At 43.6% G+C, this 71,448-nt stretch overlaps 3 protein-coding genes across 3 annotated transcripts; 2 read left to right on the forward strand and 1 right to left on the reverse strand.

The window, feature by feature from the left end:
• Nucleotides 1-13,475: 13,475 nt before the first annotated feature.
• On the reverse strand, nt 13,476-17,413 carry LOC141959577 (uncharacterized). Its single transcript, XM_074903746.1, has 5 exons — nt 17,162-17,413; nt 16,901-17,074; nt 16,674-16,776; nt 15,055-15,172; nt 13,476-14,423 (listed from the first exon to the last, which is right to left on the reverse strand). Exons 1-5 carry the CDS (start codon nt 17,406-17,408, stop codon nt 14,304-14,306), a joined length of 762 nt encoding a protein of 253 aa, XP_074759847.1. The 5' UTR covers nt 17,409-17,413; the 3' UTR covers nt 13,476-14,303.
• Nucleotides 17,414-17,756: 343 nt separating this feature from the next.
• On the forward strand, nt 17,757-20,925 carry LOC141959975 (homeobox protein HMX1-like). The gene is made up of 2 exons (XM_074904442.1): nt 17,757-18,526; nt 20,223-20,925. The coding sequence occupies exons 1-2, from the start codon at nt 18,265-18,267 to the stop codon at nt 20,807-20,809; spliced, it is 849 nt and encodes a 282-aa protein (XP_074760543.1). The 5' UTR covers nt 17,757-18,264; the 3' UTR covers nt 20,810-20,925.
• Nucleotides 20,926-28,613: 7,688 nt separating this feature from the next.
• LOC141959578 (homeobox protein HMX2-like) lies at nt 28,614-31,957 on the forward strand. Its single transcript, XM_074903747.1, has 2 exons — nt 28,614-29,662; nt 30,221-31,957. Exons 1-2 carry the CDS (start codon nt 29,470-29,472, stop codon nt 30,805-30,807), a joined length of 780 nt encoding a protein of 259 aa, XP_074759848.1. The 5' UTR covers nt 28,614-29,469; the 3' UTR covers nt 30,808-31,957.
• Nucleotides 31,958-71,448: the final 39,491 nt, after the last annotated feature.

Genomic DNA, 71,448 nt, shown 5'->3' on the forward strand with positions numbered 1-71,448 from the left:
GACCGACACGGGTGGAATTCTCCTTCCCCAGAGGTGGCCGGGGAGGATTTGGGGCTGGGCTGAGCATCAGCCTGCAGTCGTGGGGTCGTGGGGGGCTCTGCGCTGCCCCTCTCTCCCCGGCCGACCCCTCCAGCGTTTCCCGGTGCTTTCCCACCTTCCCCCCCCCCCCCCCCCCCCCCCCCTCCTCACGGCCGGTACCGCAGCCTCTTCCATTCCTTAAATTAACCCACAAAGGCGATCTCTCGCCCAGAAGTAGGGTACAGGAAAGTTTGAGGCGGGGGAGTCGGAAGGTTTTTGTCCTTGGCTGCAAGACGTCGAAAAGCCCCAGTTCCTCCCCAGGGCGGGGGACAGTCTTGCCCCCCCGCTTGGCCGCCAGGCTTCGTCCCTGTGCGCCCCCTCCGCCCCGGCCTCGCCCCCCGCGGCCAAAAGGACGGCGAGACACGGCGGCACCGGCCGGCCCGGCCCCGCACCGCCTGCTCGGGGGCGGCTCGGCCCAACTCAGCCCTCCCCACGGCCCGGGGCTCCCCGGAGCCGAGACACTTCCCCATGTGAACCTTTGCGCCCCCCCCCCCCCCCCCGCCGAGGAAAAGCAGCGTCCTCGCCCGGGCCCCGTGCGCCCCTTCCCGGCTCGCGTCCCCCGGGAAGGGGCTCTGCGGGCAGGAGCGGGCAAAGCAGGGGCGAGGAACAATCCTTTTTCCTCCAGAGAAATGCGATGTCTGAAGAGCTACATGTCTAGATTCCTTTTGCTCCCCGCCCCCCGCTAACACGACCCGGGGGGGGGGGGGGGTCCAAGGACTCCCGCCCCCCGCAGACGGCGGGACCCCAGGACAGGCTGCCCCGACAGCGGTTGCTGTTTTGCATTTGGTGACGGTTTCGCTCTGTGGCGGTGTCCAACAAGCGCAGGAGTCCGAAGGCAACGCCGAAACGGGCTGCCAGCTGCGGCATTTCCCACAGACACCGTGCAGAGGTTAACCGTAATTTTGTTGGGAACTCTTAGATGAAATTACTTTCTTGCTGTAAAACTGGATGTATTGAAAATTGGTCAATCCGGCAGTTTTAGTGCTGAAGAATTTTTCTTTCTCAAATAAAGACTAACGAAAACCTCAAATGTCACCACGTTGGTGGTCTACCTAACGATGCAAAAGCGGGGAGAACGTGTGCTTTCCCACCAGTGCGGCAAGACGCAGTCCCCACAGCTGAAGGGATCCCATGGATTCGGGGAAAACTTGCCGGAGGAGGCAAGGCTGGATGTGGAGACCCTCCCTAAAGTTAAACATCTTCCTTCTCTTTACAACGAGAGGGCAGGAAAGAGCAATTACATCTTTTCTCCATTTATTACCTGGCAAACAAAGGACAGGAAGAGTTATTTGGGTTTTTTTAAAGGCTAAACATCCCCGTAAAGAACTTAAAGTCGCTTTACAACCCGCCTTGCACAAAGACCATGTGTCGGCGAAAATAATGGACAGGGCTCTGCCTGTCTCCACCTCCCAATAGCTCCAGAAAACTGCATAGAAACTGGACACAGATCTGCTGTGCAGGTCTTTGCTCTTGATCTATGGACTATAGAAAAAAAATAATTGAGGCATAAACAAACAATGCAAATGACATTTCGTTAGGGGATATAGCAGTAGGAGGTTATGATTACATTATAAAGTGTATTGAGTATTTCTCGTATCATTTTCTTGTGATATTAACTCTCACCAAGCCCAGATATGTTTGGTTTACATAACAAACAAAACCAACTGCTAGAGCCTAATAATACATGTATTTCTTTTGACTTAACTAGATTTTGCTAATATACATTCAAGTCAAGTAAATAATGAAATACAACTGATCTAGAAATATCTTTGTCTCTTTCAAGGTTAAAAAACAGGAACTTGAAATATGCTGTTTGAATCTACTAATGAAAATAAAGTATGTCTTTCTATCGAGGAGACTGAAAATAATCCCCAAACACACACAAAAAAACAAACCAACAAAAAACCCCACAAAAAACAAAACCCCAAAACCCACAAGAAATAATTGAAATAAACAGCATGCGAGGAGTATTATGGTGAAACTGTTTAAAGAAAATATAAGAGTCCATCTCAGGAATGTTTCGATCCTACAGACATAAAGGGTGCAGCTGGGAGGAGGTTAATTGTCGCATTTTGAGTCGGTAGGCTAATTTTGACACGTGTCAAGACACTTTAAAGACTTGAAAGTGCCCAGGGAAAAAACAGGAGGAGAAGAACTGCAATTTCAGCACAAGAAAAAGAGCATTCCTAATGGGAGGAACTGCTCGGGCGTCGCTAGGTAGTTGATGGGTTTTAAAATTTGCCTGAAGATGGTGCTGTTTAGATGGCAGAAGCAAGGTCTCGAGCAGCTGCAGTAAAGTGGTATAGTACCAAAAAAATCTGCTCACCCAAAGTTGTGTAACAGCAGATTGCTCTAACAGTGATTCAAAAATCTTAGCAGTGGAGATGCACTGAGAAAACGCTTAACAACTTAATTTTGGAATAATTTCGCTGTGACAAACCAATTTTTGGTAAGGTGAAATTTCAGTCCCCCAATGTCTATCAGCAGATCTCACTCCCCCACTTCAGCCTGGCTGCAGTCTTTCTGCTCACCCTCCTGACGCCCCACCCTGGGTACAGCCTTTTTCAACTCACATCTGTGCACCGAGCGCCCTAAGGAAAAGAGAAGTCAAAGGGAAATACGGCTGATTTTTATTCAACAGATGGTGAAGGAATTTAAAGTGGAATTTCCCACTATGTACAAGCTTTAATGTTATTAAGCTTGATTTTAATGTGAATGCAAAGTGATCTGCTATAGTTTATGACAGTGAATTCTTCTCTCTCGGACAGACTGGGAACCAGATTTTCTTCTGATGGTTTTAATAAGGTATTTTTAAAAAGGGCATCAGGAACTGGACTAGTAGATTAAAAAAGAAATGCACTGGCATGTGTAAAACACTTCCCTGCAATTCACAGTAAATAATCTGAGGACAAAGCTAGCTTTCTGGCAAAATACAGTTTTTGCAGAATTTATGTTTTCCCCTAAATTGCACAGTGCTTTTTAACACCATATGCCAATCTGGGAATCTCAAGCGTAGTAATTAGCTCTGAGTTTTTGGAACATTTCATAAAGCCTGGATTAATCCCAACTGTATTATCTGGTGTCAGTTACCGTAAATTGGAGGCGCAGCATACCGAGTTACCAGCCAGTGAATTGTGCAATAATGACCATATGCCGTATGTTATTTTGCATCTTTCCTGTATATATATTCTACCTATAACTTGTGCTAGATCAGGTTAAGGGGAAAGCCATATTTGCTCCTGACACAAACTAAAGCATGCTGCATGTTGCAAAAAGTGGATGTCTCCCAAACCGCAGGTTTTAAGTCAACCCCCTGCTGAGCCATTGTACTGAAATACATGTTGCTTTTTAGAACTTTAAATTTACTTCCTCCCAAGAAAAATATTATCCCAGCACTATTTAATAACCATCCATCGGACCATAACAGCTTGTAGGGTCACAGTCTTGAATTGATGTGCAACCTTGACATGGATTAAAGCATAGGAAACACTTCCTACAGCCTGTTGCCATCTCCTGCTCTCCCTCACTGTCACCAGCTTTGGCTTTGCCTCTCCCCTCAAAGTCCCTGGTCTGTGCTGCCTGGTCTGAAGCAGTTCTCAGAGCTGGGCCAGCAGTATATATTAGTCCTGCAGTGAAGTCTCCACCTCAGAGGAGTCAGGAGCACCTGAGATGTTTGCATAGAAGCATGCCTGTGCTACTCATTTTCTTCTGGTAATTTCATTATTTTTCTTACTTTTGCCCAGAAACAAGTTCAAAGTGGCCTTCTAAGTGTTCACTAGGACTGTAAATAGACAGCTAATGCAAATGAATTGCTCTGTGAGGGTTGTTGCTTTCTTGATTCATAGCAGGAGTATGAGCTCTCCTCACCCAAGGAGCTTCTGGCCACAGGGCTTACATCCAGCGGGCAGAATCGAATCCAGAGTCAATCGTTGCCTATGATTTGATGAATCGCTGCTTTTCAGTGTGTCCTCTGAACAAAATATAGACATTAATGATGGCATTTTTCTCATTGTTTTTGCAAGTGGGAATCAGTTGCCAAAGAGATGTGTCTGTTGTTGTCTGACCCATAGAGCATTCAGAGGTCCTGCTCTGGCACCATGGGAGACTCCCAGAGGTCCCATGTCATGCTTGAAGTCCTATGCAAATATATTGGTTGTCTTTGAGAATATCAAAGGGCACTAAGTAGTCACATTTAAGCAACCTCACTATGTTCTGGACATATGTACCTCAGCTAGTCACCGTGGGCTTTTCTCACTGTTGGTGGAGGGTAGTAGGCACCTTTAGGGCACAGTGCATCTGATAAATGTGTCCTGTGGGAGAGACAGACTGTGTGCTAGATTAAGATGGTTTTGTGCAGTTTAGGGTGTCTAGGCTAGCTGTAAATAGCTAAATTACAGATTATTTCCTCTCCAAATAAGCCAGGTTCTGTTCTTCTGCTTTGTGTAGCAATAAAAATGGAAGAGATGCCAGCGGACCCAAAACATCTGTGATTCTGATTCTCCAAAGGCCTCGCAGATTCTGGTTGGGAGAGAGAAAAATAGCTTTTCCAAAGAAGTCACGAGAATGCTTCCCAAGAATGTGATGATGTTTCCAAGACATTAAAAGGGGAAAAAAATAAGAACCTAAAGAGGAACACAAACTCATTCTTTCAGCAGAAACTTATTGGTTGTCCATAGGCAACAGTTTGTTTTGTGTTGTGGTGGGGTTTCTATTTCAGACCCAAGGTTAAGCACCCAGTAAAGCCAAGTCCCATATCAGAAAGACGGTGACCTAAATTAAGACAACAGTAAAAGAAAGAAACATAGGAGGCTCAGGTTTTAGGAAGTGGTGGAACAAGGCAGGCTAAATATTTATTAGTTCAAGGTCAGAAGTCATCTCAGGTAGGGTCAGAACTTGAACACAGGATTCCTCTGACTTCCCCAGTCAAATGACTTGTCTTCATCTTTGTACAGACATGTGGTTTTGGCAAGGTACTGTGTAGGATTTTTTCAACTAGATGTGAAATTTGAGGCAGTCTTTTTTACAAAATTCTGTAGGGATTTTTTTACTTTTTGTCTTTTTTGTCTTTTTTTTTTTTCTTTTTTCAATAGGCAGAAAGACTGTGTGGCTTGTGAAAAAATCAACACTTCGAAAAACTGTTCTCTGAGTTCAGTTATTAACTGCTAAATCATTTTTAAACCAGGTCTGCTTCCTATTTTTTCCATTTCCAAATATAAAATATGTCACTGTTTTGCCTTGTGTGTTAAGATGTTAGATCAATATCTGAATAATTAAATGCAGCAGGACAATGTACAGTTTAATTAGGCTTGAGGTTTTCAGAGTATTAACTATTAAAACTAAATAGGAAAATTGGCTTGCTCTGAATCCTTTTATTTATAAATTACAACTTGGCAAAAGTACAGATCTAAGTTTATTATGCATTTGGATTATGCAGTACAGAACTGCTAGGAAAAATCTTAATCCATTTAGACCACAGCAATCATTTTTGTTTGAGATCGGTTACGCTCACTGTGCTCTCGCAACATCTGTGACCATCCCGATGGGCTCTGAAGTACCAGGACCGTTTCGAAGCTGTTTAACACCACGGACCTCACCTCTGACTACTTTTAGCAAGGAAAATGAGAAAAAGGCAACCCTCGGTCCGGATTGAAAGCACTTTGCAGAAGTCTGTGCTTGATCAGGGGACGGATTTGTCCTCGAGGTGGCACTGTGATAAGGCCCATTTGATCTTCAGTTACACTGGCAGCGAGGTAGCTTCCTGCCCTGGTATTTAAGCGATTAAACACATCTACACATCGTCAAGGTTGTTCTTATGTGTCACACTTTTGCACTTATGTTTCGTTTACGTTAATATTTGCATTCTCTTCCATGCAAGTAAATTTAAAAAGTAAATACAGGCACACATTTTGAAAGCAGATAAACACTCTGATAGCGCAATCCAGTATAAGAAGAGAAAACTAAAGGGGGGGGGGGGGGGGGGGGGCGAGAAAAAGAACTATTTTAATCTCTTTCAAAATAAGTGCAGAGCCATCAGACACTTTTTTTGTTGACTTTATTTACACAAGGAAAAGATGCAAAATGCTGATTCCTGATAGCAAAAATATTTTCTCATTTATTGTTTCACAAGTGTACTGTTTCATACCAAGGAAGTCTGGCTAAATGTGAACCTGGGAGAAACATCAGATAAGATTGCAGAATGGAAATAAGTCAAGCCCAGAACAAAGACCATGTAGGCTATGGTCAAAGACCACTGTCTTGTAATAGGTCAGATCCAGACACTTAGAAAATTCCTAACTCAGGGAACACACAGATTTTTGATTACTTTCCTCAGATCTCATCCAGATCCAAACTACTCTTGCTGAATAAAAGCCATATAAACTCACATACCAACTAATAATTTCCCCAGATTCAGCCTGTGTGAAAGACAACTTTAGGATTTTTATACTTCTTTTCTTAAACGTGCTTGTTATGGTAGAATTCTAAATAGTCTGTGCCCACATATCCTGCTTAATTTCTGGTTATGTACAGATAATACCTTTAGGATTTATTAGTGCTTGCAAAATTGGGAGTAGTAATCTAATCTGGAATATTAATCTGAATTTAAATTGGATCTAAAGAATCTATAGGTCTTCATTAGGTGTCAACAAAGCTCCCAAAGCTCTGTAAACAACTCTGAGGGTTACTTAGGATCAACAAGATGCAAGTGTTGATTAAATCCCAATTAATCCTTTCCATGTCTCACGCAAACTGTAGATTTGGTCCTTATGGAAAGAAGTTCAGATTCCACAGACTCAGGTTTCTGAAAGATAATCCACACTTAAATTTGTACCTCATAAGGCTAAGGGTTTGTTTGGGTTTTTTTGTTTTTTTGAGACAAATCTCAGTGGATTTCAGATTTTTTTAAACTGACCTTAGTAGATATATCAAAAAGGGAAAACCCCTATGTAGGAACACTGGGAATATCAGCACAGGACAGAAAGCAAGAACCAAACATCAGACAAAAAGATGCTTGTTGTTTCTGACTCAGAATAAAAGTCTCTTTTTAATCCACTGTTTATCCCAGAGGTGCCCACAAGACTTCACTGACCATCACAAAGTCCAAGGAAATACTTCATTGTCACTTTTTTTTTTTTTCTGAATGGAACGCAAGGTTAAGATACACATAACCAAACATAGTTAAGTCAGAATAATAACATTGTTGTGCTTAATAAAACAATTAAAATTATGCTGGAAATGAAGAGCTCCAGATGAATCAATTGTTTTTTATCCCTGTGGACTGAAATAACAAGAAGTCTAAGCAAACACTGTGTTTTTTATCCTCAGCTGAACTTGACTTTGACTTCACTGTACCATGTAATAATCTGGCTACAATCCCACAAAAATTGCCATTTTATGTAAGGGAATGGCTGTCATGCACCTTTGTATGGCATAATTTTGAGGCTATATGCATATATTTTTAAGGATAAGCAAAAAGGTGGAGTGATGAGTCAGGTCATTAGTCTGCTTCTGTTGTTCTTCACACTAAAAGGCAGAAATGGAGGAAGGGGAAAGGATTATTCCAGCTAGACAAGCTAGAAGCAGCCAGAAAATGAAGAAACAAAGGTAGGCTTTGTTTCAACCAGCGTTAACCAGCTAAAAGTTAGGTGTTTGGTTTAATGTCATTGTCCTCTACAGTGACCTTTGGCAGCATTTGCAGTAGTGTTCATCCCTGCCAGGTAGGGGTGCACTGGGAGGGGAGATGGGTCACCTTCTGCAGGTCCCCGTCTTGCCCCTCCACACAGAAGAAGTCAAGATAAATCTATCAGACTGAACACCTGACTTCTGGCTGGCTCCTGTCCCAAGTGGGGATCATGATGCGGTAGAAACAGATGATTGCTGCTGTGGACAGCCACCTTGTTTAACGCACACGTCCTCCATCCCAGCTGAACCCTCTGGAGACCTGGCAGTGTTCAGGCCTTTGGTCTGACAACCAAAAAGTACAGATAAGGTCTCACTCGCTCTGAATGTCCTAACTGTCAAATGTCCAGGAGACACGCAAAAGCGAAGACTATGCTCGGCATCTTAGAGAGCAGTTGCAAGCAGATGGTGGACATGTTTCTGTCTTGCTAAATGTAAGAGGACAGCTTTTTAGGCCTGACCAAACCTGGACGACCCATCAGGGCTGCTGAGGGGATTGAAACCGCTTCACCCTAAGCAAGGACCAAGGCAGGGTCAGGCGAGCTCTGCAAAAGGTGGAGACAGAGCACATAATGTTTCAGCAGTTCTGAGATATACGACAGAGCATGTTACCTGCTGACAGCTCCAGAGCAGAGGGATGCAAAAAGACCCTGAGCTCCCGCTGCAGAGGGGTGCCAAAAGCTGAGAGTGTTGGCATCATTCCAGCTACTTCCCCTCTGTTTTTTTCCCTGCTGACCTGTACAGGCAGTGAGACAGTAGATGTGAATGAGGGAATGTCTTCTTAGCTCATCTGGTTTACTTATTAGACAAGGTAGACATATTCTCTCCATTTTCTGCATGGGGAGTCAGCTCTGTGAGGAAGCACCATTTCAGATCACCTGAAATAAGCTTACAAAATGTTCCTCTTGTGGACCTCAACAAAACTGTTGGTGTGAAGAAGAAAAGTAGACATTTGTAAAAAAGTGACTCTGGGATACAAGGGATGTGTCAACCCCCCCAACCCCATCTCTCTAAATGTTCTCCTTTACTGCATGGAAACGCTATTCAAGCACAAGCCTTGTTTGCTTATTTATTAAGTACATATGTTTTATGGAGTCTGTGATCTGCAGAAAACATTCCAGAATTCGGACCCAAGGGCAAAATCCTTTTTTTCCAATCTATACTGCCGATCTTTATGCTGATGTTTTGCTCTTCCTAAGGGTTTTCCGTGCAGTGAGGAAAAGAGAAATATCAGAGCTCAAATCCATCAGGTGTATCTGAAAGGAATAACTTGCTTTGCTGTCCTCCTTGTTGCCTCCCTCAGCAAAAAGAGAAACGCAAAAATGAAAATGCAAGAGAAAAGATGATGGCCAATACCACTAATACTTAATAAACTGACTGTTTTGAACAAAACCTGATGGCTTTTTACAATAAGATGTCAGTTCCATCAGCATTAGCAGTACATCATAGCTCAACAGAAGAATGGAGATACTTCTCTCACACTCAACTTAGGCATTTTCTGTGAGAAAGAGTAACATTTTGGAAAAGGCTTCCTTTCCACCTTTCCACTCTTTAGATGTGTGTGATCTTGGATCACCCCTCCAGTTTCTCTTCCTTTTTTTTTTCACCAAGTGTAGTCATTTCCAATAAGGTTCGTGAAGGGTTTCTGCTTTTGAAGGTCCCAAATGGCTTAAATCACTCCTAGCACAAATGCACTCTCTATTGTGGAAACTGAAACCTGCCACACCATAAGGTGATCTGTATATTAGAACCAGATATCCCTTCACATCTGCATTTCCAAGCAGCTATGTGGTATGTTTTGAGTTAGCCTACTTTTAGAGTGGCTCATCAGATAGAGATATAGCTATAAATACTGCTAAAGGGCTGGTGTTTGCCAGGCTTTTGCAAGGATGCTGGCTTGGGAGAGGAGGACGTGTAGGCAAGAGGTACTTCCCTTTGCAAAACAAATGTCATCCACGCAAACTACCATAACTGCACACCATGGTGACAGGTCACCTTTTCTTCCTGCTATCTGAGGAAACTACTGTCCCTTGCCAGATGAATGACAGGGTTTTGGGTGCTTCAGGTTGGATGCATGCTGGCCCCATCCTCTAGTCCCATATGCTTGGTTCTGCAGACTACGTGATGTTGCACTCCAAAACAGGGTGGTCTGATACCTACCAGGAGCAATCCATGGACTTTATTATCCTATAAACGCCCTGACATGGTCTGGAAGGAGACTGATAAGCCAAAATCTGCCAGGGAGTAAGTTTACAGTGAAGACTATGAACAGGCATTTGCCTAAGCCTGTGCCATGATCCTTTTGACTTGCCTGTACACACCCAAACAAGAAGGCCAAGTGATATGAAGCGTTTGAGCAGGATTAAGACTAAGTCAGCCATGACTTGAAGCGGAGACACCACACCATTATAGTGTGCTCATTAAACAGAGCAGTCCCACCTCCAACCGAGTGCCTTCCCCTTATAAAATTCAGTTAATTGCATATTCTCTGCAGAGGTGCCCTTCATCCGTCTGCACCATGGTGTGTATTGTCATGAAGTGGCAAGAAAGCCTCCCCAAGACCAGACAGTTGGAAGGAGATATGCAAAGTGATTCGTCTGACTTTTTTTATATGACAGTTACCCACTCAATATGTGGACAATATTAGCTAGATATGCTTTGTCTTTAAGAGGAACACAGGATGAAGATGTCAGACTTAGAAATCTCCACTTAGTTTGATTAATTCTCCCCAGTGGATGTGGGAGGAGAACTTTGCCTTAGAGAATGAGATAAAAGGGGCATTGGCACCTCTTCCTACTTACTTGGTAGGACATAGCCCTGTGAGGCACAACAAAGGTGCACTTTCATCTCTCCTTGCCCATCTCCCCAGTACTGTCTCCATTGAAATCAAGACTTTAGCTTCCTCTGGTAAGACGTGGATTTACAAAGTGTGATATGAAAATTTTCCTGCAGCAAGTCCACTTATCACTCTAACTTCAGACTAACTGCAGTATAGATTTTATTATTCATAGCCAGAGGCCTGTGTAAATTTCTGGGTTGACTTCTCGTGTCTTCACAAGGGCAGAATGTGGGCTGCGGTGTTCAGGTTTCATAAGGAATTACTGTGGGAACTGGCTCGCGCCATCCTAACACAACTCAAGGAGTTTGTGAAGTCAAAGGGGAATCTTATGAGAAGGAGCTGATATGGTTGGGTTTCCTGCCGAGCCCCACTGAGATGCTGGAGAAGATAGCACATCTCAGTGCCGCTTGCCGAGAGAAAGCAAACAGAGCTTTACCACTGAGTTCACTCAGTGTTTGACCCAGCCTTCCTACTGCTTCAGGCTTTTCTAGGACTAATCAGACTTGATAACAAAATAATTCAGAACAAGAAAGTGAATGCATTTGGGGTTTCCATGGATTTACATTAGGATCTGAGTTCATTACAATATTAATTTTGACTAGGTCCAGTCCTTTCTAAAGGCATTTCAACACTACTTTCATGCTATGTGAAAACGTAATTTTTGTATACCATAATAAACATATTCATATGTATGTAACTGTATATATCTCCAGATATGTATCTCCACATACGCTGGAACATTGCAAAACTATTTCTAATACATTACAGAACCATTTGAAAGTTGCATTCATCCCCAGATTTTAATGACTCACATAAACTCTAACTATACATTGATTTCTATAAAGATTATTTCTGAACTCACTCAAAAATTCATGGTTTTAAATTTGTATATATATCATTGGTGGTAGAGGGGATTTTTGGGGGGAAATCTGTACACCTCATTCAAATATGATTTGAAAAAGTATCGTTTTTACATGACAGTGAAAAATACTTTCCTTGATCTAATGGCATCTTTAAAGCTTGATATGTTGTCCTCTTTTAGGATAAAGGAATTACAAGTCAGTAGAAAGGTGATGTTTTCTGTCTTCTATCTACACAGAGCTCACTTGCTTCTTATTAATGTAACTCACAAATATAGGTGATTTTTTAAAATAATAAAGCTCCATGTAATTTTCGCAAGTTTTCCTGACAGTTTGAGTCATTTTACTATCAAAGTGAAAAAGCTAGTATATTTTTTACCCCAATGTTAATGTTATTCGAGGGTAGCTTTGATCCATGCATCAATTTTCCTTTTACACCACTGTAAAAATACAAAGGATGTTTTGTACTGTAAGTTCTTAATACTTTCTTTGATTGAATTTGGCTCTGTCCTGGAATTAATCTAAAACTCCTGAGTCGATCAGATTTAAGAAGGTATGAGTTTTTACTACATTTACTAAGTTCCAACTGGTTTTGAAGATTGATCTAAGAATCCAATATAACAACACATGGAGAAGTTCATTACAGCCCTTGACAATGGTTTAATGCGCCACTGAAATCATTCAAGATTGCATGAGGGAAGGAGAACACCACTGCAATGAAATTTTATTTCAGAATCCTCAACTTCAAGTTCTGACAGAAAATCTTGAGATTCACACTGTAAGTACATAAAAACTAGAGATAGTCTAGCTTGTTAATTAAAAATAGTTTGATTTTCTTATCTTCTATAACACAAAAATAAAATGTTAAATGCTATTTCAAAATTTAAATAGTTATATTCTATTGTGACAGTGCATTTTTTTCCCTAGCTCTTTTGTTTTAGGCAAAATAAAGAGTTGTGTGCAATGTTTAATTTCAGGAGACCTTCATTTTCTGAGGGAAAATTATTCTAAAAGTCTTATGGATAATAGGTTAATGTTCAATAGATTTGAAAAGTCACTCTTTTTTTACTGTGTCTCTGTATTTTCCAACTTGATTGTTAACAGAACAAAATATCCATGGTTAGGTCTGGTAAGGATCTCTTTCCATAATGCTCTTTTGTCTGTATAACAATAATAAAAGCTTTATTGGCACCTATTTCACATGACCTCCATAATTCTCCTGTGGCTGACCCTAACCAGTACCAATAAAATCATGCATTCTCTCACTGTACAGACAAAAAAAAAAAAAAAAAAAAAAAAAGTAAATCAATACCAAAGACTTTTCTGGAAAAGCCACTTTAAACCAGGACTGTATTATAATTGTTATCTTATTTCAGTAGGGACTACCTTTTTAAAAAATATGTCATATAATTTGCTGATGATCCATTTTCTCTCCCCATCTCCAGTAAGACAATAAATATTTCCGAAAGGGCTCTGGAATTTTAATACATGGGGATAGATATTCCTCAAAATAATTCTCAAAGTGTTTTCTTCGTTAATATATTCACGTACCCAAGGATATTCCCCAGTTTGATAATTTATCATGGGTTAAAATACCCCTCACTTAGCAAAGAAACAGCACTTAAGCGATGGGATTCATGCTCCCAATTGTGTGACATTTATAACGAGGAATAAATAGGCATCACAGACAGTCAGGACGTGCTACGGGCTGGAAGTTTCCTTCCGAAGCACTTAGTGACTATCTGTGAATAATGAACACATTCATGGGAACCAGCATGGGTTGTGCAGCGTCCTTGAAAGGGGAAAAGTTCTTTGCCAACATCACTGACAGTGAACAGTTCAGTAGGGTTGGGTTTATAAAGATAATTTACTGAAAAATCCCTCCCCAGAATTATCAGTTTCTCTTTTTCCCCATCTTCGGGGAGCCCTTAAAATTTACGGCAAATTCAGAAAGGAATTCCACACAGTGTTGTTACTTAAGTGTTATTTAACCCACATTTGAAGGGTTTTAGAGTTTTCTACCTGCAGGGGAAAAATAAAAAGGGAGTGGGGGTGTGGGGGTGTGTGGGGGGTGTCTATTGCCGTGTTGTCCTTGTCCTTTGCGGGTTCCCTGCCCGAAAGGCCACCCAAAAGGGGGTATCCCCGTGAGAGGCGCACAGGACCCCCTCACCCAGGCGGGGTGGGGGTGGGGGGGGCTCAGTCTGGCCGGGACACCCCTCTGAAACTCTCCCTCCTTTGTCCCAACAAGGCCCAAAGGGATGTCACCTCCCTCCCTCGGGTCTTGTTCCGCGTCCGCGACTTTTTGACGGTGGCGGAGCCGCAGCAGAGACCTGGTGAACTCCGTGCGGGGATGGGAGGTGCCGCGGCGGGAGAGGTTTGGGCGGCTCCCCCGGGAGCTGGGCAATTTCCCCAGCACTCCCCGGGAGGAGGACGAGGAAGAGGGAGAAGTTATACAGAGGTTTAGAGGCAGTACAAAAATCTTCTGGTTCATCTTTTATTTTGTGGTGACTGGTTTTCTTTTTTAAGTAGACATCCAAACCATCCCACCACACCTCTGCTCCTCCAAAGGAGCGTTGGACCCGAAAAACAAACTCTTGTTCCGAGTGTCTGCTTTGGCATTTTGGTGGCTCCCGACTGTTTACTGAAGATGAGAATACGGTCTTTATTTGTTTTATTTTTATAGCTAGACCAAACCTGGCTGAAAAACTACTTTTATTTGTAAGTCTATACCTATGTATATATATATCTGTCAATATATCAACCAGAGGTAGATGTTGCCCAAGAATTTCCTTACCCTCAGCGCTGCCGTTGTGATCTGTCGGGAGGGTGTTAGGAACTGAGCGATCTGTTCAGCGCCGCGTTTTCGGCATGGAGAAGGAGAGATGGTTCCCCTTGCCAGGAGCTCTGCCCGCAGCGCTGGGGGTTAAACGTCTCCTGCAAAGGTCCGGGCTCCAAACGTCCCGCGGGCCCTGAGCGGCAGAGAGGAGCAGAGGTTAGGTAGCGAGAGCTAAAGCCTGTCTTTCATTTCATTTAATTTCATTTCTACTTTACGACACATCGAGGCAGTGCTGGGGCAGGGGGGAGCAAGGGGAGACATCAAACACCGTCGGGGTAATTGCATTCATATTGCAGGCAGGCCCGCTCCAGTCCGTGCGGGAGGCGTCAGGGCTGCGGTGGGAGCGCCCGTCCCGGCATCCCCGTGGCTCACTGGAGGCCCTTGTCACACTCGCAAACACGTTTTCGGCCCCAAATGTAGCCCTCCGTCTGCTGATTCCCCGCGGAGCCCGGCTCCAAATCCCCGCTCCTCCCTGCCCCCTGCGTGGCAGGCGGCCGCGCTTTGCACCCGCGTCGAGTAAACCCTGTCTAAGGCTCAGGAGCCGTCGGAGGTGGGGACGGCGGGGATATTCCACGGGCATCCCACGCCGGTGATGGGCGCCAGGACGGCTCAGCAGGAGAGACCCCACCTGCAGCGGCGCCGGGGCCGCAGGCCACAGCACCTCCCGGCGCTGCCCCGGATCTGGAGGTCTCCAAAGCCTCGGAGAAAAACAATGTCCCTGGGAAAGAAACAGAGCCAGAGATGGAAAATATAGGGGCCCACACCTGTAGTCTAAAGCCGGTCTCACAGCTGCCTCTGCCGAAAACACGGGGAAATCCCTTCTGACCCGGAGGCAGGCAGGCAGGAGCTTGCTGCCCAGGGAAAGCCTCTCCGCTCGGCAGCCTGCAAAAAAAAATAAAGGTTTTCCGTGCCACAAAGAGATGGCTGTGGGAGAGAAGGCGGTGGGAGAGTGAGAGGTCCTGTCTCGCCGTGGCCACCCTGAGCCCCTCCGGAGACGGCCCGGGAGCCGCGCCGGCACGGCCCTTGCCCGACGGGAGGGTTAGCCCGGGGTGATGGCAGCGCCCTCGGCACAAGGGGACACCCCTCCCCGCGCTACCCCCGGGCAAATGATACCGAAAGGTGCTAGGGCAGGGGCCCAGGATGTCTTTCTGACAATAAATTACGAAGATACCGTCACTGTCTGCTTATTCTGCTCCCGACACGGAGTCCTGCAGGGAGACATGCAACAAACACACGCCCTTTTTTCCCTCATCATCAAAACAAGCACAAAGAGTATTAAGTGTTAGCAGTCATGTCCCTATAGCAATATAAAAGCTTAAAGAAATACCGCATACACACGGACATGTATGTACAAGTGTTGTATTTGCAGGTATAGAATTACACTCATCCTGATTTTGTGTTTCAGGAGTATGTCTGAGTATACATGCCTTTTCACAAACAGAGTTCAGCATTATTGCACACCAAACAGTTATACGTTGTGCTGAAGAAATATGGAAGGGGAAAAAAGCAAGAATAAATTTACTCTCATTGGTTTTATTACACTATTTCTAAGTGGAAAGCAAATAACATTACGTAAGTTGCATGACCACACTGTAGGAACACTTTATAAAATATGGGTAGGGTATATACACATATCGTTTGTACATTGTATATGAAATGTATAGAAGTAACCAGGGTCCGCATTTTTCTCTTTATTCCAGAAAGCACACATGTATTTTCTGGGTCTGCCAGTCAAACAGAGCTGACAGTTTATGGATGCCTAAGACATACCGTTCAAACTCGTGTTTCCTACCCAGCAACGCGCACCAAGATGCACAGATGATAAAAGCAGTGTTCGTTACCGTCACTCCTGTGCAACAAGTGACGAATTGCCCTTTCGGCCGGTTTACGATTCACCAAATCGCTCCTCGGTCTCTGCCCAGGTAAGACCGACAGTCGAACATGCCCCTATACATTCCGTCTTTTCCAGAGTCCATTTCAGAGCTCTAGCAGTTTGCATCTTTCTGGACTCTTTGGAACTGGAATTATTCCTTTATATTCCTTTCTTTCTTGCTTTTTTTTTTTTTTTTCTTTTTTTCTTTCTTCAATAGGCCCTGACCTCAGAGGTCCCCACCGCCACCCCGGGAGGGGGAGAGGGACCGCTTCGTGCCGGGGAGGCCGGCTCCGCACCCGGCTGCGCCCCGGCCCCGCCGGACGGACACTCCCGCCGGGCAGCTCCCGCCGGGCGGGGGGGCGGGGCTTGGGAAAGGGGGTGCTTTGTCCAGGAGCACCGTAAAGGGGAACAAGCAGGGTATCCCGGCAGAGGAGGCAGAGCAGAGCAGAGCAGAGCAGGAGGAGAGAGCTGACCCGCAGGTGAACATGGCAGGGGCACCCCTGTACTCACCCAAACCTCCACGGGTCTCCGACGGGCACTCTGGGCGGACCCGTCCCTCTCCAGCCCTGGCCCCCAGGGAAAAGGCAGAGGAGAACTGTCCTGCGGCGGGGCCCTGCAGCGAGGGGGAGTTTTTGGGGTTGCTGGAGGTGCGTGTCCTGAGGCGGGCGGATCCAGCAGGCTCAGGAAAAGGGGACAGGCGGGGGGTGGTTCTACGGCTTTCCATGAAGTGAACTTACGACAGGAATAATAACAAAAAAGCCGGGCTGCGGAGGGCGAACGCCAGGAGCCATGGGCTGGGGGCTGGAGCGGGCAGCGCATAGCCGCTGCCTCCCTGCCCGGGGCGGCGGGAGAGGGGCGGCGTGGAGGGCCCCCTCTTCCGTGAGCGGGGGCTTCCCTCTCCCCTAAACAAACTAGACAGGCATAATACACATATATAAATAAAAAGGCGTATATATGTATATGCATATACGTATAGGAAAAGGTTAAATGACACCAACCGGGCCTCCGGAGACCCTGTAGACGAGGGTCCCCCGCCCTCCCGTGCCGGCCACCCTCCTCTCCACCGGCCGCGGACAGTGCCTGCTCACGGGGGCAGGTGTCCCTCCGCCGCCTCTCCCGGTTCAAGTGCCCCAACCCGGGCGGGCTCCGGGCGGCGGGCAACCTCACCGCTCCGCCGGCAGCCCGCGGCGGTGGCTGCCGGGCCGGCGGGGCCGGTGCAGGCTCTCCGGGCGGCGGAGGGCGCATCTCCTCCGTCCATCGCCGCCGCCGCAGACATGAAAGCGCTCGGCGGGGGACGGGAGGGGGGTGATTATTATTAATGACATTAATATAACTGCTATGTCCGCGACGCGGATTGGCTGGCTGGGCTGCCCGCTGAGCCCGCTGCAGCCAATGGGAGGGCCGGGACGTGGAGCGGCCAAGCCCCCCCCCGGCTGCTGCCCGTGTGCCGGGGCCGGCACCGCCGCTCCCCGCGCTCCCCGCTCCCCCCGCGCCGGGATTTGCTCCCTAATTGACCTAAATAAGGAGCTCGTGAGTGGCAGCCCCGGGGCGGCGCGCGCGCGCGCGCACGCACACGCACCCCGCACCGCACGCACCCGCGCACACACACACACACACACGCACGCGCGCACACACACACACGCACGCACACACACACACACACACGCCCAGGCACCGGCAGCGCCCGGCCCCGCCGCGCTCCGCGCCCTGCGCTTCCCCTGCAGAAATCCCATCTGCCGCGGCGCTCCTCCCCTCGCAGGATTCCCCCTCTCGTGTCCGGCGTTTAACTCGCATGACATTTTTATTTCGTTATTATCGTTTTCGCGCAGGATCTGGCGCCTCCGATGGGTTGTCGGGTTGCGGTTTTTTTTTTTTCCTTCCCCGTTCCCTTCTCCTCCTCCCCCTCCCCCCTCCCCTCCTAGCTTGCAGGAAATGATGGCAAACCGCGATCTGAAATGATTACTCCGGAAAAAAACCCTTTTATACCAGGAGAGCATCCACGGGGCTAGGCACAGGCAGGAGGCGGCCGCGGGGCAGCGGGGAGCCGAGCAGCCAGCCGCCGGCGGAGCCGGGACCCCCCCTCCCGCAGTCCTCTCCGACGATGCCGGACGAAGCCACGGAAAACGCCGGCTCCACCTCCGCCCGCGTCTCGTCCTTCTTCATCGAGGACCTGCTGGGCACCGAGGGCACGGCGGGCGGCGGGGCGCGGCGGGCGGCGGCGGGCGGCGGGGGCCGCGGGGGGCCGCGTTGCGGGCCGCGCTCTCCGCTGCGCCTCGGCGCCCCGGGCTGCCCCCTCCGCGACGCCGCCGTCGGCTGGTACCGCCGAGCGCACGCCGCTTTCCTGGGCTGCGCCAGCCCCGACAGTAAGTTGCCTTTCCCTACCCTTAATCGCCGGGCTCGGCTGGGGCGGGGGGTGAGGGGGGTGTCTCTGCTCCCCCCCGGGGGGGTCCGGTCCCGCCGCGGTCCCTGGGGGATGCGCGGAGGGGGATGCGCGGAGTACCCCCCAGCCCTCGCCCTGCCTCCCCGTTTTCGGCCGCCCAGGGCGAAGCTCCAGAAACGCTCACGGTGTGTCGGGCACCTGGAGCCTCCGCCCCGCCGCTCAAAACGTGAACACGGTTGTTTGCTTGCTCGGAATTTTTTTTTTTTCCTTCCCCCCCCCCTCCCTCCTCCCCAATCCCTTTTTATTTTCTTCTCCTTCTCTAAGAGAGAAGTCTGGCTGGGTTTTTTTACGCCCTGGCAAGGCCGGCAGCTGGGCGCCCCGACCCCAGCAGCGCCGCGGGGGGTTTGGAAGGCCGGGGAGCCGCCGCTGGGGCCCGAGCCGCCCCTTCCGCGGAGCCGGCCCCGCTGCCCGCCCTCCGCAGCGCAGCGCGGCTCAGGCAGGCAGCGGCCTGTGCCTGCGGGAGCCCGCTGGAAAGGGCGCAGGAGGAAAAGCCTGGGTTTCAGGGGCAGAAATTAACATCTGAAAAAGTTTATGGGCTGCGATCAGCGGTTATTTTTATCCTGATAGAAAAAATATTGTCTCTCGGCGCATCTCTCTGATCCTATGCGAGCCTGTAGAGTTCTCACGATTACTCAGTAAGGAAAAGAGGCGTGATTTGTAATCCAAATAGTTTCTTTTTACAGTAATGGATTTATTAATATTTTTAATTTCTCTCGAAAGTACATCTAGAAACAAAAAGCCTACTCTAGAAAAATTGCTTGTTTTTCTCTCTCTTCCCCCCCCCCCTTTTTTTTTTTTTTTAATTTTTTCCCTCTCAGTTCTATAAAGAGTAGGATATGGTTTGAGGTTTTTTCCTCTTTAAAATTGCAAATAGAAGCACAACATGGGAAACTCCACGGAGACATTCTGGGAGACAATGTCCCGATATTAGAGTAACTGACCCGATGCTTTTGGGTTATCGAGTTCAGAATAACGTGAAGGGAAGATATTTCTTTCTTACCCCTCTTACACACAGCAATATACTTACGTACTTGTAAGTATATGTGTGTGCATATGCATGTAAATATATTTGTGTATACACGTGTGTAAATATATACGTGTGTGTGTATAAATAAGAGTTCGCATGTATTCGTATGTGTACATACACCTGTAAAAAGCACATGCATACGTGTGTGTATACATATACACATACACTGTATTTATGTGTACAAAAGGTATACCTAGCGGTAGATGTATGTTATTTATGTGTGCGTTTAGGTACGCGGGTGTACTTCGGTGTGAGTACACATACGCACATGCACGAGTGTGTACACGGATGAGTGTAGGTGTATACACACGAGATGTAATTTCTGCATTTCTCTGTGAGTGTGCGCATCACTCACAAGTACTGGGGACTTTAGCACAGGAGACGGAGCAGCGGCGGGAACCTTTGCCCGGGCTCCCGCCGTCGGGCGCCCTCGGCGCCCCGGCCGCGCTCCCTCCGCAGCCGCGCCGTTTGCTCTCCCGCTGAGCGGGGCGAGGGGCCGGCGCTCCCCCGGGTCAGCGGGCGGCTGGGCGATGCCCCCTCTCCCCCCCCGCTCCCCGGACCCCACCTCCCAGCCCTTTGCCTCTCTCCGCAGCCAGCGACCGGGACTCGCCCGAGCTGCCCGAGGAGCCGGCGGAGCGGGCGGGCGGCGGCGGGCGGGCGGCGGCGAGGGGCCCGCCGGGCGGGCGGCCGGGGCCGGGCGGCCGTGAGGAGGAGGAGGAGCAGGAGCAGGAGCGCGGCGAGGAGCCGGGAGAGCCGGAGCAACGCGCCGCCGGCCGCAAGAAGAAGACGCGCACGGTGTTCAGCCGCAGCCAGGTCTTCCAGCTGGAATCCACCTTCGACGTGAAGCGCTACCTGAGCAGCTCGGAGCGGGCCGGGCTGGCCGCCTCGCTGCACCTCACCGAGACGCAGGTGAAGATCTGGTTCCAGAACCGCCGCAACAAGTGGAAGCGGCAGCTGGCGGCCGACCTGGAGGCGGCCAACCTCTCCCACGCGGCCCAAAGGATAGTGCGGGTCCCCATTTTGTACCACGAGAACTCGCCGGCGAGCGCCTTGGGCTTCACCCTGCCCCACATGTCGCCCCCCTTGGTGGGCTTCTCCAGCGGCGTCAGCTACCCCCTGGGCACCTTCCCCGCCGCCTCCCTCCCCTTCCTACGGTCGCAGATGACAGGACTCGTCTGAGCGCCCACCTGTGCCGGGATCGCGGCCCCCTCGCCCCCTCCCCCGGCTTCCAGCTCCATCCCCCTTCCTCCCCGGATTTTTTATTTCCAATTTACACGTTTTTCGATTTTCTGCTTTTTGACTTTTTTTTTTTTTTTTTTTTTTTTTTAAACGTGCAATAAACTTACTTTTGGGGTTAACTCGGAGCGACGCGCAGCAGCCGGAGGGAACCGAAAGGACTGCGAGGACCCCAGCCATGAGCCGGGAGCGAGTCGGCGGGGCTTCTCCCGCCGCGCATCCAAAGAAAATGCAGCCCCGTGGCAGAGGCAAAGCCCCCGCCGCCGCCTCTGCCCCGGGGTGACAGAGACCGGCGTTTTCCGGGGGTCAGCAGCCCCCCAGACCCTTCCACACCCCCCTCCCCCGCCCCGCAGAGCTGCCCAGCGTGAGACGAATGTACGGGACGGCTGGGGCCCCACCGCCCCCACCCGGCGGAGCCTGGGGGCCCCCGCCGCGGCCAAGGGACCTTGTCCGGGTCCTCCGCTGCCCCGGGTCAGCGCTCCTGCCGGTGAAACCTTTCCTTTTCCCCGCTGCCCCGGCTGCTCGCCGTGCAGAGCGGGGGACCCTGCGGATCCCCGCCTCCAGCAGCTTCTCCAGGGCCCTTTGTTTTAGCCATTTAATTCGTACAGATTCCTCTCCTCCCCCCCCCCCCCCCCCTCCGTGGTTACTCTCATTTTCATGCGATCGATACCGAAGCATGTGCTGATGCCCCCTGGTCCTTCTCGATGAAAGGTTTTGATTTGAAACAACGCGAAGCCAAATTGTTGGAATGAATTCCCCTGAAGTCCGAGCTGTGAGGATCTGGTTTCTTTGTTTTCGTTTTATTGCCCTGACAAACTATCGGCTAAAATGCACGGTTAAATATATACATATGTAATTCAAGATACTGTATTTTACCAGTGGGTTTGCCACTTATTTCGGTTGCCTGAGGAGGCTGAGGAAAGCGTACCTCGGCTTATCCGTCTCTTAAGGGATCCGTTTGTGTAATCGATTAATAGTTCGCACTGGCAATTAAAAAGGAAAGAAGGAAAAATAGTCAGATGGGGATAGACTGGGGAGCTGTATGGCTAGTTATGCAAGCTAACCTGTAATATAATATTATATGAAGTATTATGCATGCCAAGCTATTTTTTCCCTTTAATAACTGTTTTGTTTCCCCCTCTCTACCCACTGCTAAAATGAATATCGGGTCCATCATTGTTTCTAAAGGTTTGGATTTCTTTTTCGGAATATTAAGTGGGAAATGACCTTATAAAACTCAGCCTTGGTGGAAGGTCAAGCTTTGATCGTACGTTTTAGGGCATAATCAGATGTAATTGAACCGACCAGCTCGGAGCACTCGGTGTTTCCCTCAGGGAAAGCCGGGTCCTGGATCTACTGGGGTATGTGCATGCGGACCTGTCTCCAGTGAAGGAAGAACCGTCTAATTCTTATCCTACGCTTTGCATTATATTTTTTGCTCCAAGAGCAATCCCACGGTTTCTTGTTATGAAATCGGTCGGCGAGATGCGGGGGAGCTCCAGCTTTGATACGAAACCTGAGAAGAAGGGTCAGGGTGGATTATAACCTCTCCACCGCTTTTTTTTCTTTTTTCTTTTTTCTTTTTTTTTTCCCTCTGCTTTGGCCTGAAACAAGGCTCTGGGCATCAGCCTGCACAGTTGAAATGAGGACGCTGAAAGGCTCAAAGCCACTCGAGAATGAAATATATATATATATATATATATATATATATATATATATATATTCCGGGTTCCTGAGAAAAGTCTTCACTTTCCGGGATGTTCGTTTCGACTTGAGCCCCGTTTCTGGAAGCTGTTTTGTTTTGTGGGTTGGTTTCTTTTCTTTTTTCTTTTTTTTTTTTTTTTTTTTTTCAACTGCTCTGAAATCCCTCGTCTCACTCCGGGAGATCTTCGCCAGCTGTTTTCTTTGCATATCCGTCAAACACCCGAATTTGGGGCGAAAACGTCTAAAGCCTGGTCCCCGAGCAGTGTAAAGAGGACTGGGAGGCGGCGGGGCTGGGGGTGCCGGTGCCCCGGACGGGACCCGCCGGCCGCGGGGGGAGCGGCTGGGGTGGATCTCAGCCTTTTCATGCGCAGAGGAGGTGACTTGAGGCGATATTCCTTCCTCGGTGCGCAACCACTTGATCTGATACCTTTCAGAGCCTGGCTACCCCTGGGAGAAAGCGGCCAGATCGTTTCCCCCGTCATACCCAGCTCCCCAGCTCTCCCAGTGCTACCTACTGGAGTAAAATCCTGACTCACTACAGTCATATCAGAGTAGATTGTAATCCAACGAGAAACTTAACACGCCTGCCACTCTCCACATGCCTTTTCTTTGGAGTAACATATGAGATTATTATACTTCTGATTCTACTAAATATTCTTTTCTTGAAGTTGAGGAACTGGCAGGGCTAAATGATCAATCGGATTTTTAAAATGTGTTTTGACATTAGTTTGTTTGTTTTTTAAAGACGTGCTGATTATATCAATAAACAGATTTTTTTCATACACTGTATTTGTAACTTATGATCATAGTGAAATATTAAAAGGTGCAAGACGTGAATTCGTCTAAGAAAAAGTGCTTACTTACGCCTTATTCTGTACATGCAAGAACTGCTTTATAGTGGCTTATTAAAAGTATGTGTTGAAAGTAGGAACATATACACCTCAGGTTGCTTTACCTCGTAGTTTTTTTAATGACGCTTTTCATTGTATCTGGTGTCAAGAAATTTCTTCAGGATGCAGAAAAACAGCTGGCAAAGACGTAGTCCCTGATGTATGTGCGCTGACGATTTCAAAACAGGCAAACGCTCCCCTAAAACCCCAAGCCCACCCCTCAAATCAGGACTGCAGACTACTGGCAGTTTTCTTCCCTGTGTATATTTTTTATTAAACAAATCAAAGAGGTAGAGTCACGCTTTGTGCTTCTCCTGCAATGAGAAAAATGTTGTCTCAAAGTAGTTTCGCAAAGGCTGTTTGCGACATATAGAGACATACGTTGCTGCTTTATAGATCAAAGCAACCTCAGAATAGCTTTAAAATAAATCCAGTTATACTACAGCTGTAATATTATTACGCAGCATAAATCTTGTCTGTTGACATTTATTTAATGAATGTTGCTACAACAGCTTAGCTAGATGGCACTCCAGAGGCGAGGCAAAGGAAAACCTTGCCAGACTACTCACAAAGATAACTTGTGTTTATTGGACGCTAATAAAAATAATTAGTGAAAACATTTATTTTTTTCTTAAGTAAACCAAACGAAAATGAGAATACTGTCTGAACTGACCTTCTGAAATAAATTCTTGGTGTAGCTGCCGTAAGATGTTATTATTAATTACACTTTTAAATGAAAATGATCGATATGCTGGAAAGCACCTTGTTAAATGGCTACTTTGCAAATGGTACAATGCTCACCGGCTTAAGATTGCCTGTAACTTTTCTCGTAGGCATGGCTCTAAAATATTCATGCAAATCAATACTTGATAAATCTCGTAGGTGCGCGCTGGCTCCACTGTTGAACAATATATTTGGATCGATTTTTTTTTTTTTTTCTTTTCTTTTATACTGCATTATCTTGGAATAGCCTGTCTGTGCCCCTGTGAACATGCCAGCCGGGCGGGGTGCGCGCCCGCTCTCACCATCGATCGGCGGGAGACTCGCTCCAGGCTTCAGTGGGCTCGCCGGAGTTAGTGCTCTCAGCCTCAAATTAGATCCAGGCGTTTTTCTTACATTTCCCGTCCCATTCCCCATGAATGTAACTTTAAGGCGTATTTCTTAATGCTTCAATTAACGATCCTGAGTTGCTCAGCTCTTCTACGGATCCTAGGTTTTAATTTCTATGTAGCAAATAGACATGAATGTCTATTAAAATAAATTTTCATGAAAATCTAGATGTGCACCTAAAATTTAGAGCTTTTTCACTTTCTTTTCTTTTCTTTTCTTTTCTTTTCTTTTCTTTTCTTTTCTTTTCTTTTCTTTTCTTTTCTTTTCTTTTCTTTTCTTTTCTTTTCTTTTCTTTTCTTTTCTTTTCTTTTCTTTTCTTTTCTTTTCTTTTCTTTTCTTTTCTTTTCTTTTCTTTTCTTTTCTCCTTTTCTCCTTTTTTCCTTTTTTTTTCTCTTTCTTTCTTTTCTCCCTCTCCTCTCCTCTCCTCTCCTCTCCTCTCCTCTCCTCTCCTCTCTCTCCTCTCCTCTCCTCTCCTCTCCTCTCCTCTCCTCTCCTCTCCTCTCCTCTCCTCTCCTCTCCTCTCCTCTCCTCTCCTCTCCTCTCCTCTCCTCTCCTCTCCTCTCCTCTCTTCCTCTCCTCTCCTCTCCTCTCCTCTCCTCTCCCCTTCTCTCCTCTCCTCCCTTCCCTCTCCCTTCCCTTCCCTTCCCTTCCCTTCCCTTCCCTTCCTTCCCTTCCCTTCCCTTCCTTCCCTTCCCTTCCTTCCCTTCCCTTCCCTTCCTTCCCTTCCCTTCCCTTCCCCTTCCCTTCCTCTCAACTCTTCTCAACTCTCCTCTCTTCCTTCTCTTTTCTCTCCCTTCTCTCTTTAGCAATTCCAGTCTACTGAGCAGGAGAGAATTACTAGCGATATTCGGAAATCCCCTCTAGGATTTTACCGCACACCTCTGGTATCAAGTGCGGGGGTTGCACGAAGGCGATCTAGCTGAAAATTTTAAACTGACCTCAGAGGGAAATAGAAGGGATGCTCTGTCCCAGGGTCACATCATGGCTCGATCTGCCTGTGTCCCGCACCTCTGGGTTGAAGGAGTCGGCTTAGCGCGCCCAACTCCCCCGAAAAGCCTGCTTATGTGTGACACTTGTAGCTGCCTTCCTCTGGGATTCCAGGGAGACTTGCTTTCCAGCCAGTGAAACCGCTTTCTCTTCCCTCCCTCCTTCCCTCCCCGCCATGCCCGGCGCAGGCGAGGGATGTCCCCGCTGCCCCGAGCCTCTGCCTGAGCCCGGGGAGGGGGGACACCACAACGGCAACCGGCACTTTAGACCCGGCTACTGTTGAACGGCAAAATCGAGTTCATTTTAGGGACCTGCAGCGCTAAGGTAGCCAAAGCCGCCTGGTGATTTTGGTGAGTTTTTCAGGCAGGGCTTCTGTTCCGGCCCCACCGGCCCGGGCTGTGTCCCGGGAGAGCAGCAGGGGCGGCTGAAAGACCGCTGCGAGGTGCCGGTGTGTCCGCAGTGACCAGCGCTCATTGCAAGGGGACATGAAATCCAGGGAGGGCCTATTTCACCCTAGAGTACATCGGGGGATAAAACAAGCCCGGTTCCATAAACCACGCAAAACCGGACTCGCTGGCGTTTCTGTAGAATCTAATCAGATTTCATCTCCATCAAATTTAGATTTAGAGTAGGAGATGTTTTGTGCTCTGAGCTAAAACGAAAATAAAGATATGTGTGCCGGGTGATTTCTGGTAAAAAGCTTCCCCAGGTAAAACGTTTCCATTCAGCATGATGTTAGTTTCTAATACAGGGATATATTGTTCTGAGAAAAAGGTTCGCTATTCCTGCGCTGCCGCTGCGCGGTACCGGCTTCCATGTCACGACACGTCCCAGACGACAGGATTCCTCCCAGCTAAAATACAAATGAAACGCGGGATTAAAAACTACCAGTGTCGGGAAATGTCTACCTATTGTAAGAAAAATTGTTTCTTTTAAACGGAGCGATTCAACGTCTTGTCCGACGGCTTTCAGGAGCCTGCGGAGTGAATTGCGGTGGTGCGGAGCAGTGCTGCGGGGAAGAGCCGCGCTGGACCCCCACCTTGGGCAGCGAATCCCCGTTTGCTGGCTCAGCCCTGGGCAGCTGATCCTCGCAGAAAGCGGAGACTCCGGCCAAAGCCGCTCCCTCCCGCGGCCGCTCCCAGCCGAGCCTCTGCCCGCGGCTGCGCTCCCCACGCCCCGGGAACCAGTCACTCGGAAAAGCCTCTGACTTTTGGCAAGGTCTCTCGCCCCGTCGGGCTGCTCCCCAGCAGCTCTGGGCCAAATGCGGGAGGGCCAGGGCTCGGAGGAGCTTGCTGCGGGCCTGGAACGGGCCCGGGGAGGCTCCGCCGCCCTCCCCCACGGCAGCCCCGCTGCAGAGCGCTCTCCCCGGGGGGCGTGGGGGGACGCTTTGCAGGCGGTTGTTTGGGTTTTGCAGGATACGGCTCTACCTGTCAGCATGCGAAGCCAAGTTTTGACTCCCCCCCCTTAAGCTAAGGGGGACCCTAGCAGAGGGCATGAGGACCCCGGCACGGATCTGGCTTGTAGGACTCGCTGCAGAGGGGACCCCGGAGGCCCCCCCCCCTACTCTTGTTGCCAGTGAATGGCTTCCAACCTGCCCCAGCGGCTGGGGAGATCCGGCACTGTAGTGTGCTCTCTCACTGCACAGCGTTTGTCACGGAAAAAAACCCATCGTCTTTGTAAAGCGGCCAAATGGGGCTGGAAAAGAAGGACAGACCTTTCGCGGCGGTGTGTTACCGGGCACGGTCTCCCAGGGTTGGGCTTGGACTGCTCGGGGGGGTGGAGGGGGCCGCGGTAAAAAAATTTAGGAGATAAAACTTAGGTCTTCTTCTTCAATTTCCTTCATATTTTCTGCCTTCTTCAAGCCTTCCTCTTTCTTCCAAGAAAATGTCTTATAGGAAAACAAACCGAGTCAATGCATTTGCTTTTTAAGATGGATTTTTGCGGGACTAAAGGGAAGTGGTTTTCAGCAAGACCTGGGACGTGTCTCACACAGACAGCAGGGAGGCCGAGACCGGAGCGCACGGGCAAAGACCGACCTGATCTGTCATCCAAGTCCCCCGTGCTCCTTTTTTTACCAGCTCACACGGAATTTCTAATTTATCTTTTCAGTTGCTTCTTCGCATTTGGTACCATTGTTCCCTCTTCCTTTTCGTGCCCTATAGCTCGCTCTTAATGGGATATTTCGCCCCACCAGAACTATCAGCTTGTACAGGAGACTGCAAGACAAATTCAACGAATTAGGCGTTTGGTCAATAATCGTATTGATGGAAGACGGATGTATAAGCATTTTTTTTTTTTTTTTTCCGCCTGGTGGAAAATGTACAGTTCTCCGGCAGACAGCTGCATTTAAATATGAGTGCATTTATAAAGTGAAACAAATTGTAATGAAAAAGAGCTGAAACCCGCTCTTCTAAGAACCGGTGCGTTAAAGATAAGCGCAGTCCAAAGTCTTAAAATGCCCTGATTTTAGCTCACGGAATATCTGGCATCACAATATTTAAGAGCCTGTCAGCACTTCTATTGTCAACTTTTTTTTCAAAGGCTTCTCGCTTGCCCTCAGCAGTTTTCGTGGTGGAAACCTCGAGATTCGGACTAAAAGGCCTCTTAAAAGCCACTTGGAAACATTTCCCCGGCTTTACTCAAGAGCGCAGGGAGGGAGAGGGTTCTCTGCCATCCATAACTGATGGCAGTTCTAAAGTCACTGGACGCCCTGCCTTAAGTAGTGGAAATGTTTTTTAAAACGTGGCAGTGCTGTTAGGTGGTGGGGAGCAAAAGTTCTCGAGATAATACAGAAACACACCGATACTTCTGCAAGTCCCATAGCACCTCCCTCAGTACAGGAGAGCGCTTCTCCAGCCTCCAAAAGGCACACCTTGGACCTACTCGCACACCGGCCGGCACTTTCTCACCATTTCCGTACCAAATGCAGGATCTCATACAACTTTTAGCTCTTGAAAACTACAGAAGAGCTCTGCGGACCCACGGAAGGGGGTGTGGGGGGTGGATTTTGGGTGTAGCCTGATACCACGGGGCTCCTCGGGAGGTTAGGGGATCCCTTTCTCCCCCGGAAAACTCTGCATACTGGGCCTGAGGGTCTGTAGGTAGAAGGACCCCAGGGAAGGGACTCGGCCTGTATAAATTACTCTTCCCCAGGGCTCCCCATCCCTTTACAACGGCATCAATAATCTGCAGCAAATGCCCTCAGCAGACTGTCTGGAGTCGTGCCAGGTGCTCTACAAACACACGGAAGCGTTTCGCTGGCTCCCAGCTTCGACTTTCCCCCTGCCCTCTCCCACTGCCATCACTACCTTTCTTGTTGCACTCCACCCCATTCCCCTGCTTTCATTTCCGATCCTCTCCCTCCATCCTTCTCCTTCACTCCAGATGTCCCTCCTGCCATCCCACCTCCTCTTCGCCGTTCCCGTGGCCTCTCATGGGTCTGGCTCTGCCTCCCCCGCCAGCAGTGAAGGGCCTGGGCAGGAGGACAGCCAGCCCTGCCCTGCCCTGGCTGCCCAGGGCACCCTTTCAGGGCGCACCTCACCGGCATCGAGGAAAGGGGCACCTCGGCGTGTCCCCCCTCATCGCCTCCTCCCCGTTTCCCTCCAGCTCCTGCTCCTTTTCCTTTTCCGCTCTCTCTCTTCCCTGCCACCTCCCCTCCCTCTCTCCCACCCCTGCACCGCTCCCCCCGTCCTCAGTCCTTTGGCTCCCTCTAGCTCCATCCCCTCCCTCCGCCGCCCCGACCCCTCCTCCCTCCCCCCCGACCCAACCTTCCCTCCGCCCCGGCTGCCGCTGCCGCCCTCCCGCCGCAGCCAGTCCTGCGGCGCAGCACGGCTCGGCTCGGCTCTGCTCAGCCCGGCTTAGCCCGGCTCGGCCCGGCTCAGCCCGGCTCAGCCCGGCTGGGCTCGGCGCGCCATGGTGCAGCTCGGGGGCGGCCGCCGAGCCCCACCGCCGACCCGGGCCGCGCCGCCGGCCTTCAGCATCGACAGCATCCTGCAGCCCGGCCCCCGCCGCCCGGCCCGGGAGCAGGGCAGAGCCCGCTGCGCGCTGCCGGAGGAGGAAGAGGGGCCTGCGGAGCAAGATCCCAGTAAAGGCTCCAACAGCTCGGGTACGGAGCCGGCAGGCCGCCGCAGGCTGTCTCGTACGACGGGTCGCAGCCCGGCCCGCACCCAGGCGGCGGCCCCGGCCCGGCCCGGCCCGCAGACCGGCTCCCGGCGGGGGTCTGCCCCGGGCCTCCCCCGCGCCGCCGGGCCGGGCCCGCACACGCAGCCCGAGGAGGACCCGAGGCTCCGCGGACGGACGGGAGGAGATGCCGCCGGCACACGCACACACACACGCAGCCAGCCACCTGCTCCCAGGGGCTTCTCCGGGGTGTTTCCCCCCGTCCCGGCCTCCTCGGTTGGTTGTCCCGTGCCCAGGAGCCCCTGGCTGCTCTGTCATGCAGCTGGCAGAGAGATTTCCTGAGATCCTTATTGGAAGCTCCTCACCCTTCTTCTCCCCTCCGGAGGGTGTGGGGGGGGCCGTGGCCCGCTCTCGGCACCCCCCCTCCCCATCCGAACCCCCACCCCCGGCCTCGGCCCCGCTCCCTAGCGCTCAGCCGGGCCATGCATGCGGGGCGCGGGCGCGGGCGGCGGCGGGGGGCTGATGCTGTGCTTTGCCGTTGCAGGCAGCGAGCCCCGCCGGCTCCGGGCGGAGGGAACGAGCCGTGACCCCCGCCCGGAGGCCGAGGGCGGCGGCGGTGTGGGCTGCCCGCTCCCTGTGGAGGGTCTGCGCGGCCCCGGGCAGCCGCCGCCGCGGGAGGCCGGGGGCTGCGGCGGGGAGAACGGCAGGTCGCCGGCGGCTGGCGGCAGGAAGAAGACGCGGACCATCTTCTCCAAGAGCCAGGTCTTCCAGCTGGAATCCACCTTCGACGTGAAGCGCTACCTGAGCAGCGCCGAGCGGGCCGGGCTGGCCGCCTCGCTGCACCTCACCGAGACGCAGGTGAAGATCTGGTTCCAGAACCGCCGCAACAAGCTCAAGAGACAGATGTCGGCCGAGCCCGAGGGCCCGGGGCCGGCGGAGCCCCCCGGGGAGCCGCCGCCCCCCGCCGCCGCGGCGGGTTTCTCCTTCCCGGCCCTTTACAAGGACAGCACCCTGCTCAGCCGCTGCCTGCTGCCGCTGCCCTTCCCCCTGCTCTACCCGGGCAGCGCCATCCCCTACCTCTGCCTCCCCGGGCCGGGCAAACAATTCAGCCTGGTGGACGGGGACGTATAGCCGCTCCCCCCGGCCCCCGACCTTCCTCTTGCCGGGGGCCGTCCCGATGTTATTTATGGCCCTGCCGTGCCGGTGGGGTGTCCGCCTTCGCCACGTCCGGCGGCAGCCGCCCCCCGGCCCACGGAGGGGCCGCCCGGGCTTCCCCCCACGCGTGTCCGTGGGCCGCCGATACGTTGTTAAAGCTTCAAAGGGCGCTGCCAGCCCATCCTCGCTCTTGCAGCGCTTTTTCTCTGCTCGGGATGGAGGAGACAAAGCGGAGCCTCCAAAGACACCGGGATGTGTTCTGCCTCCCTCCCTCCTTCCCTCCCAAACTATCCCATGCCCGTATTCCAGGGGAGCCGATGCTCTGCCTCAGCCCACGGGGACTGGGTTCCCGTGTATGGCCCAGCGCCGTGGCCGTCGCTGTACCGTGAACCGAGTCACGTTTAATACAGCTTGCTAAAAGCGAAGGTCGCGATGTGCTCCTTTGTCTCAAACTGTCCACCTCTAATATTCCTCAGATAAACTTCTCCCCATTTTTGACATTATCAAAATGTAGACAGCTTTTCTCACATCTGGTTCTTAAATCGTGGCTTCTCTCAACGTCTTGGTTCCCCTCCCGAAAAAATCCAAGCTCTCACACTTTTCGTGCTAACTAGTTGTCAAACTGTGGCTCGTCTGATGTTTTTTCAGAACAAGACAAGCTATTTCTCATACTTCTTGTGCGAACCCCGCCCTTCGGAATCTCGTGGGACAATTTTATCTGCTATCCTAGAGTAAAGAAGTGTGTGTTTGGGTTTTTTTGTTTGTTTGTTTCTTTTTTTTTTTTTTTTTTCCTCATAGATTTCCAAACGCTTTTGTTGTCCTTCGGTTTACAAGTTCACACGCTTTATATTCAAAGGTCGGAAATAAACCTTTTCAGAAAGCTGAAATGCATGCCTTTTCAATAGTTACTACTAGGCAGTATCAAACGAAAGATATTGCTTAGAGTGCATCGATGGTTTTTATTGTAAAAATAAAGCTTAAAAACATAATCGTGGCATTACGAAATTCACCCATGCGTGCGAAAACGGGCAACTTGTCGACTTTCTCAGTGGAAAAAAAAAAAAAAAAAAAAAAAAAAAAGCGATAAGTGTTTCGGCTAGATAAGAAGGTTTTCCCTTTCCCCGCTCTTCTTCCATTTGTCTTTCCGTGGGCAATTCATGCAGATGTGCAGATGCGGGGGCCAGCCCGGCGAGGAGAGCCCGGCGCAGGCGGGAGCCCCGCGGCTCGAAGCCGCGTTTGGGATTTACTTCCCAGCCGGGAAAGTGCTGCTGCGGGGGGTGGCGGCCCGCGGGGGTAATGCAGCCGGGGAGCCGGTGCCAAGGCGGTCCCTGCGCCAGCCCAGCTCTGGGAAGCCGCTTCAGAGGCTTTGTGGAGTTGTCTCACTGTTGTGATGATATGGGAGCGTTGTCTGACCTCTCCTCCCGTTTTGTAATCGGTTTCGAATTAGCGTCAAGTAACAGGAGGAGTCTCACAGGGTGCCCTTGCTATGAAAAAAAAAAAAAAAAAAAATTATCGAGGCTGTTACAAGGGCAGTATAATGAAGCGGACACGCTGAAGGCGACCTGCCGGTGGCACTTCACAGCTCAGGTTTCCCCAAACTGCAGCGCCCTTGGAAAGGTGCAGGCGACGACTTAACGCTTTGGGTCACAACACGGACCCCTCTTTTCTGATCTGACTTTATAATGATAGTTAAAGAAATTAAAATCCTCTGAGTCCTCGAGTTACTCCGTGACTAAAAACATTTGGCGATGGCGTCCTTATTTCCAAGGGCGATGTGGTATGGCTCGTGTTTGCCTATTTTTTCATAACCGATATCGGAACCGCCCTTTGGTTGTTACCTCTCATATTTCCAGTGTTGATACACCCTTACTTGATTACTGTCCCGAGATTAATCAATACCGATAGAGGCAAATCCGGCTTTTTCAAAATCCCCGCCAACGGAAATTTGATCAGATGGAGCAGCTACACACCAAGGTCCCTTTCTTTAGTTCTTTAACATGGAACTAAAATTAATTTTTAAAAACCGCCCTTCCACATAAATGCAGCCTCAGATGTCTCCGTGGTGAAAGACAGTTATATAAGAAGTCGCTACTGGGCAATTAGTCTACTTTTCACTTCATTTATCAAACCATTTTTAATCTTTTTATTCTCTCTGTTTTATCAATTTTCCATCCGATCTGTTTCTAGAGTTACGGAGGCAACTAAAGGACCCAAACCCCAGAGCGAGTTATTTTACAGTAAAAACAACAGAAAGAGATGTTCCGCATGCTGCAGTTTCAGTGAATAGTCCCATTTCACAACTCGCTGACGACCAACTGCAAAGCTGCGATCATTAGGGCTTAATGTTGCCACCGGTGAACGCCTGAAACACCCGGGTGGCTGCAGAAAGTAAATAACCATCCCTAAATATTCTTTCCTCATCAAGATATAACTGCTGGTTTTGAGATCATTGACCAAAAATATTAAAAAACTTTTGCTACTCAGTGTAACACGGCCAGTGGCAAGGTGGCTTCCTCTGAGAAAACAAAGCTCATGATGTATCAGGATTCCCAGCTGAGCAGTCAACGCTGATCACACTGAATATTACTGACATTTCTTTTAGAGCTTAAAACAATTGCATTTGCAATTATAAATCGCTCCTGAGGAGATACTTTTAAAAATTAAACAAACGGCAACAAAACTAAACAAAAAAACCTCTGTAAGGGCTTGCAAACGGTTTGAGAAGACAAAAAACCCCCGCAAACAGTGTTAGAACTGATTAGTCGCTGGAACTGAGATTTAAAAACGTGCCGTTAAAGTTTGACACAATGAAGAGCGATAGTGCAGCTGGGTGAGAAGTGGGTGGAAGACACTATGCGCTTCCATATTGAAGAGGTTCTCTATTAAAAGCTCATATGCAATGCCGCAGCTTATTTTCTTGCTTTAGAAGAATAGCTAGAGGCTCTACCTGTGCTGGGAGATCCTTTGTGTGAGGCATGGCATATATGTAATGACAGGATGCCCCGAAATACTCTGTAAACTGAAAAGAAAGGTGTGGTTAAGACCTGGCCCCTGAACCTTCCGAAAGAAAGATCATAATCAAACACGACCTTTCTCAACAGGAAAATATATCTGAAAAGCAGTTGGATACATACATAAATGCATCGCTAATGAAACAGTCCAATACAAGGGCTTGAAAAAGCCACTTCTCTCTCTCTCCTCCATCTCTTTACAAAAACCCCACATGGCTGATCCTAAGTGCAGCAGCTTTAGGAAACTTGATTTTCATCTCACCTGTGATGTTGTAAATTTCCCTGGGATTAGGATGCTCCATCACACTGCTGCATGTGGCAGCTTTTACTGTTCAAGAGCATGGCAAGAATTAGCAGATTCAAATAATTTCTGCTGGGGAGTAAGCGTTCTCACTTGTCTATTCTGTTTGGAAGGTTTTTCAAAACTCCCCTAGGACTGGTTTCCCCCTGAAGTGTCCTGATCAGGAGGCTGAACCAGGCACTTGCTACTGTTTTGTTTTGCTTTGCTGTTCTATAATCATTTCATACATATACATCTTTACGGGCCAGCATCAGGACGTTATGTCAGCCCTTCTTGTCAACTTCCATGCTATTTGGACTTTGCTCCTGATCAGGCTGGTGCTCACCTCCACAAGGCTCACCTCCACAAGGTATGGTACAGAGAAAAGTTACCCAGCATAGCTCTTTGGCCTTGCTAGGGGTTGATCTAGAGCACAGAAAACTCCCCTGCTTCTTCTCCCCTGCTCCTGGATTTGCTATTTTTTTCTTTTTTATTTGGTTAACCTGAAATAGTAGCTTGTCTTTTCTTCCCTTTAAAGGAGAGGACTGAGCTTATTAGACCTTTTGTATGTTCATAAGCAGAAGTAGGGCTTTATCTGCTTAGAGGAAGACTTGCAGCGTTACCGCAAAATATAGCAATCTTTCATTTTCTGTGAGGAAGCCACCACAGATTTACATTACTGGGATTAGGCAGAGACAGAAGAGCCATAGTCTTACCTCTCAAGAGGTCTGAACCTATACAATATTAATCATATTTAAGGAAGATAAGAATTCATCACAGCATCATGGGAAAGACACAACATTGATCATCCAAAATCGTCATGAACAAGAAAAAATCAATTTGGAGAAGAAACACAGTAAAAATGCTTTCTGTGCATCTTCTGTACAGGGAAGGTCCAATGGCACTTTTTTCTTGAAAGCCAGTAGTCTCTCCTCTCCTCCTCTTCATATGAATGTGTGTAGTGGGCTCATTTTGTAGCTTAAGCTTGGGCTGGACCTCTAAAATCTGTCTGATTTAGAGCTGAATTTGTCAGATTGAGTCCTCAAGATCTTTTCCTTTTTGAAGTATGTGAAGTAGTAGTATACTCATAGTTATGATGTGAAATAATAACCATATTGAAAAAATGAGAGGCTTGGAAAGGCGTGAAATTCATCATTCCATGCTTCTACATTTGCCTTGATCCTGATGTTGAACACACTCCTACATCATGATATGTGATTGCCGATCAGTTCATCTGCCACTTTAAAGTAAAGATCATACATAAATTGCTTAAAATAAAAACCTGGAAATTGACTTTTGCTAAAAAAAAAAAGGCCATCAAACACTATAGTATCAGGAATATTTATCTTGTGTCCCATTCTCTGTTGCAGTACCTGGGAAATATTCTGACCCTAAAAGCCTTTTAGTTCAGAGAAGAATTTAACTGTAGAGAAGGCAGTATGTTCTGAAATGGGAAATAGTGATTGCAATATAGTCAGTGCACAGAGGGGAGAATCATGCCTGCCTCTTCTCCGCTCCGAATAAATCAATTATATTGGTACCTGTCTTCATACAAAATCCAACAGAGACCAGAAAATATTACCAGACATTCTAGAAAGAATTAATTGTAAAGGAATGCCCAGTGTGAAACAGCACAACATTCCCAGCTCTAACATCAAAATCAACTTATTTTGCACAAAAAGCATTTGAGAATATACAAGTGGAGAAAGTCTGCAAGCTCAGAAAATCTGCATTAGGCTAGAAGGTACAAAGCAGGAGAGGAAGACACGGACATGTCTGAAGTGGGCTTTAAAAAGGGCCGAAGCATAGCAGCGGGTAACAGATTTTCAAGTAAAACTTTGTGCCCAGCTGTGAGCCTTTCAGGACCTAGTGGACAATGGAACCTGCTTTTATAAGCAAGTATGTGGTCAGAGGGTCAGGAGCCATATCTGGAGTCAGCAATCCAAAATACCAGATACAAATCACGGGTCTACCAGGTCAATTGGGTGTTGTGTCAGACCAGAATTGATGGGTGAGCTTGAGGACAAAGGTAGTGGCAGAGCTTTGTGCAAAGATCTCATTGTAGAGACCTACGTCTGGATTTTGGTTCTCCACCTCCTACGGCATCATATGTGTCCTTCGGGACAGTGATGCCTGAGTTGATATGGTTGAAGCAGAAGCCACCATAGTTTGCCCAAAGCTTTTTCATCAGTTGTTTGTGAATCATTGTACAGGAGGAAATGACACCTTATTAAGAAACAGATACCTTCCCACAGTTGTGATTTTTTCATTACTTTCACACTCAGATTTACAGAGGTCAGAAGTATGACATTTATAAAAGATGCACCCATATGGGAGAACAACTGGGGAAGTTCTTCTTCATGGTCTTCTTCTATCTTGGATTTAAATTATTGAACCGGTATATCTCTTCTTTCTTTACTGAAAAACAATCCCTATATGCAATTATTATGTCTTTCTAAAGTAACACCGATATATTCAAATCAGAAAGGAGATTTGGCCACCAGGTAAACATAATGTTCACTGAGTTCCAGATCTCTAGGAGATGTATATCGATATACACATGTAGAGACTCTTCTCACTATGAAATATATACTTCTTTAAGTTACTCCTGGCTACATAAAGATTCCCAATTTGTCTCTTTTTTTTTTTTTTTTGTGAATAAGTGACAATTCTAGGTCTATTTTGCAAGTAAATAGCTGAGACCCATAGACAAATGTCTTCTTTCCTTAGGGTTGTAACATCTAGTGAGTCACTGTCTGTTACTGAGTTGAACACAGAAAGATCTGAACATCCCCCTGTCTTTCATACAGACTGAGATTTATAATAACTTTACAGTGATTCCTAGTTATGAGCTGAAAAAATAACTGATGCTCTTGTGTTTTCAGATATATTTGTATGTGTTTTAGCATATAATGTATATATTTAAATATTTAGCATATATTTTCAGAACACTGAAAAATGCTAAATGGTTAAAAAGTTTTATTTATAGCAGTCTCTAACATTTTGTACATGTAGTGTTGTTTGACAGCTTCACTGACACATACAGTGACATAACTATCTCTCTCCTTTTTGTACAACACAAGTGATCCAGTCCAGAGCTGTTATGGCATATTACTATGTAATTTCAATGTTTACTTAGAGAGTCACTAATGTGAAATTATATATGCAAAGATCTCTAATTACTCTGTAGGAAATGTTATGTGGTAAGATGTGCATGTGTTTTTAAAAGAGCCTGTAATTTGTGGATTTGTAACTAAATATCTGCATTCAATTTCCATTATTAGATAATTACTTCACATATGTGTCTGCTTCACCAGGCTCCTAAACCTGACTTTTTATGGATAAGGAGAAAGGCACTAGTTTATATATCCTTGTGTCAACAAGCTTTTAATAACCATGTGGTAAAAGTTGTAAAACTGGGATCCAGGCAAAATAAATGAAAAGATAGCAGCTAAATTAAAAAAGAAGTATGCTTAGCATCATGAATTTACAGATTGCATTATGGAATCTGTGAAAAAGTACCTGGAAAATAAAGTTATATCTTCATATTAAGGATCTCACAGAACTAAAAACATATCAAGAAATAACTGTCTCTTAATGATTCCATGGTGCTTTTTTGCTAGATGAATTTTTATCTAAAAGAATAATTATTTTATTGAAAAGAACATTTCTGGTTTAGAAATGCAAAATAGTTTGAAAATGAGTATTAAGGCTAGTAAATCAGTTTTTAAGACAAACTCTACCGTTAATGAAGTCTCTCAATAACAGAAACTTGGTCTCTCAGTCCATGTCTCAAAAGGCAGAGAATCAATATCAGATTCTGATAGCATGGTTATCAAAACTAACAGATGGCTGATACAGTTAGGACATCAGTCCCCTTTGCCATGTCATTGGACTCTGATATAAATCAATAGGAAAATGTCCCTAATATGTCTACTTGTCCCTTTATTGTATAATCTTTTGCCCTGGGCCAGATGCCAGGATCAATGTATGCTCATGTTTTCTGTTGGATTCACTGACTTCATATTACGAAAGGAGCTACTTAGGAAGGTGACAGTATAGTAGCAGGGGAGTGAGCTTGATAAACAGAAAGTGCCTTTCTAAGTCTGGCCAGGGATTACTGTAAGCAAACACCAAGGAACCTTGTAAGTGAAAGCAGTTTGGGGAGAGGCTCTGGGAACTTCTGAAAGGCATGCATTTTTAAACATACGGCTTTTCACGCTGAAGCTATGTTTTGGCAAAGCACTATTGTCAAACTTGATTAGATTAGTCTAACCCTCACAGATCTGCTTGGAAGCTGAGGAACACATCTAGCAAGCCCATGGCTTGGAAAGAGTCTCTTTTGATCAGGTCTCTTCCGAAAGAGAATCTGGGTGCTCCTCTCAGTATAAACGCTAAGAAAACCACAGCTTAATTTACTGGAGGACAGACCTGAGATTAGTCATATGTCAGGCTCTTAGAAATGGCTAAAGAAAACGAGAAGCTCTTGCATCTTGTGAAAGGCTACATGTGCTAATTTTCCACTGCTGTTTTTGCTTTCTGGTACAAGGCCCAGAGGAATATACTGTTTATTGTTTTATATACTCATATTATTTCAAGGTCTTTTTTATGAACACGCAAAAAGCTACAGCGAAATGTCAGATTCACAAATTGAACATAGCACTCTCCCAATATGAATGAAATGAAGGAGCAGGGACTTATCTTCAGCAGACTTTGTAGGTTAAGTCCTTTTCCAGTGTCACATAGCATTGATTTTGCAAAGATTAAAATTAACCAAATAATATATAGGTCTGTGAAATGGGGTTCTATCTCATTCCTACATATATATGGCTTTTGGCTAAATTTGAGTACGTACATTCCTGTCCTGTTTTTAATAAAATTAATACTTGCACCTGGCACCGCTGTTATCTAGGGGCAGTGGAACAGATCTATAATTGCAATTATTCTCATCCTGGGTGATTTAGTTCAACTCCCTGCATCATGCAGGATATTCTCCTACATTATTTCTACTACTTATCTAATCTATTATTGAATAGTTCTGGTGATGGTGCCTCAATTACCTCCATTACCTCTCCCCCAATGCTTAACTGCTCTGTCTGATACGATTCCCTCCCACCCCACAATGAAAGGCTTGGATTGTACATCATGTAGTTTTAGACTATATTCCTTGGTTTGATCACATTCACATTGTTTGAAACCTCCACTTTGAAGAGGTTTACCGTGTCACCAAGACTTGTGTAATCTCTTCCATCCTCAGGGTTATTAACTGGGATCCTGTCCAATCCTTCTGCCATTGATGTGGCTTTTCTTTGCCCTTTCCTGAAGTATTTATCGTGTGTCTTCTGCTTTGTTTTCTTCTCAAATGCATAGACCAGAAATGCTTATAGCGCAGTCAAGTAGTGCCTAAACTGGTGATGTACAATCAAAGTTTAAAACAGTTTGCTATATCCCTCTTTCTTCATATTTCAGTGACACAATACACTGTGATACAATGACAGTCTTCTGTATTATTTTTGTTCAGGGTCAGTGTTTTAATATGTTACTTAGTTTTATTTATGTAATGAATCCTTTTATCTACCCACCTATCCACCTATCTGTCTGTCTGTCAATATATCTATCTCACTTCCACTTCCACTATGCAATCTAACCACAGTATATCGATAACACCACATATTTTGCTCACAGAAGCAGATCTATGTCTCCTACCCTTATTTTCAAGTAAGCAGCACCTCTCTCAAGAGCATTTGCCAGTGACCCCACTGCCCTAAATATTATGTCCAAGGGAAAATGGTAAAGAAGAAGTATAATTTATTATGTATTTAGCATAGCAGAATGGGACCCATCTTGGCTATGGTCTTAAGGCTGACATGCTGATGGTGTGGTTAGAGATCCTCTGCTGAGTAAACATGAAATAACTTGAAATCTACTCCAGTTTTCTCACTGTGTGTGTGCTGGATAACAGAGTCCAGCTAGGGAGAGCCTGTATTCACCAAATACAGATAAGCAAAACGGAAAAATCTTCTATCAGTAAAGATTTCTGTGGTTACATATGTAATCTCTATTACATCTGCATGTAACACATACAGGAACATTTTGCCTGTGCATCTTTGTTATGCATGAGCAGATGGGAATGACTGGAAAAGCAGCATAATTCCTTAGGGAAAAAAGTGGAAGATAGATGCCAGGGGAACATACGTGCCATGAGGGCTGGCTAATCTCTAAGAAAGGTGTAGTGTGGACTCAGATTTGTTCCTTATATCACTTCTGTGGGAGAAATGGGCTGCCACATGTGAAGTATATAACCTGTTAACTGCTCTAGTAGATTTTCAGAGCTGGTGCTTGTGTCCTCCCACCACTATTGCTTCTGACCAGCAGATCTATTTGTCCTCACCGGTATGTGAGAGTGTTTTAGTGTCTAATTTGGCCTTAAATAATATGTTTTGCCTTGCTGTGCATTTGGTAGGTGATATTGACCCAGGGCTGCAAATACTGAAAAGGGGACAATTAAAGAAGAGGGATAACTAGCCAAGCTGTTCAGGGTTATGTGGGTAATCTGTGACAGGGTGAGGATGAGACCCCAGAAATATGATACACAGATGAAAGACAATCTCAATGGCTATCTTAGCTAGAATCTCAAAGTTCATGTTTTCATCTTATTATATCCCCTCAGACAGCCCTCAGACAGGAATACTCACTGTGAATCTGGTAAGAAATTTTTCAACAAAATATTTATTGAATTGTAATTGTTGATTCATCCAAAATTCATCATGGAGAAGGGAGTATTTGGCTGAAATATTTGGTTCTTGGGCATTCTAAAACCACTGCAAAATCATCGGAATTTTTAGATGCAATATTTCCAAAATGACAGATGCTAAGTTTGTGATTTGAAATAATGCTTTTTTTTTTTTTTTTTTTTTTTCCCCTAAAGGAGGAAAAGAATTACAGATCAACTGAATAAATTTTCAAATGTTGGAAGTAGAAATGAAATATTGACAAAGCAGAGAAACTGATTTTCAAATATTTGTGTGTAGGTTTTTTTCCCCATTTTTTGTCACCTCTGCTTGGAATAGGAACATTTTAAAAATCACAACATTTGTGGGGATGTAAAATTATTTCATTAGCAGATTAAGAACACTGGTATGAATTAAAGAGGAGCAAAATTCAGATCTTTTTTCAGTATTTTTCATTAGTTTCACCATTCAAAGCTGTGTTCAGTTCTCAGATTTAAGGCTGGCTTCTTGTCATGTTAGAGGCCAACCCAACCCAAAGGCATGCTTTGGGCTCTGAAGACACTTGGATATGCACAAAATCCAGACCTCCTTAGCCCCATTCTATTGAATGAGTCAACGCATGTACACTGTTCAAGCCGTATTTCCAATGACAGTGTGGTGAAATCAATATTGATTTTAATTATATTTTGGAAGTACTCCATGGATTAATTCACAAGTGAAAGTTGAAGAGGAGTGGAACATTACATGCACAAGAGTAAAAAATGGAGTCTGACATGACCAGCAAGAATTAGCTCTGAAAAGCCCAGCTCTGTGCACTTCCATGACCGCTCTCTGGAGCATGAAATGAAAGTCTGAAGTGTGGCTGTAACTCTGCTAACAGTGTGTATGTTTCACCATACTTTCTTTATCATTCCCTGAAAAGAGAAATCATGCCCTTTCTCCATGACTTATGCAACCTTTTGAAGAAGTAACACACACTTGCATTTTTTATGAATAGTTGAGATAATGCAAAATCTTGAGAACTTGAAATACAGAAACTGAACCAAGCAGAAGCTGTCACACTCCTAGGGATGACACTGAAACCTGTTTCTAAATGTTTTGTAATCTATAAATATCAGATTGAGTACCAATTAAGTTCAATTTGTAGATCCTGAGAAGACAACATATTGCCATTGGAAACCAGGTTCCTTTCATTAAGGGCTCAGTTCTGCAAGCTTTCTAGATGGAAAACTCCTGTTGGAGTTATTCTGAGAAAAATCTTCAAGAATCAGGACCCTACTTGCCTATGAACCAAAATAAGACATACCAACGACATGGAAAGTTACTATCAACAGTAAAGTAGTGATTACACCAGGAAACAAGGAAATAAGTCCTGAAAAATAAGCCAGAAATTCACATTTTTGATTGGCTCTGTAAGAGTGAAAAGATAACCCAAAGTAGGGGAAGGGAACAACGTAGATATGGCATTTGGAGAATAAAATTTCAGTGAATGTTACCAGTTTGCAGAATTATCAGTGACCTTTGTTTCTTGTTAGATTAAAATGTGTTTAATTTACATTATAACCTATGTACTGGATATTACTGATGGTGAGATTCTGGTTTTAAATGTATGTGAACAAAATGAGCTCATTAAACCTCCATCAGAATAGATCTTTGTACAGAAAGTGAGAAACAGGTCAAGTTGGCTGAAAATTCATGAAGTGAATTAAAGATGATCTCTTCTAGGTGTAGTGGATGACAATTTATGATCAGGTGCAAGGATATAAAGCTGCAGTAACTTTAATTGAGCCAATAATGTCTGTTCTTGAGTTTTGGCAGAAGGATTCACACCAGAGACTGGAGTTGCAGAGGGCTCAGATTTCATTTCTTCAGCCTTCATGAAGAAACTACAGAGATATGAGCTAGATCCTGTGTAAATGATTAAGCTTTACTGATATCTTAGAAAATTTGTGACAATAGTCATAGATAATTTGGTGTCTATAGTCTAATCCAATTTACTAATGAACTCTTGAGTTAACATCTCTTGTGATTTGATATGTCTGTCTATGTTTTTAAGATTTCTGCTGAAGAAAGAACCAATACAAAAAAATCAGACAGTTGTTCATATTATCTGTTTGTCTTACAGGCAAACAAAAGGTATAATCTGCCCCTAGACTCAGAGCTAATTTTTGCTGTAGAAAAGAGACCCTAAAGGTAATTTCATGTCTGTCTGAGGACTTTGTGGTGAAAGAAGATGTGGTCTGACTTTGTCCTTCAACATGCTCCACCTCTTTGAAGTCTGAAGTCAGTACAAAACCAGTTAGTCTTGAGGCTTCTCTAAGTAACACTCTTGGAGAACTGGTCCTTGGTCACTTCTTGACTGATGTCAATGACGGCATAAGATTGACTAACACAGGTCCTGTTCTGCACAGGACTTGTCCATGTCCAAAAATCTAGTTCTGTGAAAATATGTGTGAGAAAATTCCTAGTTGAAACTTGCATTTGCCCAATTTATTAATAAATCAACCAAGGAATACACATACACATTTCTACAATTTATCCCTATAAAAGTATTCAGTAAGTACTTACAGGGAAGAAAACCCTGCTGAGCTAGTTAATCATTATTTTGAGAGCAAAGAAAAAAAGAGAGCTAAACTATAATTATAACCTTGGTGATAATGTATGTAGGAATCTTTCTTAATCCAGGCTAATCTTGTTCCATGTTCTTACCTACTATAAAAATCTGAACAATTTTTGACAAGATCCAAAGTTTTGTCAGTTGTTAAGAATTAATTGAAAAAATTACTAGAGCACAGCAGCCATTTCAAAGGGACTGACCCAGAACCAATTAGAATTTTGTAACAATTGACCATTCACCACAAAACAGTTATCATGAGCTTTGGCCTCTGAAGTGTGGTGTTGGGGGTGGGGGAGGATCAGATTAAAGAAACTTTAATTTTTTTCCCCTTTAACTAAAATATTTTTAGTAGCAGCTTTCTCAACACAACTATCAATCAACTTATCAGGGTTTTAAAGGCTATGCTCAGCTTGCAGGAACAGCAGTACAGAGTATAATGGATGATTATCCCCTGGCTTTAGATGATACACAATATAGGTTACTATCTTGAAAAAACAGGTCAGACATAGGAACATTCTTTATCAAATTGCTGTTGACAGCCCAAACAAGAGATTGAAGAATACCACAAAAAGGTTCTTTCATCTAAAGACAACAGAGTTTATAATTGGTCATTCTTTCCTCCTTCATCCTCTCCTTCTCAGCAGAAAAAAGAAAATTCCTAGTGCAGTTTCTTGAAAGTGGTCAGCATGAGGGTAGGCTGGTATACACGGAGAAATGGATTCAGTGTTCAGTCTTTCCTCTTAATGCTGATACTACTGTGGAGGCAGGAAAAGCCAACAATGGTCTTAAATGTTAAAAAGGGATAAGAGCAAGTTAGAACTTTGTGCTGGAGTATTAATATTTTGGGACAGCAAATATGTACTTGCTTTGAAAGATAAAAGAAAAATCAAAGGCATGAATGTTTACCATTTATTCTATCATATGTGCAATATTCTGCCTCTTACCTTCAGTCCAAAGCAAATCTATGTAGTAGGTACATAACTACATAGACACATGTGTGTTATCACATCATATATTTGGCTATATACTGCATATATGTGCACATACAAGTATAAAACCTAAGTATATTAGATAGAAAAGGATGCTAGAGTCAGATATTTAGCATTGAAGGTTTTCTCCAGAGGACCATTATATTTAATATGAAAAAGAGTACTCTGCTAGCCCGATTTTCTGCCTGTTTCAGGCTGTTATATTTCACCCAGTTATCTCTCAGTTACGTTTCCTTGAACTGGTGAAGCCTATTTCCAGGAGACATTTGCAAACTTAATTTGAAAATACCAGAGCTGGAAAATTTACTATCCCCTTTAGTGGTTTCCTCTAGCAGTCAATCCTTCATGAAGAATAGCTAAAAAAAAAAAAGAAAGAAATCAGAGCAATTAAATCACTGTCCCACAAACACTTATGCTTTTGCTTACCCTGACACATGTGAGTAACTCCACTGAACTCAATTTAAAGAGAAATCAATAGAACTGCTCATGTGTATCAAGTTAAAATATGAATAAGTGTTTTTAGATTTGCCGCCTGAAATTGGCTTGGAAAAAGTCTACGATAACATATTTTACAGATTTTATAAATGAACTTCATCCTGAAGAAGGAGATTCATAGCATGCATGAACTGATCTCCGACAAAAATACTCAGCTCTGCTCATGTTTCTTTAGCTCTGGCTCAGTGTTCTGACTGGCAATAGCAGAAAAAAGCCATAAACTGCACAAGATGAAGCTTCATATGGATCCTCTATGCATGCTTCCAGAAAGAAGCAGGAACCATAATTGCTAAACATCTGCAAGAAAGGCAATGCCCCTACAAATTGGTTATACATCTACATTATCTTAAACTACCTCTCCAGGGCCTGAGTAGCATTTGTAGCAACCATATAATAAAAACATTTTTTTCCAAGATTTAGAGAGGGGAAAAGGCTGTTGTGTGCTTTTTAGTGAAGTATAAAGGCCTTTGCTGACAGGGGCCTCTGTAAGGAAACTTTCTAGGTAGGAAGCATAGGAATGTACAGCCTTGTTATTTTTGAGAGATGAGCAAAGCCAGATCCTGGATGATGGGAAGATTGGTGATGTAAAGCCTTGCTGAAGGTAAGTTATAGTGTGATGTCTTTCCATCTCTTGGCTGGAGGGTCCTTCATGCACACATGATGTTGGTAGTTGCTACTTTGAAATAGCTGAAGGGAGAAAGTTTGTGACAAAAGAAGGAGTCTAAAGGTGCTTTACTTCTTTATGTTTCTGGCATAAGACTTGGAAAGTTTGTGGGCTGTGTTCTATGTGGTTTTACTGTACATGGCTTTGAGCAAAATCCACTCTAAGAGAGTAATGAATCTGGTTATCTCCTTCCTATAAAACTCAGGGTGTTCAAAGGAAGGAGAGACAATGAAGTCCCCTCCCCTTTGAAGAATACACTTTGGTCATGCTTAGTAGTATAGCTCTGCCCAAAACACCTAATGGGGCGGGGAAAAAGAAAACCTGTGGAACAAGGATCTCTTGTCTTCCCTGCTTGTGCAAAAACACTATGGGAGAGTCTCACTTGAGCTTGGTTTCTAGATGAGTTTAATTCCAGTCACTTCACTGGATTTATTTCCAATTCATTTAATGTCATCGTGAAAAGAAACAGACACAAAGTTTTCTTTGGCACTGCATATTGTGTTGCGTCACTGTCTAGCAAGCTTCCCATTGCACATTTTTTCAAATGGATGCATCTGCCAGCCCAATACAAACAAAAATAACTTGCATGTGTCTTATGTTAAAGCTGAATGAGAAATGTGATGCCACATCAGTGTTGTCCATTCACCAGTTAAAGTTCTACAGTCTCATTAAAGACATCAGAGAAAGTGTATACATATTTTTTTCTTTCCCTCTTAATGCACACAGGATGGGACCAAGTCTTAAACAGCTTCCATTCAGATAAGTCTTAAAAGTATAGCTGCATAGTGTTGAGATATTTTTGTGACATTTTGTTATACTCCTCTGCATAGCATGATCAGTCTTGGAACCACTTCTGGCCTTATTTTCATGGTCACAACTTGGCGGTAGCTAATAAGACAAATCCTGAAAATCTCAGTTCACATGGGATCTGAAAAATCTGCGATGCACCAGGGGCTGCACACACTCTCTAGAGATCTTGCTGTTACTTAAATGTTCATTTCTTCTTCTCTATCTGATCTTTTTTATGCATTTACCCACTGACTAAATGTTAATTTTTGTGTTGCTCTGTTTTTTCCATGTCTTAAAGCCATTAGATCTCTCCACATTAACTCCCAAACAAGCTTCCTAGGAAAAGTTCTTTTGTGTCCCAATGCTGAAAGGAGAGTGTAGTTTACAGGATTCCCTGGTTTTGCTCTCAGCCTATTCAGTGCAGCCCTGTTAGTCCTGTCTTGAGCTCACCCTCCCTCCGTGTGCACTGGACTGTGCCCTCTGAGGCAGGCCAGTAGTTGCTTCCATACAAGTGTTTCAACTGGAAAATTGACTCAAAACTCAACCTACCACAATAAAGTGTGTTTTGTTTGGTTAATTTGTCTTCTGTGGCAATGTCAATGAAGTGATAGCTTGGTGGCAGGCATAACTTTTACCTATCTTCTATCTTTCTCTATTTTTTTTGTTCTTTGTACAAAGAAAATAACATCACTTCTTATGAATATCTCAAAAATTAACAGCAAAATGGTTGCAGGTCTGCTATTGTTCCTGAAAGATGTTTCAGACAACAGCTTCTGTTGCAGAGTTTTTGGGTTTTCTTTCTCCACAGTTGAAAATAAGAGATTACTTTTTTTTTTTTTTTTAAATAAATAAATAAATAAAAAAATAAAAAGAACAGCAATTTATTTGTATTATGGCATATCTAAAGGCACTAGCCAGCCCAAGGGATCCATTGTGTGTGTTTTTGCTCACAGTATAAAACAGATTTTTCTGCTCATCACTGTCAATTTAAATAAGTGAGACAAATAGTGTGTTTTCCTTAATCTATAGGGAGGTGAGTAACAAAACACATTTCTACCAAAACTAAGAGTTGAAACAAGCCCAGTGAATACCAAGTTGTGCCTTTGTTCCCAGCCTACCTTCATCGTTATGTTTGTCACTTGTAGTTGTCTTTTTGCTTTTCATGAATGCAGGAGAATACTCTTCATTTGCGTTCCCTGTCCTCTCTCATATACCTTTTTCTGTGATTTATTATTCACCAGAAAGCTGAGAGGCTGTGACGGTTTGCGCGTTTCAGCTGGTGTTGTTCTGACCTCTCACTATGTCATACTTCAAGCCAAGGAGAGCTCATAAGAGCATGAAAAACCATGAGGTTGTTTATTCATAACAGAAAAGTTATACTCTATGTCTCATATTATCGTCTTCTTATCCACCTAAGCAGCTTTTTCTGGTGTTAGTTTTTAACTGAGGATAGATGAGTCAAGCTATTAGCAGAACTGTTCAATAAGAGGTAATTCTTTTCTCATGTTTGCCAGCCAAGACTGATATTTTACCACCTTCATCAACTTCTCCCAATGACAGACCTCTTATCTGTAATGCTGACCATAATAGCAATAGCAGCAGTGAATAAAATATATATTTCTTACTGTGTTATGCTAAGGAAGCAATAAAATAGACAAGGCTTGTGGGTTGATGCAACTTGTAGCTGCCATTACTGCTTTCCCTCTTGTAGTGTTCCTTTTTATTATGATTAATATTGAGTTTATACAATTTAGCAGGGCATGATAGGAATTTTTCCCATCTGGCTCTGCTTCTGTAGGTTTGAATCATGAAATGAAGAGGTAATGTGCTTTTACTACAACGTCCTCTTGATGTACGTTCAATTGTAACAGAGATCAACTCACAAATAACTTACGAGAGTTTACCATTGTTTTCCTTTAAGGGGAACATCTAGAAAGAGATCATGATTTCCTCAATATTCATTGTAAGAAATCTGCTATTTCCATTTAAATAAACAGTGTTTGGAGATTTTTAATTCATGCGTTGTGTTTGGTCCACACGCACACAATAATTCTCCACGGGAGCTGTGATGATCAGTGGTAATTGCTCAGGTAAGTGATATAATATTGAGCCCATGGTTGTGTACACCAGTGAAGATTTATGAATGCAAATAGAAAACTTGGGTCCCACAAGCACTCATTGTGAGTCTCAGCATTTGTTTCCCCAGAGTGTCTCTGACTATGAAACCCGAAGATATAAATTGATTCTGGAATAGTTGAATGTCAGCTTGTATGAATTTAAGTGCAGTGACTGGAGTCATAGTAGAGCAATGAAGATTCAGCTTGGATGGTCAACTGCAGAGGAAACATTGATGCTGGAGAGATGATAGCTAGACCAAAATCTTTTGATCATACTGTAGACTTTAAGCCTGCTCAGAATCAAAGGAAATGATAGTAGAAAAATGATGAAATAGCACCACCAAGGAAAGGAAATATAAAACCAAGCAGAAAGGTAGCTAACAGATCAGCACACAGATACCCAGAATATGAAATATTCTGAGGCTGCAGAATAGCAGTAAAGCTGTGGTGTGAAGAATGAATGCTGCTGAGATTAGTTTGAAAGAGCTGAAGGTGGAAATTAAAAATGACAAGGCTAAATTTGGCAACATGCTGAGACCCCTGCAAAGGTGTTGAGCTCTTAACCTGACTTACTCAAACTGCCCCAGGAGTATTTATGGCTTCACTGCTTCAGGTTCCCATAAAGTCCATATTAAGGTTCCCATAAAGTCCATAAAGTTGTCACTAAGTGTGTAGTAGAAGTACAGACAGATGACAAAAGAGCAAGTTTGAATGTAAGAAAGAAAGCTGAGGGGTTTTCCTCCATTCTTTTTTCCTTTACCCATGGTAAATAATGAACACTGAATACTTCAAAGACTTTCAGTGTCATCGGGAAGAAAGGTATTACTTTGGCAGCTGACAGAGAGCTCCAGAGGTGAGAGAATGGAGGCAAGTTCTGGCTTTGCTGCTGACTTGCTGCCTACTGTGAGGAAAGAGGATGAATTGCTCAGCTCCTCATCTGCCTGTCCGCTGGTGAATAGGCACCCCTTAGTCACTGAGGACAAGCTTCCTAAAGAACTTGGACCTCTGCACATCCTACCTTCCTGACTTCAGTCTGAACACCTGGTGTGAAATATCCCTTATATGCATTATGGCTGGACTATAATTGTACAAATGTACCACAAAGTCACTGTTTGCTTCAAATTGTCTTTGATCGAAACTTAAATTGGAGGATATGATGACAAACAGGCTAGAGAGAGGAACCAAAAAGGCAAGTTTGAACAGCTAGAATAGAGCAATTGTTGCATATTTTGGTTGCTTTCAGCAGCTGCATATTGTTTGGCCCTGAATTTAATGACAGCAGCTGTCTAACCTGCCCAAGATGAAAATCCAAGTTTTCATTCTTGGATTGGGTTAATATTGGTCATAAATATTTACCTTGGCTAAGGTATTGAGTGTAGGCCTCACAGTTCTGGGGTAGCAAAGCAACTTCCAGTTGACAGTTATATGACAATTAATTTTCTGCCTGAAATACATTGATATTGACAGGTTTATTAAAAAGGGAATTGGTAAAACAGAAATGGAGAGGCTGTGTATAGCAGAACAGTCATATTATCTTTCCCTTCAAGGGTTTGCTTAGATTTGACTTGATTGTTGAAGGCCGAGGTACAAAATTTTGCATGGAAAATCCACACAACATTGTTCTGAGTATTTTGGAAAGAATTACCACTCCTGCACATATAGGATGCAGTAACAGTTCACCCTAATGCTCAGCTGTGTACTTCCATGGCCACCTGCACAAACAGTGATTCAGGATATGATGTGCAGTTATAGAGCTGCACTGGGGAAAAAAAAGGCAGGAGCACATGTGGGCAACCTGAAAGTTAGAAAGTAAGATCAAGATATTAAAAGGAGAAGATCAAAATAGATTCTATTCAATGACACAGTGATTTTTCAGGTGAAAACATTAGACAGTTTGAATGTCAATGATTATTCCTTGCACTCTCCCTCAAAAATTGAGTTTTCTGCACTATAAGTAAGGGTGAGATATGTAGTTCCTTTTTATTTCTGATACAAGTAAAATGAGGAAGTTTTGGGTTTATGACTTCAATAAAAGTATTTTTCCATTCAACCTGGATTTCTTGCAGAATGAAAAAAAAAATAGTAGCAGTTTTTCTCCTGAGAAATGCTTGCTTCAGTCAAGAAAACTGAGATTGAAAATTTGGTACATCACTGACATAAACCAAGAAATTTTTATCTTGGAAACTCAAGTTCAGAATGTGACTCAGCTGTATTTTCCACATCCAAATTAAAATCTTCCGTGGCATATTTGTTTCTTTCTTCAGTTGGCACAGAGGACATAACTGTAAGTGCTATGACAATATAAAAACCCCAAATTACAGATTTATCATGTCATAGTTAAGAAATTGACTTCTAGATAACATCAAGTCTAGGCTGAAGGTTTTGCTGAGAGAGGAGGCTTTTAAAAACGCTGAATTGCCTTGGATGATGCAGCAGTTTCAGAAAGTAAAACATTTTATTAGTATCATAAGAAAAAAGGAAGTTGATCCCCCACCAATTATTTGTTGCACAAAGGAGAACAGAGTCTGGATGCTTGTGTAGGTGCAGCTTTGGCTGTCCTTGGGGCAGGTCTCCAACGTGATGTGGCAGCGGGAGCATCTCTCACACCCCTCACTCCAAGAAGAGCAGCTGAAAGAAACGTGCTGCATCTCTGTCTTGCAGTCAAATGTTGAAGAGTTATAAAAGCCTTTGATGTGCTTCTCTAAGTCTTTTGGAGCTTGTGGCTCAGACGACCCTGTCCCTGAAGCCTGTGCTGGCTCTGAAGGGGCTGGGGCCTCTGCTCCGAAGGAATGTCCATTGCTGTTCTTTTCCTTTCAACAGTCCTAGAAATCTATCCTCTGGGATGCTCCAGGGGCTAAAGAAGCTTTTCATATTGTATTGCAGCTACTTTCTCCAGTTTCTGCTTCATTAAGAATACGTTAAAAGGCACATACATGGATAGCAAGTTGGAAAAAAACCCCAAACCAAATACAAATACTTGTTAGGAACATTTTTACAGACCATGAACTTGCACATTTGTAAGCCGTCTGGGCAACACATGTATAGTGAAAAATGCTGACTTGCTCCCACATTTTCTCATTGTGCCCTAACCAGGCAACATAACTTGCCGAAGTGAGTTTTCTTGTCAGTTCCCCAGGTTTGTGTTATCTGCTACTTTTTCCTTTTACATGGTTCTTTTTATTTAGCTGGTATAGTCAGGAAGGATGAGTTCAAGCACAGATGAAGGCAATGAAAACTTCCTGATCATATGGTTGCATGACATAAATACTTTCCAGTTTTCTTGAATGTGTCAGATCTATGAAGGGTTTGAACTCTCTGACGTGCCAATGGGTATCATCAAAGAGAGCTTCTGGAAGCAAAGGCTCCCTTCAATACTGTAGACTGAACTAACATCATTATATTCTGGATTTATCTACCTTTTCTAAATAAATTATTTTAATCCCAACAAACTTTAATGGAAATGTTTTTGTTTTAAAAGTAATTCCTCCAAAATATTAAAATGGATGAAATATTAGGGTTCCTCATGTTAGAAAAATAGCTGATTAAGGTAATTCATTCAGCTTTTACTTTCATTAGCTCAACGTGCATAAAAAGTCATCTGATACTCAAATCTACCAACTTTGGCTATTTGCTTTTCTGGTGGAATTATTGAGTACCTCAGACATCTGAGAAAAGATTCATTAAAATGATCTGAATTAAATAGTCCCTGGTATTTTAATCTAGCTGTGGTGACCACTTTGTGGATTTCAAGCCCCAAATTCTGCTTCTTGGGTGCAACTGAGTTGAGAAGGAAGAATGTGCTCCCAGTGCCCTCTCTCCTTTTCAAAAAGAAATGTTCCAGTCAGCTTCATTCCTGCTAAAAACTTACAAGTGAGTAGTCTGCCCTGCCATGACCTATTTCTTATCTTCCTGCTGTGCCTAAAGGAAGGAGGAAAAGAACTCTGGACTTTTGCTTTCTTCCTTCTCACTTTCTAAAGACCTGAACCAGCAGCCTTCCTGGACATTTCTAAGGAGAGCACTCTCCATAAAACTGTACAGCCCTCCGTGCCAGCTGTGAGTCTGGAGCAACACTTGGAGGTGCAGGGAGAAAAAGATGGTGCCTTTCCTAATGACCTTCCATTAATGGATAATTTATAGTGCAGATAATGAAAGTATTGATTGGGAGTCTTTAACTTTGAAATATTACACTTATCTTGAGGCCATAAAAATTGTTTATTATAGCAGTGATAATGATACTCTGAGAAAGTAGCAATGCTTGTTGACATCTATGGGTTTTCACAAAAAAATCAGGAAAAAATATTTTCAAAGGTCATCAAGGTACGGAGGGCAGGGGATTGATTTTCACAGGAGAGTAATGATGGTATTTCCACAGAAATCCCTCACTCAGTTCTACTTGGGGGCAGGAATAGTGTCTGACACACATGGCAGACCTGAGCATCAAGGCCGCAGGAGATGGTATAGATATCCTCTGGTGAAGGCTGGCCTCTTATTTGGAAAGATAATTGCCATTAGTAGAGTATCCTGATTTGGAAAGGAACATTAGGATCTGAGGAGTCTTCAGGGCCCCAGCCTTGTGCCTGCAAGCAGACAGCTGGCTCTGCCAGGCACTTCACTGTTTGATTGGTACGAAAATGGGGGGTGCCATAAGTTCAAATGCAGGCTGCTGTCTTTGGCAAAATGAATCCTTCTGCTTCTGTTTGCCAAAGAGCCATAAATATGCCTCTGATTTATCCTGAAAGGCTGTTGGGAAAGTGCATCCACTGATGTTCATTAAATAATACGAAATTGATGCAGCTATGTTATTGCTATTTTGCATTGAACAGAAATGCTTCTATTAAACTTACTAATGTTTTCAGAAGATATATTTGAATTCTCAATATTTTCTCTATATAACATGTAACCAACTGAGCAGGGTTTTTGCACCATCTTCAAAGCATTCAACAGCCTGCCATGGCCTGTGTGTGAAACGCAGCAGCATCTGACACACTACTGCAGTCTCACACCAGTGGAGAATGCTGAAGCAGACGGTACACAGATAGAAACAGTGCTGGCTATTAAATGGGAATTGCTAGATTTAATTCCATCATTCAGTCTCCTAAAGTTTTGACAGCTTGATCAAACTAATGAACACAAAAGTGACAGACATATTGGTTCACTATTATTAGGTTACCAATCTTTGCCTTAAACCCCCATTAATGCTTCTTCCTTTGCCTGCTAATGCTAGGATAACAGATAGCAGCCAGACTTTCTGGCTCTACCCATGTGCGAAACTTCTAAACATTGGGACATTTTTGTCTCCCACTGCACTTTGCTATAAAACCACAAGGTTAACACGACCTTCTGGCCCATTCCATTTTGTGTCTTGTTTTGAGTCGAGCTTTGTTAGGGACAAAAATCTATGTTATATTCCATCTGATCAAAGTACTTCAGATGAAGACATGCCATCTGTATTCATTTAGCGATATCTAAGACTGTAGAGCATTACAGTGGTATTTCGTACATAGTATTGATTGCCTTCATTTGTAGCTATTATAGACACCAGACACTGTTCACTTTTAAACCTGAGCGTCAGATTTCCCATCTGCAATCTCCAGGCGCTTTCTTCCTACCCCCCTGCTTCCACAGTAGTTTTCAAAGGCTCTGTTTGAACCAGCTTCCCTTAAAGTGATTGAGATATTGTTGCATGTTATACATTACAGTTATTTTCTCACAATTTCATATATTGCTATACTGGTTAAGTGTCCCAACCCCCCAGTGGAGGAAAGGTGTTTGAATCTATAATTTCATTCATATCTCCCAGATGAATCTCTTTGTGCTTGGTTGCTATAATTAGTAGTAGCTGTACATTTTGCATCACAGTAGAGTGTTATGGAGCAGATCTTTATTAGTTAGTTAAGCACTGTATTTTCATTCTGGTCTTGTTTACCTCCTGCTTCTGAGTTGGCAGCATGGTCACAGACCTGTCTACTCGCATCTTGATATGAATATGTGCTCAAAGGCAGCCTAACTGACAAGTATTTAGATTAGTTCTGGCCATGGAAATATATGTCAGAGGTAAAGAAAAGATAATAACTGATACATGGTGTATTTTCAGCAGATCTAGATTTTGCACTCTAGCATATCAGCTAAAAATGTAAACTGTTTTCCTGGTTAAGCCTAAGAGGATGAAACCAACTGGTTTTGGTAGAAATTGTTCAAAGAGCAAAAGTTATAAAATTAATTCAAATTTATTAATGGATTTTATTGTTGCTGCCTGTTACCTTTTAGCAGAACTTTCTGCAGGGCTTAATCCAAACCTGGCCCAGCAAAGTATTTAAGCACAAACTCTGGTTTAGAACTGTGGATAGATTAATTTCTGTTCCAAAAAACAGAGAGAAAAAAGGTTTTAGGTCTATTAGAACCTATTCAAAGTTACAAAATACCAAGATAAATCTTTTCTTGGATTTATCTTGGTATTCTTCCCTGGGAAATCCTTCCCTGGAAGGCTGGGAACCGCAGGATCCATGCAACCACAGGCAGGATTTCTATCTTTGACATTGAGGGTGAGAGGGTACGTGAAGCAGCAAAAGACTTGGAAGGTGCCATTGTGCTAGATGCTTTACAACACCAGGGGAAGACATAGGCAATTCCCAACAGTAAGAGGAACAAATGGATGTCCTCAATGCACCTCAGAACATTAACAACCCTGCCCTTCCAACCAGTGAAAGGAATATAGCTTTCCACCCCCTCTCTCTAGCCTTACTTTGGGGTGGCTGATTTTTATTCATCTTACTCTTGACATACTTATGTACCTGCATGCATGTTGCAAGGTGCAGTGCTCTATATCTGGGGTGTGGAGGCAGGGAAGAGAGAATAGTTCAGAAAACTCTTTGATAATGGTGAACTTAAACACTGATACATTCAATAGGTTGGGTTTTTTTCAGCAGCTGGAGTGAATGAAAACTTGCTCTGTGGTGACAGCAGAAGTGAAAGGCATCTGTTCTCTTGGTATCTTTGGCAGAAGTGAGAAGACAACCATGCCTGTAAATCTGCTGCCTCTAATGTGACTCTGGGCAGTCACTTCTGGAGAAACTGTAGAAGACCCCATCCAAAAATAAGCAGTGGATGTTGTGCAGAAAGTCTGTTTCTAGCACTGGCTCCTCGCTGTCATTCATGGCTGATTAAAAACCTGCTGGAGTATGAAGTAGAAATGGCAAGGTCTCCATTTTAATGGCTTGAATGAACTTCAGGCTTAAACTCTTTAATTTTCAGAAAAAAATGAAAAATCGACTGAAAGATTTAGTGAAGATTTGATTTATTAATTATCAGGCACCTGGCTTGTAAAATGAAATTTAGTGCAGGCAGCAACCAGATGCTTCAGCTGGGTGAGCTGCTTGGGTAAAATCCGTATCTGCATAACAGAGAGCAGATTTTGTTCTCACTGCTGATCTTCAAAGGAGGATGGACAGTAGGAGGGTGTCTTTAGAACAATAAGTCATTGCTACCAGTATGCATTTTAATAATCTTTAACACAGTAACAAAAAAACCAAGAAACAGATCTTCAAGTACCAATGAAAAGATTGATTTTTCCCATAGGCGTGCTACATCATTCTGTAAAGAAGAAAAATGCATAGGAAAGATTTGCAAGACACTATTCTCTGCAAAAGACAAAATTTATCAAGGAATGCCCAATGACAATCAAGTAACAATGCTGATACAATTAACTTCAATAAGCCTTAAGTCACTGCAGAAATGTAAATCCTGGACAGATGAGACTCTAGACTTGAGCTTCAACTAAAAATAGCACTCAAGAAGTTGCCTAACACTGAAAGAATAAATCAGGATACATATAATTTATTGGGGGGATTCAGTAATGATATTTTGCAGGCAAATGTATTTTGGATCCATACAAACTATAGGCAGCTGTGAAGGCAGCATCTGTTTCCATTTGCAGTTTTTTTTCCTCTTTTTTCATGAATAAAGAGCTCTACATTTCTATGAAGTGATGTTTTACACAAGGAGTAAAACATCTGAAGAAGCTGATAGTAAATGCTTAGGAAAAAAGCCCCTTACACAAGGATGCCCTTGCAAATGAGCAGAGAAAAGAACTTGTCCATCAGAGAAGGTATTTGTACAAAAGGCCCAGCATTCAGTTCCAAACATGTCATGTCTAGCATATGGCTGCAAGAATTTTTTTTCTGTCCATACAAAATCTGGTACTACTACAATTCCCATATGCAGGAAAGTACTGAAATAATGATATGATTGCACACTACTCGGACTCATACTTCCCCTCTGTTGACCACAAGGAAAAGAACACTTAAGAAAACATTAAAAAGAAATCGGAGCCCCATTCCTAGGGCTGGTTCATTCAGCAAAATGGAAGAATTGAACATGTTAGGAAAGTTACCTTCCAAATAAAATAGGCTCTAAGCCATCTCACCAACATCACTGCATTGCTGAACATAAATGTTTGACTTATTAGTGTAACTGCTCGGTTTTATCATAAGAAGGGTATACTGGTTGGCTCATCTGTGATGAGCAAGATCTGGGCAGTGACATGAGGCAAGAATAAGAACTGAAAACTCAGTGCTGTGAGCGAGACAGGAAAACAAAGCGTGTATGCTCATCTGCCAACTTCCACAATACCAGGCTGTCTGTTAAAGGACTTTGTGACTTCTGGCAACATGAAAGATAACATTATGAAACTTTTTTTTTTTTTTTAAACATGGGACTATGAAGATGCAAATTAGGAAATAACTGTGAACAACTTATAAAAAACCCCCAGACATTACATGGGAAAGTAATCTGTAGAATGGGTTGCATGCACTGCTGGGTGATTAGGACTCTGTGGTAATACAGAGTGCAGTCTGTCGGGGAGGGATGCAATGTTGCAACATGCCAGTGAATTTTGGAGGATGAAAGCATTTCTTGGTCTGCGACTTTAAGCAGCAGATTTGCTCAGTACTTTTAAGTTCCTCAAACCTCATATCTGAAGAGATGATTGAGATCAAGAGTTTCTTATCAAGAAACTTTCCAGAGGCCTTTAAAAATTATATCCATGGCCTGTATGCTTCTAGTGCAGTGTCAGAGTAGTTTAAATGTACAAAAAGGGATGGTTGAAATGTGGAGTCATGTTCAAGACATCTCCATACATGGGATGGGCATTTGCAAGGCTTCAAACATGGAGAACTTGCCTTGGGAGTGTTTTCCACAGTGGATACAAAGTGATTGAATAAATGTCAAATAAATAGTGAATGAAGTAGATATACTGTATATTATGTGACTCTAAAAGATATAGTTCAAAAGAGCATGTGAGAGAATTAGAACTAGAGAAAAAAATTGATGGAAATGATGTTGTTCTGTTAAAATCTGGAGAGCTATTTAATGTTCTATAATTCTGGCTATATTAGCTGAGGGGCTTGGCCTTGGAGTCAGGCCCAAGTCTCCTGGTCCTTAGTGGTAAAACCTTATGGCTTTGTTTACAATGGATTTTACACTGGTCTTAAGAGAGATGGAATTGGGTCACAAGTGTTTCATTTGTTGTGGTAGATACATTGTTAAGATTAGATGTGATATTTCTCTATTTCTGCAGTGTGAGATATGTGTGAGTAGATATTAAAAGTGCTAGACAAATAATAAGTCTCTGCTTCCCAGGGTTCCTGTATGTTTGTATAAAACATTTGTGCACAGTGTGAGGAACAACACAGCACAGACCCTGAACCTTTAAGAATTTATCACCTCCTGGAGCAGCAAAACCAACGGGGAAGGGTAATTTTTGTCTTGAAATATCTTAATTCTGAGTCTGATCCTCACCTTTGTCGAGTTCCCACAATGAAAAGTGCCACTCTACATTCACATTAATGTCAAATTAGGGAGTAATTCTTTGCAGTGCCCAGAACTGAACAGCATGACTGCATGCTTCATCATCCAGCCTACAAGAGGGGGTGGTGGATGTTTAAAAATATGGACACTTCAAATTAATGGAAATGTTGATATGTAACAGTGGGAAGACAACAGGGGTGAAGATGAAAGGTACCCTCTGTGTTAAGCAAGTTGGTTCAATGATGTTGACCTGCCTGAAAATGTAGTTGCACCTAGCAGTAGAAAAACCAAACACATCCCCCCCTGCAAGTAAATAGCATTCATCTGCCATCTAATACTGTTTAGATAATGGAAAGAGGTCATCTGCTTTCATTTTGCTGTTACTTGTTTGTCATCATTGAGGGATCTTTAAGGATCCGGCTGAGAGCCAGTTTTCCGACAAAATGAGAAACGAGAGCAATTAAAAAATGGAAGCAGATGATTGCCTGTATGTAAAAAATCAAAGAAAATTGAGAACCTCGTCTTTGAATAATAACAAATATTTTGGCCAGGAGCATGGTATTTAACTTGGAGGAGACAGAAAGCCACTTCATCAATATTAGCTCAGTGCAGTGCGTTTGGCAAAGACCTAATGACTTATCAGCTGTTTTCCTCTGTGGAGCTGGGGGGAAGGAAAAATTCCTCTCAGGATACAAGCTCATTTCTACACTGCCATAATACATGTCCTCTGTTTCTGATCTGTTTTCCATCTTTTCGCCTATTGACTGGTTAGAAATTGAGATGTGTGTAATAGTGTAAAACACAACATGGAACTTCAGGCCTTTTCACCAGTTACTTCAACTATTTGCATTCTGAGCCTGGTTCTTAGAGGCACTTTTTTGTATTGACACATGTATATAAATGACCCTTAGCACTGGAGGGAAGGGGGTTACAAACAGCACTCTTTAAAAATCTGGCCACACACTCATTACATTCACTGTACTTGGCATCATGTCACTTGTGATCTAGTGGGCTCCATTCAACTTCCATCCTAAGGCCTCTATGTAAAGAGTCACTGTGATTGTTTTTAATGCTATGGCAGGAACAGATGGCAAACATATTTTAAAGCGCTAAAAATATAGAAGGACAGTCGAAATCTACATGGCAGACATCTATTAAGCTCCCACAGCTGTGGCCAATTTTTTTTTTTTTTTTATAATAAATATATTATATGGAAACCCAGACCCTAGAAGAAAAGTCTTTAAAATCAGTTGGCATTTTGAATTTGCCTGGGCTACAGCAAAGGACAGAATAAACTTCCACTTGTAGTTTTCAGTTTGTCTCAGTCACGCTAATGAAAAGAAACAAGTAAGTGTGGAGAGGGACAGCTGAACCCCGACTCACTGTGGCAGACTAGCATGTAGAGGGCAGCCCCTATAGATCACTGTCTCATGGACACCATGTTTCGTCACTCTGAATGGGCTCCTAACATGGGATTTTTACAGCCTTCGCAGATGTTTCAAGTTTCTGTCCATCTATCATGCTCTGTGAGGATGATTTCTTTCGGAAGATGCCCTGTGGCTCAAGGAGCAATCTGTACGTGTAGCTGTCAGACTGAAAAGGCTAATGCCCATCCGCTCTGTCACATGCTGTAATCTTACAAGTGCTGAGACAAGAACCTACAGAAAAAATACAGAATATTTCTTAATGAGTTGCCTGTCACTGGCTAATGACAAAGCCCAAGGAGGAGCCTGAAGGACAGGATATGTTTCTTAACTTTTGCCGAGAAGCTCTTTGCTAGAAGCCTGATATATTCAGGAAGAGGAACATCTCACCAGCAAGAGAGGGGTTATTCTCACAATGAAGAGGGGGTATAGGGATGCTGCTCCTGTTCGTCCCAGTGCAAGTGATGAGTGGCTGGTGACTCATTTCTGAGTGATGCCAGCACCCGGACGAGCCTAGTTACTGTCCCCATGCCTTTGGACCTGGAAGGTGCCAGTTTTTCTGCCCCTGCCATGGCACAGCTACCGGGGCAGTGATGCTGGTGGAAAAAGAGAGCAGCCTAGGGTGTGGGTCAGGTAGGTCTGCCCATGGGATTGTGGGTAGGAAGGGTGCTTCCCAGAGGGGTTAGGAGGCAGGCACTGTCTCATTAAGCATCTTAATCATAATGAGCTGAAGGGTCTTACTGGTCCATACAATACAGTGCTCCGTTTGGCTCGCTCAGCCCAAAATGTCCTCCCAAAGCTGCATTCCCATGGCAGCGCTGGCTCCCAGCTGTGGGGTGGGCAACATTAAGCAGAATTTCTCTGGCCATGGTTTCCTGCTGGCAGCTCTTGGCACTCACGTTGTTTAAACCCTGAGGAACAGCCATACCAAATTCTCTCCTCCCGAAGCAGGGCAGAGGGGTAGCTGTCCCAACAGGCAGTGTACCACCCCAGGATGCAGCTCACTGGGAAACCTTGTTGAAGTCACACATCTACAAGCTTTCAGAGCCTAATGCTTGCATGTGGTATTTGATGTAGCCTAGTCTGCATAGTTTGGAAATGATCCCATGAAGGCCGTTGATTTGATGTGTACAGCCATCCAGGTCAGCCCTGTGCTGCCTGAAGGCAATAACTTCCTCACAGCCAGGGATGCTACTCAGAACTCCTCATCCCATTGTGCTGGAGGCATCACTTGGGAAAAGGTTGAAGGATGTAGACCCCAGCTGGGCTCCCCCAGTTGCACTTAGGACAACGCTGCAGAGTGCACCATAGCTCCTACAGATGTGCTTTGGGGAGCTGAGAGTATGGACCCTTCCAGAGCAGCCCCCCCCAGTTTTTATGAGACAAGATCAGATGTGTCTGTGTTAGTACTCTTAAAAACTGAGGTATCAAAAAGCCTTTGAAATTCTGGTCTTTTTGGTCTTTAATGTCATATTCAGAGTTTCCTTCATGTTACATGCACTCCAGAGGGAACCAACAGCCACTTCTAATTTATTTCCCCTATGTGTAATCAAGTCAGGAAGAAGATTTTTTTTTTCTGTGCAAGAAATAGAGGACAGGATACAAAGAAGAGGCAGTCCTCAAGGGGAAGATGGTCTGAACAGGTTGTGCCAGATTGGGGCTTTAAACTGCTGCTGCCTGCTGCACACAGACACATACATACACACGTCACAAGTTTGATTTAGTTTGGCTCATCCGGCAAATCCCAACACGTCCTTGAGGAACCATTCCCAAACAAAGAACATCCTATCAAAGTGGAAAGCAGAACACCTAGCCCAGGAAAAACTTTACAACTGTAACATTTGTCGAAGATATGAGGAGAGACCTAGAGAGATTCTGGTCCCTGTTGCCTTGTAGTTGCCACCTCTTGCTTGCAGGCTCTAAGGCAGCAGAGCTGGGACATGATTTCCTTCCTCTTGACGCCTTGCTATGTCCCTGGTTACAGTGTTGCTGGGACATAGCACTGCTCCTTGAAGCTCTGAGCCATAGAGCAAAGTGGTCTGGAGTCTGCAAAAGTCTTGGTTATGGCTTTGCATACATACAGCATAGCCCCTTTATCTCATGACACAAAGAAAAGAAGATGTATGGACAACTACCTATATTGTTTTTACAGAAATTTCAGAAAGGCATTCTCTGGTTTTAGGGTATCTTTACCCTAGATTCTTAGGGCAGCTATTTCTGCCTCTGCCTCTGATCTATGCAGTTCAGAGAGTAAATTATCTTTAGTTTTCTGCTGTGCTAACTGCTACCTTACCTGGCTCCTCACATTTAGCATGCTATCAAACACTCATGTAACATCTTAACACAAGCTGACAATGCTTTCAGTTGTGATGGGTTGTGTGCCATTTATCAATTAAATTAACCTCATGAAATGATTTCTGCATCCTAGAAATTTCATAACTGAGGTCAGACATATTCTTCAGATTGTGATATTGTCCCTTCTTCAGCTGCAATATCAAGAATTTACATAGTGGGGGTTTTTTTGTTTGTTTTTTTTTTTTTTTTTCCTGCCAGTGAACACATTGGGAACAGCATGTGGGTAGTGTAGCCAAGACAGTGCTCAGAGACTTTAAACAATATGGCTGAAATCCAGGCCCTGTTGAAGAAATGGCAGCACTCCCATTGACTTCAGCAGAATCAGGATTTCATGGCTGTTGTGTGAAAAAGTTTTCCCAACACCCAGTATCTGCAGATTTAATTTATGATACAGCCTGAAACTGCATTAAAAATACTGGAATCCTGTGACGCTTGGCATAGATAAGGTGTTTAAAAATAGTTTTAAACTTAATTGAAGACAAGATGAATCTCGCTTGTCTCTTCATTCAGGGTCAAAAGGCATGAATTTCATTCACTAAATTATCAACACTTAAAACTTTTTCTGCATGATTAGACTATTACTAAGAGTCAGCACAGCCAGAGATCCTCCCACTGCATTGACCTGTGAACTTTGTTAAATCTTTTGACAGGGGTCATTGTCTATAGCATGATAGTGAATGACTTTCCAAAACAGAGCCATTCTTTCAGTTGTAATATGAAGCTGGTGCTCTTTTCTAATGGTTGAAAAAGTTAATTTACATTGATGACATTTCTTATCAATTTATGTGCCAGCTGAATTTGCTGATTAGTCACAAATGATGATGTGCTGTTTGTGGTCTGTTATTATTGTACTTTTACAAAAAACTTCAAATACTTTTAGAATTAGAAATCACTTCTTTTCTTCTGCAAAATGTGTTTGAGACTTTAATCAGAAACTAATACTTAAAAGAATGTATTTACCAAATGAATCTGTAGAGTACTAAGCAAGTGGGAAGTTAGCTAGGAAGAACCTGTCTATACCTTTCCTCAGAACAAATACACGACGTTCCTAAATGTCTTGTTATAGCTTAAATCTGTTGTATATTATTTTTATGGAAACATAATTCTTTCACGATTTCCATGTTATGGTCTCCAAGACTTTTAGTGTGAGCTGACAGTTTGTAAGACATGTTCCTATCTCCAAACTCTTTCCCCAGTCCCAGTTTCCTTTCTTCTGTGGTATATATTTCAAATTTTGTGAAAGCATTTTGCAAAGAATGTGATGGCAAATACCATTGAAATTGAACCTCTTTTGGATCCCAGGGTCTGTCTTTAAAATATGTGCTCTGTTACTGTCGTCCGTATCTATCTTCCTTAAAACACTTGTTTTCAGTGATGCATACAGGGAAAAAACTGCCATTGGTTAGGTGGCTGATATGCTGGGACTGTTTCTTCCCATGACCTTTCACAATGGTCTCAGTGGTCTCTTTAGTCAGTTGTGTCTTGATTTGTACACTGAAAATATTTGTGTACTTCAGGCACGAATATAAAACCAGTCTGCTTTTAGCTTGAAACTTAGCTCTCCAAAGATTTAAATGGGTCTGTTCTCACATGCTGAGACCTGAAGGCAGTCTTAACAAACCAAATTGTGCTTTTATATATATGGCTGAGAATCTGAGAAACTTACAGCTTTCCCAAGGTGTGAAGGCTGCTCTAGAGCATGACCCACTCTCCTCCTCTCAACCAAAAGGATGAGTTACAGCCAGACATGTTTTTTAGATGTGCTAGTGGATGTTCATGCTGATGATCTACGGATTCCTGGCAGCTTTGTAATGAATTACTACAGTCTTTTCCTTTGTCATTCAGCTGTATACAGGACTTATCAGTATTATTTTGTAGATGGGCTCATTTAAATAATGGATGGTTGCTATGTATTATTGAAGACTTGTCTGTCTTATGTTTTTTATTGCTGACATAAGTAATAACTGACAATTTTGCTGATAAATGACATCAGGGCAACCAGGTTGTGGCTTGAACTGCACATGGCATGCAAACAGTTTGCAACAACCTGTGGGCCAGAATATATAATGGGACCCAGACAAAATCAGCTTGGGAGGCCACTGGTTTTTCTTCTGCATTCCAATTCGTCACATCTTTGTGGAAACTTTTCTCCAGGGCTGGAGAGCTAGAAATTTAATCCCTGATGTTGCACACACAGCCCCATCATGACTAGTGTACTAGTAGCGCTAGCATGGTGTTGCCAGATAACTAGTATCCCTGATGGGACTGCCATGAGACACAGCAGTGCCTCAGCTCAACGGCATCCTGTTGTGGCAATGGGTCTCTCCTCCCGTCTCTCTGAGGTACAGGGCTTGTGTTTCACAGCCCTCAAACATATATGAATGGTTTTGATGATAGGGTCAAGAAATTTGATTGCTTTTTTTTTCCTGGTGGGATTTAGAAACTGAGGAGTTAATTCTCTGTTACAACAAGCTAAATAAGGGGAAAATCTTCCCTCAGATAACCTGCAACAGCAGATCATGCTTGTGAAGTATTCTGTAGATCTTAACATTAACAAATCCATTAATTAAAAGCTAGTGGTCTTGTGCCTTTGCTGTACTTAGCAAATGCTGATAAATTTCAGCATGCCCCGGAATGGGCATCTGGGCACCCAAATGCAAATTTAGGTTAGTAAGTTGTTAAAATGGCCCATTCCACTCCTTGGATACATGCTCTCAGGGCCAGCATATTTGTATATAAGTAAATATTATTTTTAATCAGGATGAGTTTATAATCTCATTCTTATGGCTTCCAGCCCTGACTACAGATAGACACCTAAGTGCAGGAGAGGTTCAAGTCTCTTGTCAGCATTTCCTATATCCATTTGTGACTGCTGGGTCCCCCCGCAGATCCAGCTCCAGGTTATTCAGCTGTGATGCAGAGCAGTGGGTAGGGATTGTTTTCTTCCTGCAGAGACCTGCACTTATTAGCTCTGCTTAAATTGGAATGCTGTTACAGAGAGACTGGATACCTCAAAATGAAGGGTAATTTAAGAGTCACTGGTGATAGCAGCAGTTATCTTGTAGTGTGGTGTTAAGGTGGTACAAGAAACTGTACCTGTACCGTTTGCGAAGTGAAGGGAATAGGAAATGCACCATTATCTAGAGAACCAACAGAACCGTGGCATAAGCATTTTTGTCCAAGACCAGAAATGGTGACTGGGGAAGCAAAGATGAAGAGCATCTTGGCTGAAATTGATGGAAATTACACCTACTAGGGAACAGATGCTCCACCAATCTGGGTTAAATAATGTTTTCAAATGTTGATGTTTTTGGATGTGGGTAGTAAACTTAATGCCAAAATCAAAACTGATGACATCCAGACCAACCTGATGCTAGTTCTCTTTCTTTTAACCTCCTCTATTGTTTCTCAAGTGCTGTTTTGGACTTTTGGACTCAAATAAATCTTCCAAACATCTTTTTCAGTTGAAACTCTCTAGTTTCACTTGGAAAGCTCTGAAAAACTAAATATTTTTACGTGGCTTCAATGTACAATAAGAAGTCAGATTGACTTATTTCAGAATTGAACTTATTATTGTCCAAATGTTCATATGGATATCAGTAACATTTTGGTCAAAATTGTTCTGAGAATTAGATTAATATTCTTTCTCAGATTTTAATAAAGGCAATATTGAGCATGAGGGAGATTTTAATGGATAATTAATATGGAGGAATAGATGTGGAAATATTTTATTTGAGATATGAAAACAACCTCAGTAAAAATACCCATATACAAGGAAACAATCTCCATTTCATTATATAGAAGGGACTGGAATATTAAATTACAGCTCCAGTAAGAACAGTAACTGAATCTATTAAAAGGGATAACTGAAAAGGCACAAAAATAAAGTAAAAAAGGGTAATTTTTGGTGTGATCTTAATAGCATACAGATTTAGGAAAGCATTTGAAAGAACTGTAGAAATAGAAGTCAAATGGAAGGTGTTTTAAAAACAACATGGGTTTACAAGGAAATTAGTTGCCTAGATTACCAGGCAACTTCATTTTTAGACAAGATTAATGGAGTAGATATTATTTAGATAGACTAATACAATGCTTATTCACAAAACTATGCAAATTGGAGGCAACTGACACTAGAGAAAAAAAAATAAATTGGGAAAACCTTGCTAAAACTAAGCTGATTACAGACAGCCCTGTTTATGCCATAGTCCTCCTCAAAGAAGGATCTTAAAATGGTCTTCTTGATTTTTAATTAGTTAAAACAAGTTTAATTAATTTTGCTAATACGAAATGTAAGTTACCTGTAATCAAAAGGGGCTATCAAGGTGATCATGGGAGAGACCCTTGGCTTATTTCCCATCATGAAACAAGGGTTGAAAGAAGATGTGCTTGTACTGAGGAAACACAGCCAGAGAGAGACAGAGGAACAACTGAAGAACAGTCTTGGCACAAGAAGAAATGGGTATAAAATGACTGTTAGTGAGTCCAAACTGGAAATAGAAGAAGGTTTCTAATTCCTGAAGGGGTGTGTCACTGGGACACTCTCCAGTAGAAAAGCTGCAGCCAAGAGTCTGATTCACTGCAGTGTAGAACTTCTTGCATCTATTATCTGTATTATACCATTTCCTTTAGCAGCAGGGATGAAACTTCATGATGCAGGATGTTTTTGTTTAGTATTTCTTTTACTCTAAGAATAGATGAACCATTCTCATTAGAGTATTATTTTAGTCTAATATTTATTTTAATTTTACTAGTTTTAAATCTTCCCAGGGAAGATAACAACATGATCAAATTCTGTTATTTGAAGAAAAAGAACTTTAGCACATATACAGCCATCCTCTAACTCTCATTATGTTGTGCTCCGAAACAGGTGTTAGACCTCTTCAAAGAAAAGGTCACTCAAATTTATTGAAAAAGGACAAATGCTCATTTTGCTGATACGTATTTTCCCTTAGCCTCCTTTTCACAGATGTCTGAACTGCTTTGGTTCATTTTTTTTTTCTTAAAATTTTCAGGCTTCTGATGGCATCTGACATAGAAAATCTTGGCTTTAGGCATCGAAACCTATCCAAGCTGTAAGCAAATAAAAACAATGTCTTGGAATGGGTGACATTAATCATAAGCAGTATTCCCAGCACTCAATGCACTTATCTACATCTATATCTATTTCTATAATATTTTTAGAGATACATGCTTTATATAAAAATACCAAGAATTTGCATGATGTTCACATAAAGAGACACACACTAAATACAAGAATGTGTGCAGAATGATTTGTTACAGAATTGGAAAGTTTTCTTATAAATTTATATACCAAAACTCCTGAAAAGACTTACAAAGGACTGAGAGTTCACTGCATGATAGATAATTAAAGAGTTTTATTCAGAAATATATACAGTTAAATAATAAAACATGATTTATTTTTAAAAGGACAATTAAAAAAAGAACAAGAGGAACATTTTGGCTTGCTCAGATATTTTTTTTCTTCCCAGATCAATTTATTTATTGGTAATGTTTGGACTGTGGCCAAGAATTTATGAAAATATTGGCAAGATATTGTGTTTGATGAACTACTAAATTGATGTGAGACCTCATAAGCAAGCAGAGAACATGTGAGAAAACCTACTATCAATTTCCAAGTAACTAAACTGGGAAAGTGAAGTGGGAAAAATGAAATATAGAAAACATTATTTCTCTAAAGTTTACAAATAACACAATCTTAATTTCAGAATATGCAGCTCTTAATGCTCTATTTATTGTTCATTATCTTCTAAAATTTATTCATGGAGCAGCAATAATAATACATGTCTCCTGGACAATCCCAGCTATGAATACTGGAGCATGTGGGACAGATTAGTGATCCAAAGGATGAAAAAGTAGGGCAACTGCAGCAGACCTTTACTTCTAACCATAATATTTTTGAGGTTCAAATTTTGCATTGAAATTCTTTAATAAATATCTCAGAAGATATTTTGGACAATGCTGCAACACCTGTAATAAGCATTACACATGATCAACTATTTGATCAATTCTGTTGTTAAAATAAGCAGTTTGGTTTTAGATACTCCCAAACCACTACTCTACCATCTTTTTGGATATGGTTATTCATTTGTGTGAACTGATTGTTTCCCTGGTGCTGTGTTTATCTACCCCACTGAAAGTTCTAGAATACAGTGTTTAATCTCAAAAAGTGGCTTTCACAGATAATATGACATTGGTTTATATATCAAGAGAATAATGTTAGACATGTTTCAATTTCACTGATTTTATTTTGGCTCATGAATTGGGAATAGATTTTTGTGCTCAACCTCTCACAGACACACATGCCCGGATTCTTAAACGACCTCATTAATAGTAATATAAAAATCATCAGCTTTTGAAGTGATATGTGCAGCCCACTTTGATGCCATGCAATAAGCAAAATTATTATAATAAACTCTTGATCAATATAAAAAAAGAAATTAGTAAATTTATTTTATCCTTTATACATCTTTAAATAATAACAATAAGAAAAAGGCTTTGTACTGAATTTACCCTCTTTGTGTTACGTATTATTCTTTCTGCTGCAGAGAGGCTTGAGCTGGTTGTCATCCTGCCATGCCAGCAGTGGCCAGTCTGTGGCTCTCGAGGCGTGGGGCTCTTATGCCAGGTCTAGGATTAGGGAAGATGTTTTACCTGGTACATGAGCATGATAAAGTAATATTTCAAAGGAATGCCTTCAGGTTCTTGAAAGAGGGGAATCAGGGGTTTCTGAGCCCAGCCACCACCCCAAGGTCCTCAGCTGTGAGCCCAGACCAGTCTTATACAAATTCTGAGGAACCATATTTGTCAATAAAAAATTACAAGTCTGTATAAGGGAAATTATGCCCAGATTCATCACTCTCTTGATTTATATTTTTTTTCTTTTGGGGTAGTGGGAGGAGGAGGAGGAGATCAGATACAAGAGAATTAAAATGTTACCTGTCTGTTGTTTTTAAAATAAAAATAACCATAAATTTAACTTTTGAAATTTCATTTTATACAAAAAATGTAAAATCAAAATTAAATTATTTTAAATTGTAAAGGAAACAATTCAACTGAACCATTCTGATTTTTTGTATAGTTTATTGCTTACTTAACATGTTTGATTCAAAGCAACAGAAGTGCAAATAAGAAAACTTTGAAGGTCATCATCAATTCTATGACTTACTATTTTTTGTGGCTTAGGTAGCCATAAAATATCACTGCTCTGTGCTATCATAATTTCTCCTCCCTCTGGCCATCTTGGAATTTGTCTAGAGTAGGAATAATTTTTTATTTTCTTTCCTGTTGAGAGATGGAAGCTAACGTGACAGACCATGATGGTGCTACTGTGCAAAATAAACATGTGCATGCAAATGAACACAGATTGCATTTCTTAAACATCAGAGACAGATGCTTTATTTCAGCTTCCTGGATGCTCTGCTTAAGACAGTATCAATGAGATAATTTGTTAGAAAAAAACACTGTAGTCACACCAGAACATATGCTCACCTTACACCAGGTTGATTTAAAGGACTGTGTTGTTTTTTTTTTTTTCTGAATGGCTTTTACAAATCCGGCAATGAAAGCGTATTTCTGGTTTGGATAGCAACAAATTAGTCTGCAGCCAAGATGATGATCGTCTTGTCTCCAAACTTTATTTATCTTTTTTGGGAGCCAAGGACATTTTAAGGCTCATCTCCAAGAAAGTCTTGAAATAACAGAACAAATTTTTATTAAAATATGTGAACTACTGCACAAAATAGAGGAAAAATATTATGTCATTAAGTCCAATAAAGCATCAGGTTTCTTAGCTGGGGTCTGGGACATGCTGCCTAGATTTCAGAGATACCAAAGTATTTGAACAAAGGTTGGCATCAAATTCCTTTATAACTTTATGTATATATGTGCTGTTAACTAGTGAAGCCAGATGAAGAATGAACTTATTTAATTAGGTAATAGGTTAAATAGGGAATTCTATGGTATTTCATTCAGTCTGCAACATAAAAAAATCTACTTTTCTTTTCATGTCTGTAATTAAGATCTTGGTTATGCACTTGTAAGACATTTAGGAAATTATCAGAGGTCTTATTTCTGCTATGATGCTAATTCAAATGTGGCAATGGTTACAACCTTTTAAATGCGTGAAATAGATGCTTTGCCAACACAGCTGATATGACAAGAGTGGAATGATTTTGTCACATGAGATGATTGGCAGCTGGGGAGAATCAGTTAAAATCCTGATTTACAGCTTTCCTGTGTGACTCTGAATAAATTATTTAATCAGCTATGGTCCTCCTACCTGTGTTAGAAGTCAGTAATACCTGTCATCACATTGTGTCTATCTGTCAGATCTACTGAGACTGTAGATTTTTGTGTAAAATGTAATGAAGGGCACTGTCACCACTGTAGCCTCCAAATGAAGTCCTAATACCTGAGATTAGTGGGAGATTAAGCTTCAACATATCCATAAAAAAAATCTCACTAATTCAGGTGAAGAATCATTACACACACACACACACACACTCCCTGTTGAAAATAAAGGGATTGCATAGATTTACTTACTTTCATAGCTCAGTCGTCTATGGTTAAGCAGTTCAGGTGAGTAGGGTTTTTTTATATAGATAAGCATCTGCCTCCTAGTCCCTGGTTTATACCCTTATCTCAGCAGTGCTACAAAACCAGCTTTTCCAACACATGTGAATGCTTCCAGTCAAATGAATCTTAAATATGATAATGATGTTCCTTATCTGAAAATGAAAGCTAATAATAAACAGCAGTGAGTATTTCAGGAGCGCATATTCCACAATGGAACTTTATTTCAATGAAATCTTTAGACAAAAACACCAATAGCCGAACATGAAGAAACATGCAGACTAAATTTACCCTCACCTGTGCCAAAAATAACAAAAGTTAACTAGGAAAAATATTCAACCTTATTCATTAAAACCAAAATGATTCTTAAGCATGATTAGAGCATCAGTTGCTAACTTCCAGTAGAAATAACTCAAAACAGCCATTTTATGAATAGTAAATCAATTCCAAACTTTCATATGTGGCCTATCAAAATATGTGCATAAACATCTTTATTCCAGAAATTAAGTTTCTATTTTTCATTATTATATCTGACAAGTTTTGGAAACACAGATCATGCATTCTCTCACATTTAATGTAAAACAATCACTGCTCTATTTTTCTGTCAGATTAATTTTTTCACTCCTAATAGCTCATGCACTTATGGGCTCTTCTGACAGCTATTTTTGCAGCAGAGCTGCCTTCTCTGACCGCTGACATTTATTAATCAATTGATCAATAAGTCATTTGAATCCCCCTTGGGAATGTTG

The sequence above is a fragment of the Athene noctua genome, chromosome 4 (genome assembly GCF_965140245.1).
Source record: "Athene noctua chromosome 4, bAthNoc1.hap1.1, whole genome shotgun sequence".
NCBI classification, from domain to species: domain Eukaryota; kingdom Metazoa; phylum Chordata; class Aves; order Strigiformes; family Strigidae; genus Athene; species Athene noctua.

Excerpts from the sequence above, each read along its gene's own strand:
- LOC141959975 (XM_074904442.1), top strand. The coding sequence starts at position 18,265 with ATGCCGGACGAAGCCACGGAAAACGCCGGCTCCACCTCCGCCCGCGTC. Across the intron at positions 18,527-20,222 it reads GGGCTGCGCCAGCCCCGACA|CCAGCGACCGGGACTCGCCC; the intron begins GTAAGTTGCCTT and ends CTCTCTCCGCAG.
- LOC141959577 (XM_074903746.1), bottom strand. The coding sequence starts at position 17,408 with ATGCGCCCTCCGCCGCCCGGAGAGCCTGCACCGGCCCCGCCGGCCCGG. Across the intron at positions 16,777-16,900 it reads TTTTTGTTATTATTCCTGTC|GGCCCCGCCGCAGGACAGTT; the intron begins GTAAGTTCACTT and ends CCCTCGCTGCAG. Across the intron at positions 14,424-15,054 it reads AGACCGGCTTTAGACTACAG|GGCCCGCGGGACGTTTGGAG; the intron begins GTGTGGGCCCCT and ends TCTGCCGCTCAG.
- LOC141959578 (XM_074903747.1), top strand. The coding sequence starts at position 29,470 with ATGGTGCAGCTCGGGGGCGGCCGCCGAGCCCCACCGCCGACCCGGGCC. Across the intron at positions 29,663-30,220 it reads TAAAGGCTCCAACAGCTCGG|GCAGCGAGCCCCGCCGGCTC; the intron begins GTACGGAGCCGG and ends TTGCCGTTGCAG.